This window comes from Ranitomeya imitator, chromosome 3 (assembly GCF_032444005.1).
Source record: "Ranitomeya imitator isolate aRanImi1 chromosome 3, aRanImi1.pri, whole genome shotgun sequence".
Taxonomy (NCBI): domain Eukaryota; kingdom Metazoa; phylum Chordata; class Amphibia; order Anura; family Dendrobatidae; genus Ranitomeya; species Ranitomeya imitator.
The window spans coordinates 432,421,164-432,493,252 of NC_091284.1; the positions used below are offsets into that span (position 1 = coordinate 432,421,164).

The 72,089-nt window shown below is 44.0% G+C and overlaps 1 protein-coding gene across 1 annotated transcript; it reads left to right on the forward strand.

Moving 5' to 3' along the window:
- Positions 1 to 31,542: 31,542 nt before the first annotated feature.
- On the forward strand, positions 31,543 to 52,477 carry HSPB1 (heat shock protein family B (small) member 1). Its single transcript, XM_069757292.1, has 3 exons — positions 31,543 to 31,998; positions 49,419 to 49,482; positions 52,179 to 52,477. The coding sequence occupies exons 1-3, from the start codon at positions 31,599 to 31,601 to the stop codon at positions 52,366 to 52,368; spliced, it is 654 nt and encodes a 217-aa protein (XP_069613393.1). The 5' UTR covers positions 31,543 to 31,598; the 3' UTR covers positions 52,369 to 52,477.
- The last annotated feature ends 19,612 nt before the right edge of the window (positions 52,478 to 72,089 follow it).

Genomic DNA, 72,089 nt, shown 5'->3' on the forward strand with positions numbered 1-72,089 from the left:
CTAGATGATGGGACTATACTGTCCCATCATTGGCTAATGAATCAATCAATGTCATTGCAGCAGGCATAGCCGGATGGGACTTGTAGTCTCATCGGACAATGCCTGCACACACACACTGACACAGCCCCGGCAAACCCACGGACAGCCTGCAGACCCCCAAACAGCCCTGCAGACCCCCCGCACAGCCCCGCAGACCCCCACACAGCTCTGCAGACCCCGGACAGTCCCGCAGACCCACTGCACAGCCCCGGCAGACACCCAGACAGCCCCGCAGACCCTCAGACAGCCCCGGCAGACCCCCAGACAGTCCCGCAGACCCCCAGACAGCCCACAGCCCTGTCGACCCTGCACACAGCCCCCCCGACTCCGCACATAGCCCTGCAGACCCACACACACACACACGCAGACCCCGCCCACACACACAGACACGCACACAGTCACCACCAACACTCCGCCCCACACACTTCCCTCCTCCCTGGCTGCAGCATTTCTCGTAGGGTGCTCTGTAGGTGGAGCCGGGACACGGTGCCGAAGATCGCGGTATGCATCAGTGCATTCGTATACCACGATCCACTGGGCCACAATCCTCATCCCCGGATGAGTAATTCTGTGGGGTCCAGACTGCATCGCGCTTACGCAGTCTATAAAGGCTTCGGACAGAGTGACGCTTCTAGCATTATATTATCGATACAGGAGAACCTACGCTGGATTTTTTATTTATTTATTTATTGCGCAGCCGGCGGGTGATGAATACTCTCATCAGCTGTCACCTGCTCTCAATGGTATGAATGGCAACAGGTGTACGCTGATGGGAGTAATAGTCCCATCAGCCACCGCCTGCTGTCGCTGTTATCAGTTGAATACAACTCTCGTCATTCTCCTCTGCACACACTGATCACCGGCAGAGCAGGGGAGAATGATGAGAGCCATATTCAACACCCGGCACCTGGGAACAGCACTAACTGTACCGCTGCTTCTCAGGCGCTGGCGCGGGTGACATCTGTGTGTCATCCATGTGCACGTGTGTGGTAAAAAAATGGACATGCCAGCGTGTTTTGCCCACGGACCCACAGTCCGTTGAAACACACTGACATGTGCACAGACCCATTCACTTGAATGGGTCTACGTGTGTAAGTGTCTTCGGTACGTATGAAAACTATCATCACACGTACTGGACACACTGACATCTGAAAGAGGCCTTAGCTCGCTGTAATGCAGAATAATTCCATACCTTTTTTTATTTCAATCCTAAAAGGGGATATTCAAAACTTTGTAAAAAAGTGATTAAGCATTAATGGGCAATAAGTTGCTACCTACTTGCCTGTTATGCCCAATACCGTTTTTCGCCAGCACAGAGCAGTCACAGATCGCTCGTGCCAGGGATTCAGCTGCTTCTGCTGACATTATGTCAACAGAGCCATGGCTTCTTTTTCACTCTGTTCTTTTGACAGGTTGGAACTGACTATATCATTTTCCAGGCTGCTTATCTGTGGGAGCCGGCAGTCAATCAGAATGACATCGAAGTCATGCCCAATCAACAGAGCAGAGTGGAAAAGAAGCGACCACTCTGTCCACATGACATCAGCAGACGCAGCTAAATAGCTGGCAGGAGTGGTCTGTGACCGCTCTGCGTTGGCGTGGAACGACACCAAGCACAACAGGCAGGTAGATAGCAACTACCTGCCTGTTAGTGCTTAGGCCCATTTTTTTTACACAAAGTGCCGAGGGCACCATTAAACCTCAGGCTAGCCCTGAACATAACCTTACACAGACAAATCAGTATAGTAGATGCAGATGCGGGGCCAGATTTCAGGTGCTACAGGAAGCCTTTTGATACACTGCTTTTGTTGATAAAAACGTACTACTTATAAAGTATTTGCTACTTAATGTGAATGAACACTAAATAAAATCTACAGATTACATCACAAAAGCTAGCACATACCGTAAGTTGAACCAGTGACATGAACAGGCAGACAGACATTCAAGTAGGGAAAAGCATTGTGGCATGAGTCATTTGATAATTTTACATTTATGAGACTTGAAACAGTGGAATAGTAATGTGCATACTCTTTATTTTTAGGTCTCATGATGCAGCATTTTGAGCTGTCAATGTTTTTATCTTTCCTCCACCTATGTTATTTGCCAAATTAGGATTGAGAAAGATGATTATCACATATTTGACATTTTTATTGAATTAGCAGAAAATGTTGCAATGTTCAATAACAAAAATAGCCAAAGAAAAAGATTTACCAAAGGCAAAATAATCAACAATATAAATTTATTACAAATCCAAATGTTATTTAACCCCTTTCTGACATATGACGTACTATCCCGTCGAGGTGGTATGGGCCCGTATGACCACCGATGGGATAGTACGTCATCACCGATCAGCCATGCGGCCGATCGGGGCCGGGTGTCCGCTGACTATCGCAGCTGACATCCAGCTCTATGTGCCAGGAGCAGTAACGGACTGCTCCTGGCACATTAACCCCCGGAACACTGCGATCAAACATGATCGCAGTGTTCCGGCAGCATAGAGCAGCATTGCACAGAGAGGGGGCTCCCTGCGTGCTTCCCAGAGACCCTCGGAGCAACGCGATGTGATTGCGTTGCTCCAAGAGTCTCCTACCTCTTTCTCTCTGCAGGCCCCGAATCCAAAATGGCCGCACGGGGCCTTCCGGGCCCTGCAGGGAGGTGGCTTGCAGGTGCCTGCACCGGCAAGCCTCCCTGCAGTGCCTGTCAGATCGCTGTTCTGACACAGTGCACTGGAAATTGTCAGATCAGCGATCTGACACTATAGTGTGATGTCCCACCCTGGGGAAATGTAAACAATTAAAGAAAAATATTTACATGTGTAAAAAAAAAAAAAAATCCTAAATAAAGAAAAAAAAATATTGTTCCAATAAATAAATTTCTTTATCTAAATAAAAAAAAACAATAAAAGTATTTAGTATCACTGCGTCCGTAACGACCCGACCTATAAAACTGTCCCACTATTAACCCCTTCTGTGAACTCATTAAAAAAAAATGAGGCAAAAAAACAACGCTTTATTATCATACTGCCAAACAAAATGTGGAATAACACGCGATCAAAAAGAGGTATATAAAAAACTTGGTACTGCTGAAAACGTAATCTTGTCCTGCAAAAAAAGAGCCTCCAGACAGCATCATCAGCGGAAAAATAAAAAAGTTATAGTCCTCAGAATAAAGCGATGCAAAAATAATTATTTTTTATATAAAATAAATTTTATCGTATAAAAAAGCCAAACATAAAAAAATTATATACATGAGGTATCGCTGTAATCGTACTGACCGAAAAAACAAAACTGCTTCATCAATTTTACCAAGCGTGGAACGGTATAAACGCCCCCCAAAAGAAATTCATGAATTGCTGGTTTTTGGTCATTCTGCCTCCCAAAAATCGGAATAAATAGCGATCAAAAAATGTCACGCGCCCGAAAATGGTACCAATAAAAACATTAACTCGTCCCGCAAAACACAAGACCTCACATGACTCTGTGGACCAAAATATGGAAAATTATAGCTCTCAAAATGTGGTGACGCAAAAACTATTTTTTGCAATAAAAAGCATTTTTTAGTGTTTGACAGCTGCCAATCATAAAAATCCGCTAAAAAACCCGCTATAAATAGTAAATCAAACCCACCTTCATCACCCCCTTAGTTATGGAAAAATAATAAAATAGAAAAATGTATTTCCATTTTCCCATCAGGGTTAGGGTTAGGGTTGGGGCTAAAGTTAGGGTTAGGGTTGGGGCTAAAGTTAGGGTTAGGGTTGGGGCTAAAGTTAGGGATGGGGCTAAAGTTAGGGATAGGGTTTGGATTACATTTACGGTTGGGATTAGGGTTAAGGGTGTGTCAGGGTTAGGGGTGTGGTTAGGGTTATGGTTAGGATTAGGGTTAGGGGTGTGTTGGAGTTAGGGGTGTGGTAAGGGTGGGATTAGGGTTAAGGGTGTGTTGGGGTTACTGGTATGGTTGGGATTAGGGTTAGGGCGTGTTCAGGTTAGGGGTGTGGTTAGGGTTAGGGTTGGGATTAGGGGTACGGGTGTGTTTGGGTTAGGGCTTCAGTTAGAATTGCAGGGTTTTCACTGTTTAGTCACATCAGGGGCTCTCCAAATGTGACATGGCGTCCGATCTCAATTCCAGCCAATTTTGCATTGAAAAGTCAAACGGCGCTCCCTCCCTTCCAAGCTCTGCCAAGTGCCAAAACAGTGGTTTACCCCCACATATGGGGTATCAGCGTACTCAGAACAAATTGGACAACAACTTTTGCAGTCCAATTTCTTCTGTTACTCTTGGGAAAATAAAAAATTGGGGGCGAAAAGATCATTTTTGTGAAAAAACCTTTTTTTTATTTTTACGGTTCTACATTATAATTTTTTGTGAAGCACTTGGTGGGTCAAAGTGCTCACCACACATCTAGATAAGTTCCTTAGGGGGTCTACTTTCCAAAATGGTGTCAATTGTGGGGAGTTTCAATGTTTAGGCACATCAGGGGCTCTCCAAACGCGACATGGCGTCCGATCTCAATTCCAGTCAATTTTGAATTGAAAAGTCAAATGGCGCTCCTTCCCTTCCATGCTCTGTCATGCGCCCAAACAGTGGTTTACCTCCACATATGGGGTATCAGAAAACTCAGGACAAATTGCACAACAACTTTTGGGGTCCAATTTCTCCTGTTACCCTTGGTAAAATAAAACAAATTGGATCTGAAGTTTTGCTTTTGATGTTTTGTGAAGAAAAGTTAAATGTTTATTTTTTGTTAAACATTCCAAAAATTCCTGTGAAACACCTGAAGGTTTAATAAACTTCTTGAATGTGGTTTTGAGCACCTTGAGGGGTGCAGTTTTTAGAATTGGTGTCACACTTGGGTATTTTCTATCATATAGACCCCTCATAGTGACTTCAAATGTGATGTGGTCTCTAAAAAAAATGGTGTTGTAAACATGAGAAATTGCTGGTCAAATTTAACCCTTATAACTCCCCACCAAAAAAAATTTTGGTTCCAAAATGCTGATGTAAAGTAGACATGTGGGAAATGTTACTTATTACGTATTTTGTGTGACATATCTCTGTGATTTAAAAGCATAAAAATTCAAATTTGGAATATTGCAAAATTTTCAACATTTTCACCAAATTTCCGTTTTTTTCACAAATAAACGCAGGTAATATCAAAGAAATTTTACCACTATCATGAAGTACAATATGTCACAAGACATCAATGCCAGAATCATCAGGATCCGTTGAAGCGTTCCAGAGTTATAATTGGCCCGGTCATTAACATGCACCCACCCTTGGGGGTAAAGGGGTTAAACATTTTTAAAAAGCAATGTGCCATAGAAATAATAACATAGGGCACTTAGTAAACACAGTTTTTGTAAAAGCCATCCCACCAGAACGATATGTATCATAGGTTAAGTACCGGCATTATATAATAAGCTGACCCACCAAACACCAGAAGTGCGTTTCACCAATGCTTCGTCATTTACCCTAGGTCATGTTGAAATACTTGTTAAAGGAAATCTGTCAGTGGAATCAACCCTCCTAAGCCATCTATATGGACATGTAGGTCTATGGGCCAGACACAAAGCTCCCTGAGAATCTGCCTTATTTTAAATGAAAGGTGGCATTACCAGTGTGATACATGCATTTTCAGGGAGATCTGTGTTTGGCCCATAGATCTTAACAGCTCATTTACATAAAAATCAAAAGAAATTAACTATAGTATAAGTTGGTATGCATGTAACATGTAGGAGCATGTTCACACTGGCCATTAAACAGACAAAACCAACATAGAAACAGAATTAACTTATACCCTGCTGTAAGTAAGTAAAAAGCAATAGTCCATATAAATAATAACATAGGGCATTTAGTAAACACAGTTTTTGTAAAAGCCATCCCACCAGTGAAAAAAAGAGTTCTTTGTTCCAGCTCCTTGGGTAAAAATCTTCAAAATTTTATTCCAATGACTAAAACATGACAATAGACATGCTCCAAGACCACACCATGTGTGCACACACGGACAGCAATCGACGCGTTTCGATCGCAAGAACGATGTTTATCAAAGCACCAGGGTGTACCCAAGTGGGACGGTCCCAACCTCCAAAGCTTATTTTAAATAAAAGGGGGCATTACTAGTGTGATACATATATTTTCAGGGAGATCTGTGTCCAGACCATATATTTTAACACTTCATTTACATAGTATAAAAAATGTGGATTTCTCGGGAAAAAAAACATACGATACGATACGATACGATACAATACACTTTATTGATCCCGTGGGAAATTATGGTATCACAGCAGCACGACTTAAATCATAAAAATCATAAAGGAATTACATAGTTGACATGACAGTGGAGTTGACAGAAGAACATTATACATTATACATTAGAATAGGACATACACAACGAGTGAACTGAAATGTAGAGAAATAGGAAGACATTCACCTTGGTGGTTTAACCCTAGTGTTATTGTTGTACATTCCCATGGCAGTTGGCACAAACGATTTCCTATATTTTTCCTTCTTACACCTCAGAAGTATAAGCCGGTTACTGAAGGTGCTCTTCTGTCTCATGAATAGCTCATATAGTGGATGTGCATTATTGTTCATAATTGCCACACACTTTTTCAGAGTTCTTTTCTCCACTACCTCCCCAAAAGAGTCCAGATTACAGCCGACAGCAGAACTTGCCTTCTTAACCCTTATCCGGCTGAATAGGTACAATTGTAACTATTCCGTTTTAAAATTGCAATAACTTTTTTTTGAAAAGACGTAGAGGGCTGAAATTTCGTGACATCTCTACATTTTTGGTCCAGAATATATTGGCCAAATTTCAATAAAATATCTCCACCCGCTTCCGAGATAAGGGGTCGAGATCTTTTTGCATCCATAACAAGCTGCATAGGTACAAATGTACCTCATATATTTTGAATGAAGATAATGCAAGGGAAAAAGCATAAATTTTTTTTTAATGATAATGCTATTTAACTATTATAAACAAGTAAAAAACTGTTCATTTACATTATAAAAGAAAATGTAAGAAACTTTTTTTTATTGATTTTCTTTGCAAGCAATGCATGTTGGCTTTGCTACAGAGTGTTCATCGCAAATGGGTTTCACACAAACCACACAAGACTTTCTAGTCTTGTGTTGTTTTCGCCTCAGGTCTCTGCAGACATAGCAACTACCAACAACAGGGGAGGGTCCACGACTACCATGAGGTATTTTGGGGCCAGCTGCTGGCTGCGATGCTACCACAATGCATCGTCCAAGCACCATTTCTACTGCACCTCGAAGAAAATGGTTTCTCATTATCATTTTGTTTGTACTACGATCTTCAATTGCAATCATACACAGCTGATTTGCGAGATCTTTCAGGAACTTTCTTCGTTGATCCTTTGCCCTGAAGCTTGGATTGTGTTCTCTGTAGATGATGTAGGATGCTAACCCACTGACATCAATCATATTGTAGAAAAATGCCAAAGTCCAACGTGATGTTCGTCGTTTCACAGTGTACTCTCCCAACATTTTATCCATAACATCAACGCCACCTTTTGTTATGTTGTAGTATTTTATTATCTCTGGCTTGGCTGCTAGTGTCTCTTCAACTTCTCCCGTCATGTGCATAGATGATAGAAGCACGACTGATTTGTTCTTCTTTGGTACATATGAACAGACTGTTGCATCATGATTGTAGGCAAAATTTGTCGAGTATACAGGCCTTTCTTTGGCAGGCTGCATGTTGTTAGGTAGGAACCTTTTGTTTTTTCTCACTGTACCAACTAGTGTCATGTTCCAGGAGTTCAATACCTTAGCTAGTTCCATGGTTGTAAAGAAGTTATCGGTGGTGACATTTCTTCCAGAGCCTTTATACGAGCTCACTAGGTCCAATACTGTTCGTTCTCCAATGTTTACTTGTCGAGGACCATCAGTTGGTTTCCCAGTGTAGAGCTGACCTTGTAAAGGGTAGGCATTTGATGAGTCACAAGCCCAGAAAATCTTTATGCCATATTTAGCTGGTTTTGAAGGTATATACTGGGTAAATTTAGTATGACCTCTAAATGGAAATAATTGCTCGTCGACGGTGATACAATGATATGGCTTGTAGGCTCTCTCCAGATTACTGTTCAGCATTGTCCAGATGTCCCGTATTGGTGCAGCTTTATCTGTTTGCACACGTTCTGCACGTGTATTTTCGTTGTCAAACCTGATAAATCTGAGTATCATCTTGAAGCGGTCACGAGACATGGCTGCACATATAAGAGGCAGAGCAGCAACATTCCACATTTCCTCCAGATTCTCTTTGTTGGCTCTGTGCACACCAGCAGCAATCAGTATGCCCAAAAATGCATGAAGTTCAGTTTCAGTAAATTGCTTGAATGTTTTTTGTGGTGGCCGTTTGGAAGAATCAGGAAAACGTTGTACCAGTTTGTTGTTGTAAGCATCACAAACTCTCTTGGCCTTTCGATTCGTTTCCCGTAATATGATGTCACACATCTCGGGAGTCATGATGGACTTGAATAGCTCTTTTGCTGTATATAGGTTGCTGATTGCTGCAGGGCCACCTCTTTGTCGTAGGACATTACGAGATTTTGTTTGTGCATTTGGCAGTGGATTACTGCACCATTGAGTTTCATCCTTAGCAGTCCAAATGTCGCCTGCACTTTGAGGCACAGAATCATCCTCATCACTTTCGTCTGATTCGTATTCATTTTCATGCTCTATGACCATTTCTTGTTCAATGTCTGAATCTTCTTCAGTAACATCCACTTGTGGTACATAGTTTTCATCATCAGATGGAACATATGGTTCATCCTCATGCTCAGAATCAGATTCTTCTAGCATTCGCATTATTTCGTCAGACGTAAATCTGTAAATATGAAAAAATGTAAAATAAATAATTTTCCGAAATACTACATTATTGGCTTTTCACAAAATTATACTAACCTGCAAACACGTTTTCTTGGATTATGGCGGAAACTAGATCCAGCATTACTATCACTCATGATGACTTGCTAGATGAATTTTGGCTTCGTATTTTGTGCTGAATATAAATAAAACATCGTAAAACAATATGTAGATACTAATTATTATCCATTTTTCGTATAAAAATTATACCTATAGTGATAAGTTTCATACAAAATATATGTAAGCCAAGTCCAGGCTGAAAGACAATTTGACTGTTCTGTCCCCACATAATGAGAATAAAGGTATAACTGGCTGTTAGATGCTGTGAGACTTTCCTACCTTCGTTTCCAAGAAATTGAAGACTTCACAAGCCTAGAAATGTGTGCTCACAGCAATGAGATGAACAGCAAAATGGCTAATGAGAGGAGGGAGGCAGGAAGACAAGTAGAAGCCACTCCCAGTTTGAATTAACTTAATTGACAGCAACATAAGTGACCAGTAACAACACTGAACAATAGATATCAGCATAACATTTGTAGCTGAATGAACTTTAGTTTCTGAAACCAAGTAAAGTCTTCCCACAGTGGAGGTATATGTGAAGGTACAATTGTACCTATGCAGCCTGTTAAGGTTGTAAAATTATGCAGCCTGACAAGGGTTAATAATCTTATTCAGCTTATTAGCATCAGAGGCCCGCACACTACTACCCCAGCACGTGATTGCAAAAAAGATGGCACTTGCCACCACAGATTGGTAGAACATTTCTAACATTTTGCTACACACATTAAAAGACCTCAGTTTCCTTAGGAAATACAATCTGCTCATCCCCTTCTTGTAGACAAACTCTGAGTGGCATCTCCAGTCCAGTTTGCTATCCAAATGGACCCCCAAATATTTGTAACTCTCCACCTGCTCTACCTCCTGACCAGCAATAGTGATCGGTAAGCATTCCAACTTAATCCTGCTATAGTTGGCCACCAACTCCTTGGTTTTCTTAACATTTAGTTGTAGATAGTTACCATTGCACCAATCCACGAAATTCGACACCACCCTTCTATATTCTTCATCCCCCTGATCTCCCCTAATGCATCCCACAACCACAGAGTCATCCGAAAATTTTTGAAGGTGGCAAAGTTCAGATTTATACTGAAAGTCTGAAGTATACAGTGTGAATAGAAAGGGCGCAAGCACCGTTCCCTGGGGGGCACCTACACTGCTCAATAATCTGCTTGACACCACTGCTCCCATTTGTACAAACTGTGGCCGATCTGATAGGTAGTCAGTTATCCAATTTCTCATCCCCTCCTCAACCTTCATATCAGTCATCTTTTTGTGTAGTAAAAGTGGCTGCAGGGAGTTAAATGCACTCGAGAAATCGAAGAACATCGCTCGCACCGTGGTTCCGTCAATCTCCAGAAATGAATGTACCCTATGTAACAGAGAAAGGATAGCATCATCCACCCCCAATCTATGTCGGTAGGCAAACTGAAGGGGATCGATAAAAGCGTTAACCCTCGGTCTTAAGTGAGCAAGCACTAATCTTTCCAAGGCCTTCATAGCATGAGATGTTAAGGCTACAGGACGATAGTCATTTAGGGTTGCAGGAGAAGTCGTCTTGGGTACCGGCACCAGACAGGAAGTTTTCCATAACACTGGTACCCTCTGTGTTTGTAGACTTCCATTAAATAGGCGTGTAAAGACAGTACACAGCTGGTCTGCACAAACTTTAAGGACACGTGAGCTGAGTCCATCAGGTCCTGCAGCTTTACCAATGTTAAGTGACTTAAACTGCCTCCTCACATCATTTTCGGATACTCTAAAATTAGTCTGCTCATCCTTCAATATCGATGTTGCAGAATTTGCACCCAGTTCCCATCCACTATCAGTTGGTATTACACATGTACTGCTAAATCTGTTGAAATACTGATTCATCTCATTAGCCTTGTCCATTGTTCCTCAATCATTTTCAGGCCTCAGCTTAAGCCCAGTCAGTAATTTCATTCCTGACCAAACTTCTCTGGTATTATTGTGGGACAGTTTCTTTTCAAGTTTAATTCTGAAGGCTTCCTGGGCCTCCTTTATTTTATGCTTCAATTCATGCTGTATCATTTTAATTTCCTCTTTGTCACCCAGTTTAAATGCCTTTTTTTTCCTGTTGAGCAAATGCTTCAATTCCTTTGTTATCCATGGCTTGTTGTATGCAAAACACCTAATCTTTTTAGTTGGCACCAACATATCAGTGCAGAAGTTAATGTAGTCAGTCACTCTACCAACCACTTCATTAACATTTGTATACTCGTCCATTGTCCCAAGCAGCACATCCCAGTCTGTAAGATGAAAGCAATCCTGTAAAGCCTGTTCATTTGTTGGATTCCACATTCTAAAGGCCCCTTCACATTTAGCGACGCTGCAGCGATACCGACAACGATCCGGATCGCTGCAGCGTCGCTGTTTGGTCGCTGGAGAGCTGTCACACAGACCGCTCTCCAGCGACCAACGATGCCGGTAACCAGGGTAAACATCGGGTAACTAAGCGCAGGGCCGCGCTTAGTAACCCGATGTTTACCCTGGTTACCATGCTAAAAGTAAAAAAAAACAAACACTAGATACTTACCTACAGCGGTCTGTCCTCCAGTGCTGCGCTCTGCTTCTCTGCTCTCCTCCTGTACTGTCTGTGAGCCGGAAAGCAGAGCGGTGACGTCACCGCTCTGCTTTCCGGCTCACAGCCAGTACAGGAGGAGAGCAGAGCGCAGCGCTGGAGGACAGACAGCGGTAGGTAAGTATGTACTGTTTGTTTTTTTTTACTTTTAGGATGGTAACCAGGGTAAACATCGGGTTACTAAGCACGGCCCTGCGCTTAGTTACCCGATGTTTACCCTGGTTACCAGTGAAGACATCGCTGGATCGGTGTCACACACGCCGATCCAGCGATGTCTCCAGGGAGTCCAGCGACGAAATAAAGTTCTGGACTTTATTCAGCGACCAACGATCTCCCAGCAGGGGCCTGATCATTGGTCGCTGTCACACATAACGATTTCATTAACGATATCTTTGCTACGTCACAAATAGCAACGATATCGTTAACAATATCGTTATGTGTGAAGGTACCTTTACTGATTTAATCTTAGGAGGCTGTGTACTAACAACAGGTTGGTAGACTGGTGACAATAGTACAAGATTGTGATCAGACTTCCCCAAGGGCGGCAGGGTAGAGGATGAATAAGCATTCTTGACATTCGCATAGAGTAAAGGTACTGTCACACTAGACGATATCGCTAGCGATCCGTGACGTTGCAGCGTCCTCGCTAGCGATATCGTCCAGTGTGACAGGCAGCAGCGATCAGGCCCCTGCTGGGAGATCGCTGGTCGGGGAAGAAAGTCCAGAACTTTATTTCGTCGCTGGACTCCCCGTAGACATCGCTGAATCGGCGTGTGTGACACCGATTCAGCGATGTCTTTGCTGGTAACCAGGGTAAACATCGAGTAACTAAGCGCAGGGCCGCGCTTAGTAACCCGATGTTTACCCTGGTTACCATCCTAAAAGTAAAAAAACAAACACTACATACTTACCTACCGCTCTCTGTCCTCCAGCGCTGTGCTCTGCACTCCTCCTGCTCTGGCTGTGAGCGTCGGTCAGCCGGAAAGCAGAGCGGTGACGTCACCGCTCTGCTTTCTGGCTGCCCGGCGCTCAGAGCCAGACCAGAGAAGCAGAGCGCCGAGGACAGACAGCGGAAGGTAAGTATGTAGCGTTTGTTTTTTTACTTTTTAGGATGGTAACCAGGGTAAACATCGGGTTACTAAGCGCGGCCCTGCGCTTAGTTACCCGATGTTTACCCTGGTTACCGGGGACCTTGGGATCGTTGGTCGCTGGAGAGCTGTCTGTGTGACAGCTCTCCAGCGACCAAACAGCGACGCTGCAGCGATCCAGATCGTTGTCGGTATTGCTGCAGCGTCGCTATGTGTGACGGTACCTTAAGTCTAAAGTAATATTGTCACGTGTTGTACATTTCACAAATTGATAAAATTTAGGTAAGGCAGTAGAAATTTTAGCTCGGTTAAAATCCCCAGAGATTACAGTAAGCGAGTTGGGGTGTTTCAGCTGGAGCCGAGCAGTGACTGCTGACAGCACTTCACCTGCAGCCTCATGGTTTGCAGTTGGTGGTATGTACAACACTAGCGAGAATTCTCTAGGAATATAGTAAGGTCTGAGGCCAACAGCTAGCAATTCAATGTTCGAACAACAATGGCGCTCCCTTACAGTCACATGCCCCTGATTGCACCAACCATTGTTTATGTAGAGTATAACTCCACCACCCTTTTTTTTGCCGCTCTTCATAGTGTCTCTATCCGCCCGAAAAAAAACATCAGATCGTAGATATAATAAGTCAGACATTGACTTATAGGGTAGTTACCTCTCCTAGGTGTTACTTGTGAGATAATTTGCATACTTTTCTCAGATATAGCATTGCCTACAAGACTCTATATTCTGCTGTATTCTCACACAATAAAGATTATAAAATGGTGGAATCTGCAAAAAATAGTAAGATCAACAATTAAAAAGTAACTGGAAACGAGCCATATGGATGCTGTGATGCAGCACTATAATTCTTAGCATGAATGATAGTTGAGATAGTTGAGATACATTTACACAGGAAAAATATATATCGACAACCACCAGGAACAAAATGCCTAGCAAGTTACGTAATGTGAACATAAGTATATAACAGATTGGTGAGCATTACGTCTGCTCCATAGAGATGGAACATATGTTCATTAAATCGATATCCAGGGATGAAAAAATATGTCTGCTTTCTTTCAAAAACAGCAATGCACCTGTTCATTGTCTGTCTAAGGTAATGTAGACCAACATCATACAGATGAACAAGGCTAAGCTGAAATGCCACACACAACATGAGGACAGATGTATGCTGTTTATGGACACAGACAGCTATGTTTTCCTAATCTTGTACATGCCCTTTCACAACTATTCCTCCCAGCCTAGGCTAAACTTAAAGTCATCTTTTTAAAGAGTAACTAAAAGTTTGCAAAAATGTTTACATCTTTTTGTCCTTTTAATATCCAACACGCTCAAAAAGACCATAAGAAAGGCACAGTTCAGAAAATAGACGCTCTCAGCTCCTGCCTGAGCGCGCGCACAAATGATAGTTTAGACTTTCTATAGGATGCTTTTTATTGAATCCATACTTCACTGTGTGAGCACATTCAGACAGTAACTGTGTGCTCCTGTCTCTTTTTTGAGAGATCGGTGGGGGGTTGCTACTGATCGGCATGATATTTTGAACCTTACATGATGCCCACAAATAGAAATGAATGGATGAATTCGCAAAGGATCAAGTTTCAGACAAATTTCTTGAAATTCGTGGTTTACGTGAATATTAACACTTTGAGATTTGATTTGCAGTTCGCAAAAGAGAAACTTTGCCTGGCACCATTTCCCAAACTGCTGAAGCATCAGAAAGCGGGCTAATCCTTTTTTTGCATGGCTTTCTCATAATGCTCTACAACTATGACATCTTACAGATTTTCATACCTTGTATGGTAGTGGTCAGTACCTGGAACATCACAAATTGGAGGTTCCCAGTGGACCACAGTATGTATGGCAGAGTTGTTTTTCATCTCTATAGTCACTGTGTAAGTCTCTCTTTTCTGTAGTGTGTAAGTTATTATGGTCGTCAGGATACACTCTCTATTTCCTATACAGCACAATCTCTTATGATGAATGAGGCCTCTCTGCTGCCCCTTGAGAAAGGTGAGGTCCGAAACGCACGTCGGGGCGGACGCACTCGCTTGGATTCCCGTTTAGTCCCCATATCTCCGGTGACCATTAAAAGGTAAAGACATGCGAGCTATTGATACAGTCCCTGTTGGGCATGGTTCCCTTTCTCTTACGGGGGTTATTGTAGTGTTTACATCTAGCTGGTGAGATATATATACATATAGGGGGATGTGATACCTGTCAATGCTGTGATTTCTGGTGATAGTATATCACGTGGCAAATGATTAAGGCTATGCAATTGTGAGTATTACACTGATAGGTTGCACTTTGGTTTAAAAAAAAAAAAAATCGATAATTGTGTCTATGAGCAGTATATATATATTTTTTCAGCATTACCCGATTGTTATATCACCTAAGTAAACCGTGGGTCCAGACGATGGCTTCGCTTACTATGTACTACACAATGTGAACAGGCTGTTCTATTTCACCTTCTTCCCTAATTGGTGATATGTGTTTTAAACTTTGTGATTTAATAAAATTTATATAGATTTTTTTTTAATGAAAACTGACCTTTTGATCATCGTTTCTTTTTCTGTGGTCTTGTTGATATTTGATAGTAGGTCTGGTAATCCGGTGGACGCATGAAATGGGTTAACGATAGTAATAATAGGTACCATGCGTCTTATTCATACCTGTTACATTTAAAAGAAAAACCTTGCCTGGCACCATTTCCCACACGGCTGAAGCATCAGAAAGCGGGCTAATCCTTTTTTTGCATGGCTTTCTCATAATGCTCTACAGCTATGACTAGAGTTGAGCGACCTTGACCTTTTTAGAGTCGAGCCGGGTTTTGCGAAACCCGACTATGTCCAAAGTCGGGTCGAGTGAAATCGGCCGATTATGACGTAAAGTCGGGATCGACCGAAACACGAAACCCAATGCAAGTCAATGGGGCAGCATAGTCGGCAGTGAGTGGGGGCCAGGAAAACACCTAGAGTGGCCATTTTAATGTCAAAACCATCCATTCTTCTTAATGAAGCTTGTCAAGCGTAATTTACCTTATAATAATTGGAAGGCATTTGAAATTGGGGGTCATTTGGCTAAAGTTGTGGGGGGTAGGGCTGGTTCAAGTAATTAGTGGGCCCAGGAAATCTGGACCACGTCACGGCAGTGGAGCAGGGAGAGGTAAGTATTTCAACTTTGCAAGTGCTGTGAACCTGAGCAAGCAGGGGGGGCCCACTCGTTGGCATTGGCACTGGCACAGGGCCCCTCAAAGTACAGCGGTGTGTTTGCACGGCGGGGGCGCCTCCCACCGGCAGCAACACTTTTGCGTACTATGAGAGGCCCTGTGCCAGTGACGTCGCCAACTAGTATTCCTCCCCCCACCTGATGAAGGAACCTGCACTTTCATCTGCACCTTCCTCTTTGTCCCCGTGTAAGGTGGTATGGTATGCGGGAAGAGCAACCTGACTTTCAGCAGGGTCACAATGTTGTTGTGTAGCGTGCACGGGGAATGTTGCGTTATGGGTCAATGTACCAGCAGACTCATCTATCACTGGCTGGGCAATGGGCACGATGAAGTGGAAACACAGATATAGGCCCAAAGAAGAAAGTGGGCTAAATGCAGTTCAAAATTGGTAACACAGGAATAACCAGGGGGCATTGCAGTGGAGGACAACTGGAATGAGAGGCTGACACAGAGAGTAGGGCCAAATCAGTAAGTAGTCGAAATGCAGTTCAAAATTGGCAACCGTAGTAAACAGGCGGCACAGCTTTGTTCAGTGGAGGAGAACAGCAAGGAGTGGCAGACACCGATAGTAGGCCCCAAACCAACTAGTACGCCAAATGCAGTTGTTCCATTTAACCACAATTTAATGAGAGCCTGAAGATAGAAGCTCAGGAAAGGCAACCTGGGGAACACCTTGGAGTGTAACACACCATCTCTCTCCACCCCATACCCATTTTGTATGGCCTAATGCAGTGTACTTTTCTACAACTACTAAACGAGAGTCGGAAGACCGAAGCAATGGCAAGGAAACCTGGGGAACACCTTAGAGTGTAACACACCCTCTCTCTACACCCCATACCCAATTTGAAGGCCTAATGCAGTGTAGTTTCCAAGAACTACTAAACGAGAGCCGGAAGATCGAAGCTCAGGAAAGGCAACCTGGGGAACACCTTGGAGTGTAACACACCCTCTCGCTACACCCCATACCCAATTTGAAGGCCTAATGCAGCGTAGTTTCCAACAACTACTAAACGAGAGCCGGAAGATCGAAGCTCAGGAAAGGCAACCTGGGGAACACCTTGGAGTGTAACAAACCCTCTCTCTACACCCCATACCCAATTTGTAGGCCTAATGCAGCGTAGTTTCCGACAACTACTAAACGAGAGCATGAAGATCGAAGCTCAGGAAAGGCAACCTGGGGAACACCTTGGAGTGTAACACACCCTCTCTCTACACCCCATACCCAATTTGTAGGCCTAATGCAGCGTAGTTTCCGACAACTACTAAACGAGAGCCGGAATATCGAAGCTCAGGAAAGGCAACCTGGGGAACACCTTGGAGTGTAACACACCCTCTCTCTACGCCCCATACCCAATTTGTAGGCCTAATGCAGCGTAGTTTCCGACAACTACTAAACGAGAGCCGGAATATCGAAGCTCAGGAAAGGCAACCTGGGGAACACCTTGGAGTGTAACACACCCTCTCTCTACACCCCATACCCAATTTGAAGGCCTAATGCAGTGTAGTTTCCAAGAACTACTAAACGAGAGCCGGAAGATCGAAGCTCAGGAAAGGCAACCTGGGGAACACCTTGGAGTGTAACACACCCTCTCGCTACACCCCATACCCAATTTGAAGGCCTAATGCAGCGTAGTTTCCAACAACTACTAAACGAGAGCCGGAAGATCGAAGCTCAGGAAAGGCAACCTGGGGAACACCTTGGAGTGGAACACACCATCTCTCTACACCCCATACCCAATTTGAAGGCCTAATGCAGAGTAGTTTCCAAGAACTACTAAACGAGAGCCGGAAGATCGAAGCTCAGGAAAGGCAACCTGGGGAACACCTTGGAGTGTAACACAACGTCTCTCTACACGACGGAAGGGCTGATTCTTAGGAAGGAAGGCTGTTGGAAATAAGCATTGCGCGTCCGAGGGTGATTATATTCTTATTAGGTATATACTCACCCTCGGACGCGCCCTGCTTCTTTATTTGGAATGAATGTTTATTTGCAATGTGGTGTTGACTTTCTCTATTATTTTGGTAATTAATGATTTTATTATTTTCATTATTTTGCATCTTCTCGGCAATAATATAAAGAAGACGCGACAGGACAACACTCGGTGGATGCCATATGTGTGTTTTCAATTTAAAAAAACTTTCAGTTAACTACTTGCAGGAGAAAGTAATTGTAGCTGGTGGCCATTTTTAGTACTGTACCAGATTAGAGTTGTGTGTTTGTTTTTAATGTTAAAATGTCTGCATTTGATATCTCACCAGTATTTTCTTTTTTATAAGCAAAATACTTATTTTTATATTTTCTGATGTTGGTTCCAGGGGTACACGGCCAGCAGTGCCCTGGTCAGTGTAGTAGTAGTTGAAAGAATGGACCGCAGACAGGCATCGAAGGCCTAAAATAATAACACATGGCTGTAGGCAATTTTAAATTGGTTCCAGGGGTACACGGACAGCAGTGGTGTGGTCAGTGGAGGCCTAGTGGAAGGAGTGACCGCAGACAGGCATCGAAGGCCTAAAATAATAACACATGGCTGTAGGCAATTTTAAATTGGTTCCAGGGGTACACGGGCAGCAGTGACCTGGTCAGTGTAGTAGTAGTTGAAAGAATGGACCGCAGACAGGCATCGAAGGCCTAAAATAAAAAAATTGGGCTGGCTGTAGGCAATTTTAAATTGGTTCCAGGGGTACACGGGCAGCAGTGGTGTGGTCAGTGGAGGCCTAGTGGAAGGAGTGACCGCAGACAGGCATCGAAGGCCTAAAATAATAACACATGGCTGTAGGCAATTTTAAATTGGTTCCAGGGGTACACGGGCAGCAGTGACCTGGTCAGTGTAGTAGTAGTTGAAAAAATGGACCGCAGACAGGCATCGAATGCCTAAAATAATAACACATGGCTGTAGGCAATTTTAAATTGGTTACAGGGGTACACGGACAGCAGTGACCTGGTCAGTGTAGTAGTAGTTGAAAGAATGGACCGCAGACAGGCATCGAAGGCCTAAAATAAAAAAATTGGGCTGGCTGTAGGCAATTTTAAATTGGTTCCAGGGGTACACGGACAGCAGTGGTGTGGTCAGTGGAGGCCTAGTGGAAGGAGTGACCGCAGACAGGCATCGAAGGCCTAAAATAATAACACATGGCTGTAGGCAATTTTAAATTGGTTCCAGGGGTACACGGACAGCAGTGGTCTGGTCAGTGGAAGTCTAGTGGAAGGAGTGACCGCAGACAGGCTTCCAAGGCCTAACATAACAAACTTGGGCTGGCTGTAGGCACTTTTAAATTGGTTCCAGGGGTACACGGGCAGCAGTGGTCTGGTCAGTGGAAGTCTAGTGGAAGGAGTGACCGCAGACAGGCTTCCAAGGCCTAACATAACAAACTTGGGCTGGCTGTAGGCACTTTTAAATTGGTTCCAGGGGTACACGGGCAGCAGTGGTCTGGTCAGTGGAGGCCTAGTGGAAGGAGTGACCGCAGACAGGCATCGAAGGCCTAAAATAATAACACATGGCTGTAGGCAATTTTAAATTGGTTCCAGGGGTACACGGACAGCAGTGGTGTGGTCAGTGGAGGCCTAGTGGAAGGAGTGACCGCAGACAGGCATCGAAGGCCTAAAATAATAACACATGGCTGTAGGCAATTTTAAATTGGTTCCAGGGGTACACGGACAGCAGTGACCTGGTCAGTGTAGTAGTAGTTGAAAGAATGGACCGCAGACAGGCATCGAAGGCCTAAAATAAAAAAATTGGGCTGGCTGTAGGCAATTTTAAATTTGTTCCAGGGGTACACGGACAGCAGTGGTGTGGTCAGTGGAGGCCTAGTGGAAGGAGTGACCGCAGACAGGCATCGAAGGCCTAAAATAATAACACATGGCTGTAGGCAATTTTAAATTGGTTCCAGGGGTACACGGACAGCAGTGGTGTGGTCAGTGGAGGCCTAGTGGAAGGAGTGACCGCAGACAGGCATCGAAGGCCTAAAATAATAACACATGGCTGTAGGCAATTTTAAATTGGTTCCAGGGGTACACGGACAGCAGTGACCTGGTCAGTGTAGTAGTAGTTGAAAGAATGGACCGCAGACAGGCATCGAAGGCCTAAAATAAAAAAATTGGGCTGGCTGTAGGCAATTTTAAATTGGTTCCAGGGGTACACGGGCAGCAGTGACCTGGTCAGTGTAGTAGTAGTTGAAAGAATGGACCGCAGACAGGCTTAGAAGGCCTAACATAACAAACTTGGGCTGGCTGTAGGCACTTTTAAATTGGTTCCAGGGGTACACGGGCAGCAGTGGTCTGGTCAGTGGAAGTCTAGTGGAAGGAGTGACCGCAGACAGGCTTCCAAGGCCTAACATAACAAACTTGGGCTGGCTGTAGGCACTTTTAAATTGGTTCCAGGGGTACACGGGCAGCAGTGGTCTGGTCAGTGGAAGTCTAGTGGAAGGAGTGACCGCAGACAGGCTTCCAAGGCCTAACATAACAAACTTGGGCTGGCTGTAGGCACTTTTAAATTGGTTCCAGGGGTACACGGGCAGCAGTGGTCTGGTCAGTGGAAGTCTAGTGGAAGGAGTGACCGCAGACAGGCTTCCAAGGCCTAACATAACAAACTTGGGCTGGCTGTAGGCACTTTTAAATTGGTTCCAGGGGTACACGGGCAGCAGTGGTCTGGTCAGTGGAAGTCTAGTGGAAGGAGTGACCGCAGACAGGCTTCCAAGGCCTAACATAACAAACTTGGGCTGGCTGTAGGCACTTTTAAATTGGTTCCAGGGGTACACGGGCAGCAGTGGTCTGGTCAGTGGAAGTCTAGTGGAAGGAGTGACCGCAGACAGGCTTCGAAGGCCTAACATAACAAAATTGGGCTGGCTGTAGGCACTTTAAATTGGTTCCAGGGGTACATGGGCAGCAGTGTATGGTCAGTGGAAGTCTAGTGGAAGGAGTGACGGCAGACAGTCTTCGAAGGCCTAACATAACAAAATTGGGCTGACTGTAGGCACTTTTAAATTGGTTCCAGGGTAACACGGCCAGCAGTGGCCTGGTCAGTGTAGTAGTTGTAGAAAGAAGGGACCGCAGACAGGCTTCGAAGGCCTAACATAACAAAAATGTCAAAACAATGGTATTGTCAGTGCCAGGCATTGAAGGATGTCAGCGGCTAGACTACACATTGGTGAAGCTGTGAGAGATAATTTTGCTAGTGGTAGAGCACTGTTTGAGCTGGGGGGGGGAACTGTCTTGTGGCCGGCGGTACAGGCACAGGGCCCCTCATATTACAACGGTGTGTCTGACGTTGGGTGCGCACCACCACCGCCAGAGACACTTTATTGTACTATGAGGGACCCAGTGGCAGTGCCGTCGACCAAAAGCGGCCACACCCACCTCTTCAGACAAACAGCACTCTCAAGGGTCCAAGCGCAAAGTGGCGATAGCACGGCCCCGTGTGGGGAGTTTGGCCATTTCGTGAGGTGGAAACATGTCGTATGCTGGACAATCAGGTGAAGAAAATTACGAGATTGGAAAAGTCATTCAGAATAGTCCACAGGCAAGACCTTTTCATAGGAAAGCTAGGTGTCAGCCGGGCAGGGTGGGGCAAAAGATTTTGAAATCCAGTTGTGGTTCATTTTAATGAAGGTTAGATCATCTACATTTTGGGTAGCCAGACGAGTCCTTTTTTCTGTTAGTATTGAACCTGCAGCACTGAATACTCTTTCTGATAGGACACTAGCTGCCGGGCAAGCAAGCTCCTGCAATGCATATTCTGCCAATTCTGGCCAGGTGTCTAATTTGGATGCCCAGTAATCAAATGGGAATGACGGTTGAGGGAGAACGTCGATAAGGGATGAAAAATAGTTTGTAACCATACTGGACAAATGTTGTCTCCTGTCACTTTGAATTGATGCTGCAGTACCTGTCCTGTCTGCGGTCATAGAAAAATCACTCCACAACCTGGTCAGAAAACCCCTCTGTCCAACGCCACTTCTGATTTCTGCCCCTCTAACACCTCTGGTCTGCTGGCCCCTGGAGCTCGTGTGAGAACGATCACGGGCGCTGTGTGCAGGGAATGCCAGAAGCAAACGGTCAATAAGAGTTGATTGTTTTGTTGCTAATATTAGTTCCAAGTTCTCATGTGGCATAATATTTTGCAATTTGCCTTTATAGCGAGGATCAAGGAGGCAGGCCAACCAGTAATCGTCATCGTTCATCATTTTTGTAATGCGTGTGTCCCTTTTGAGGATACGCAAGGCATAATCCGCCATGTGGGCCAAAGTTCCCGTTGTCAAATCTGCGGTTGTGCTTGGTTGAGGGGCAGTTGCAGGCAAATCTACGTCACTTGTGTCCCTCAAAAAACCAGAACCCGGCCTTGCCACGCCACCAATTTCCCGTGCCCCCGGGAAAGCTTCCTCATTAAAAATATACTCATCCCCATCATCCTCCTCATCCTCCACCTCCTCTTCGCCCGGTACCTCGTCATGTACACTGCCCTGACCAGACAATCGCTGACTGTCATCAAGGCTTTCCTCTTCCTCTGGTGCAGACGCCTGATCCTTTATGTGCGTCAAACTTTGCATCAGCAGACGCATTAGGGGGATGCTCATGCTTATTATGGCGTTGTCTGCACTAACCAGCCGTGTGCATTCCTCAAAACACTGAAGGACTTGACACATGTCTTGAATCTTCGACCACTGCACACCTGACAACTCCATGTCTGCCATCCTACTGCCTGCCCGTGTATGTGTATCCTCCCACAAAAACATAACAGCCCGCCTCTGTTCGCACAGTCTCTGAAGCATGTGCAGTGTTGAGTTCCACCTTGTTGCAACGTCTATGATTAGGCGATGCTGGGGAAGGTTCAAAGAACGCTGATAGGTCTGCATACGGCTGGAGTGTACAGGCGAACGGCGGATATGTGCGCAAAGTCCACGCACTTTGAGGAGCAGGTCGGATAACCCCGGATAACTTTTCAGGAAGCACTGCACCACCAGGTTTAAGGTGTGAGCCAGGCAAGGAATGTGTTTCAGTTGGGAAAGGGAGATGGCAGCCATGAAATTCCTTCCGTTATCACTCACTACCTTGCCTGCCTCAAGATCTACAGTGCCCAGCCACGACTGCGTTTCTTGCTGCAAGAACTCGGACAGAACTTCCGCGGTGTGTCTATTGTCGCCCAAACACTTCATAGCCAATACAGCCTGCTGACGTATGCCAGTAGCTGCCCCATAATGGGAGACCTGGTGTGCAACAGTGGCAGGTGCGGATGGAGTGTTTGTGCGACTGCGGTCTGTGGACGAGCTCTTGCTTCTGCAGGAGGACGAGGAGGAGGAGGAGGAGGGGGTGCGAACGGCTACAGACAACTGTTTACTAGACCGTGGGCTAGGCAGAACTGTCCCAAACTTGCTGTCCCCTGTGGACCCTGAATCCACCACATTTACCCAGTGTGCCGTGATGGACACGTAACGTCCCTGGCCATGCCTACTGGTCCATGCATCTGTTGTCAGGTGCACCTTTGTGCTCACAGATTGCCTGAGTGCATGGACGATGCGCTCTTTAACATGCTGGTGGAGGGCTGGGATGGCTTTTCTGGAAAAAAAGTGTCGACTGGGTAGCTCGTAGCGTGGTACAGCGTAGTCCATCAGGTCTTTGAAAGCTTCGCTTTCAACTAACCGGTAGGGCATCATCTCTAACGAGATTAGTCTAGCTATGTGGGCGTTCAAACCCTGTGTACGCGGATGCGAGGCTAAGTATTTCCTTTTTCTAACCATAGTCTCATGTAGGGTGAGCTGGACTGGAGAGCTGGAGATCGTGGAACTAGCGGGGGTGCCGGTGGACATGGCAGACTGAGAGACGGTGGGAGATGGTATTGTTGCCGCCGGTGCCCTAGATGCAGTGTTTCCTACTACGAAACTGGTGATTCCCTGACCCTGACTGCTTTGGCCTGGCAAAGATACCTGCACAGATACAGCAGGTGGTGCGCTAAATGGTGGTCCTACACTGCCGGAAGGGATGTTGCGTTGATGACTAGCTTCATTGGCCGAGGGTGCAACAACCTTAAGGGACGTTTGGTAGTTAGTCCAAGCTTTCAAATGCATGGTGGTTAAATGTCTATGCATGCAACTAGTATTGAGACTTTTCAGATTCTGACCTCTGCTTAAGGAAGTAGAACATTTTTGACAGATGACTTTGCGCTGATCAATTGGATGTTGTTTAAAAAAATGCCAGACTGCACTCTTTCTAGCATCGGATACCTTTTCAGGCATTGCAGACTGAGCTTTAACCGGATGGCCACGCTGTCCTCCACCAGGTTTTGGCTTTGCCACGCGTTTTGGGCAAGATACGGGCCCGGCAGATGGAACCTGTGGCGATGTTGATGCCTGCTGCGGCCCCTCCTCCTCCTCTGCTTCAGAACTGCTGCCGCCTGCACCCTGTTCCCCCAATGGCTGCCAATCGGGGTCAAGAACTGGGTCATCTAATAACTCTTCTTGTACCTCCTGCGCAACTTCGTCTGTGTCACCGTGTCGTTCGGTGGTATAGCGTTCGTGATGGGGCAACATAGTCTCATCAGGGTCTGATTCTTGATCAGCACCCTGCGAGGGCAATGTTGTGGTCTGAGTCAAAGGACCAGCATAGTAGTCTGGCTGTGGCTGTGCGTCAGTGCACTCCATGTCAGATTCAATTTGTAATGGGCATGGACTGTTAACTGCTTCACTTTCTAAGCCAGGGACGGTATGTGTAAAGAGCTCCATGGAGTAACCCGTTGTGTCGCCTGCTGCATTCTTCTCTGTTGTTGTTTTTGCTGAAGAGGACAAGGAAGTGACTTGTCCCTGACCGTGAACATCCACTAACGACGCGCTGCTTTTACTTTTACCAGTTTCACGAGATGAGGCAAAAGAGCTAGAGGCTGAGTCAGCAAGATAAGCCAAAACTTGCTCTTGCTGCTCCGGCTTTAAAAGCGGTTTTCCTAATCCCAGAAAAGGGAGCGTTCGAGGCCTTGTGTAGCCGGACGACGAACCTGGCTCCACAGCTCCAGACTTAGGTGCAATATTTTTTCCCCCACGACCACCTGATGCTCCACCACTACCACTACCCTCATTACCAGCTGACAATGAACGCCCCCGGCCACGACCTCTTCCACTAGACTTCCTCATTGTTTTAAAAACGTAACCAAACTAACGTTATTTGTTGCAGTCACACAACTTACACGGTGAGCTATAACTTCAGTATGATTTAGCTACCCCTTTACAGGTTGGTGAGACCACAGCGAAAATCAGGCCCAATGTTACACACTCTTTTTTTGGTGGCTGCAAATTAGAGAGATGCCCCACACGCAGGACTGTCACTGAAGCACAAATGTTAATATTAATGTCACACTATTATTTTTTTTTTATTTTTATTTTTTTCAGGAACACTTTAGAAACCCCCCAAAAAAAAAAAAATAGATTTTTGCAGGGAGAATTTAGAAAACAAATGTAACAAACTATATGCTTTCTATGGGCCACTGAGTGAGAGATGACGCACACAGGAATCAGGAGTGGCACACAAGCCCAGAGGCCAATATTTTTCTACCAATGATTGATGGAGTTATTTTCTCTGGTAGATTTTGGAACCCAAATCAAGGAAAAAAAATGTAGGCTTTCTATGGACCACAATTGGAGAGAGAGAGAGAGAGAGAGATGGCACACCCAGGAGTCAAGACTGGCACACAAGCAGAAAGGCCAATATTAATCTCCCACTGTTTTTTTTTTTTTTTTTTTTTTTTTTTTTTTTCAGGGAGACTTTAGAAAAAAAAATAATAAAAAAAATATGATTTTATCAGGAAGAATTTAGAAACCAAATAAAATAAAATGATTTTTTCAGGGAGAATTTATAAAACAAATAAAAACAAAAATAGGCGTTCTATGGCCCACTGACTGAGAGATGACGCACACAGGAGTCAGGAGTGGCACACAAACCCAGAGGCCAATATTTTTCTACCAATGATTGATGTAGTTATTTTCTCTGGTAGATTTTAGAACCCAAATCAAGGAAAAAAAATATAGGCTTTCTATGGACCACAATTGGAGAGAGAGAGAGAGAGAGAGAGAGAGAGAGAGAGAGAGAGAGATGGCACACCCAGGAGTCAAGACTGGCACACAAGCAGAAAGGCCAATATTAATCTCCCACTGTTTTTTTTGGTTGTTTTTTTTTTTTTTTTTTTCAGGGAGACTTTAGAAAAAAAAATAATAAAAAAAATATGATTTTATCAGGAAGAATTTAGAAACCAAATAAAATAAAATGATTTTTTCAGGGAGAATTTATAAAACAAATAAAACCAAAAATAGGCGTTCTATGGCCCACTGACTGAGAGATGACGCACCCAGGAGTCAAGACTGGCACACAAGCAGAAAGGCCAATATTAATCTCCCACTGTTTTTTTTGGTTGTTTTTTTTTTTTTTTTTTCAGGGAGACTTTAGAAAAAAAAATAATAAAAAAAATATGATTTTATCAGGAAGAATTTAGAAACCAAATAAAATAAAATGATTTTTTCAGGGAGAATTTATAAAACAAATAAAACCAAAAATAGGCGTTCTATGGCCCACTGACTGAGAGATGACGCACCCAGGAGTCAAGACTGGCACACAAGCAGAAAGGCCAATATTAATCTCCCACTGTTTTTTTTTTTTTTTTTCAGGGAGACTTTAGAAAAAAAAATAATAAAAAAAATATGATTTTATCAGGAAGAATTTAGAAACCAAATAAAATAAAATGATTTTTTCAGGGAGAATTTAGAAAACAAATAAAACCAAAAATAGGCGTTCTATGGCCCACTGACTGAGAGATGACGCACACAGGAGTCAGGAGTGGCACACAAACCCAGAGGCCAATATTTTTCTACCAATGATTGATGTAGTTATTTTCTCTGGTAGATTTTAGAACCCAAATCAAGGAAAAAAAATATAGGCTTTCTATGGACCACAATTGGAGAGAGAGAGAGAGAGAGAGATGGCACACCCAGGAGTCAAGACTGGCACACAAGCAGAAAGGCCAATATTAATCTCCCACTGTTTTTTTGGTTGTTTTTTTTTTTTTTTTTTCAGGGAGACTTTAGAAATAAAAATAATAAAAAAAATATGATTTTATCAGGAAGAATTTAGAAACCAAATAAAATAAAATGATTTTTTCAGGGAGAATTTAGAAAACAAATAAAACCAAAAATATGCGTTCTATGGCCCACTGACTGAGAGAGAGAGAGAGATGGAACGCTTAGTACTGGCACACAAGCCCAAAGGGCAATATTAATCTCCCTTTTTTTTTCCAGGGAGAATTTCTGAAACCCAAAAAAAAAATAAAATAGGCTTTCTATGGCCCACTATTTGTGAGAGAGATGGGACGCTCAGGACTGGCACAGATGGCACGCTCAGGACTGGCACAGAAGCCCAGAGGCCAATATTAATCTCCCTTTTTTTCTGGGAGAATTTATAAAACCAAAAAAATATTTAAATAGGCTTTCTATGGCCCACTATTTGTGAGAGAGATGGCACGCTCAGGACTGGCACAGATGGCACGCTCACAACTGGCACACAAGCCCAGAGGCCAATATTAATCTCCCTTTTTTCAGGGAGAATTTCTAAAACCCAAAAAAAAAATAAAATAGGCTTTCTATGGCCCACTATTTGTGAGAGAGATGGGACGCTCAGGACTGGCACAGATGGCACGCTCAGGACTGGCACAGAAGCCCAGAGGCCAATATTAATCTCCCTTTTTTTCTGGGAGAATTTATAAAACCAAAAAAATATTTAAATAGGCTTTCTATGGCCCACTATTTGTGAGAGAGATGGCACGCTCAGGACTGGCACAGATGGCACGCTCAGGACTGGCACACAAGCCCAGAGGCCAATATTAATCTCCCTTTTTTTCAGGGAGAATTTATAAAACCAAAAAAAAAAAATAAATAGGCTTTCTATGGCCCACTATTTGTGAGAGAGATGGCACACTCAGGACTGGCACACAAGCCCAAAGGCCAATATTAATCTCCCACTGTATTTTTATCAGGGAGAATTTATACACCCCACAAAAAAAAATACAGAAAAATGAAAAGGCTTTCTATGGCCCACTATGTGAGAGAGATGGCACACACAGGGATGGCACTCTAGCAGAAATGCCAAATTGCCAATCTTAATCTCCCACCAAAAAAAAAAAAAAAAAAAAAACAGGGAATGTCCTACAATTACTATCTCCCTGCCTGCAGTAATCTCAGCCAGGTATGGCAGGCAGCTACTATCTCCCTGCCTGCAGTAATCTCAGCCAGGTATGGCAGGCAGCAATAAGGAGTGGACTGATGCACAAATGAAATAAAAAGTGTGGACAAACAAAAAAGATAGCTGTGCAGAAAGGAAGGAACAAGAGGATTTGTGCTTTGAAAAAAGCAGTTGGTTTGCACAGCGGCGTACACACAGCAATGCAGCTATCAGGGAGCCTTCTAGGGCAGCCCAATGAGCTACAGCGCTGAGGGGAAAAAAAAAAAAAAAAAAACTTCCACTGTCCCTGCACACCGAGGGTGGTGTTGGACAGTGCAAATCGCTGCAGCACAAGCGGTTTTGTGGTTAATGGACCCTGCCTAACGCTATCCCTGCTTCTGACAAAGCGGCAGCAACCTCTCCCTAAGCTCAGATCAGCAGCAGTAAGATGGCGGTCGGCGGGAACGCCTCTTTATAGCCCCTGTGACGTCGCAGACAGCAAGCCAATCACTGCAATGCCCTTCTCTAAGATGGTGGGGACCAGGACCTATGTCATCACGCTGCCCACACTCTGCGTTTACCTTCATTGGCTGAGAAATGGCGCTTTTCGCGTCATTGAAACGCGACTTTGGCGCGAAAGTCGCGTACCGCATGGCCGACCCCGCACAGGGGTCGGATCGGGTTTCATGAAACCCCGACTTAGCCAAAAGTCGGCGACTTTTGAAAATGTTCGACCCGTTTCGCTCAACCCTAGCTATGACATCTTACAGATTTTCATACCTTGTACGGTGGGGATCAGTACCTGGAACATCACAAATCAGGGGTTCCCAGTCAACCACAGTATGTAAGGCAGATGTCACGATCAGCTGCAGCCGCTGGTGCGGCCCAACCCATAGATGCCCCCATGCTGACCGACCACGAGGGCGTGGGGCGCGCGTCCCCCGGAAACACAATACGGACCCTTTAAACTGCAGAGGGGGACCCGGGCCTACCCGAACTAGGGGAGGGCAGAGACCAGGGTTCTGTGGCAGCTGAGCATGTGGACAAGGAAAGAGACACGTAGGACTTGATTAACCGCACAACTTCAGGTATAGAGAAAGTAAAGTTTACTAAATTAGGCTACGTTCACATTAGCGTCGCGTCGCCGTTGCGTCGGCGACGCAGCGGCGACGCACGGAAAAACGCGCGCAAACGCGCGCAAAAACGCGCGCGTTTTGCGACACGTGCGTCGTTTTTGACGAAAATCGGACGCACAGAAAATGCTACATGTAGCGTTTTCTTGCGTCCGACGCTAGCGTCGGAAACGACGCACGTGGCGAAAAACGCCACCAAAACAACGCACGCGTCCCCTATGTTAAACATAGGGGCGCGTCGCCGCTGCGTCGCCGACGCAACAGCGATTCACATTAGCGTAACGCTAATGTGAACGTAGCCTTAAAGTCACACAGTACATAAACAAAACATGATGATGTCAGGCTACCAATTCCACACCTCCAGAAGGGTACCACCCAATGGACCCCAAGGTACCAACGAATCACCAAGGCACACATAGGCGGGACATCAGGACCCAGGCAGGACATCAGGGTACACGAGGACATCCAGGCACAGGCCAGACATCAGGATACAGACAGGACATCGGGACATCTGGACTCAGGAAGGACATCAGGGAACACGAGGTCATCAGGATACAGGTAAGACATCAGGGTTTCTGTACACAGGAAGGACCTCAGGACATTGGGACACAGGCAGAGCATCAGGATATATGGGTCCATGAGGTCATCAGGACACAGGCAGGACATCAGGGTACAGACAGGACATCAGGACATCTGGACCCAGGGTCACCGGCAGACATCAGACAGGAGTCATTCGGTTCCGGACATCCGAAGCGACCCACAGGCACCACCATAGTCATCAGGCTCCAAGCTCCAGACAGCAGTCATCAGGTTCCAGACTACGGTCATCAAGCTCCGGGCATCGGACCTAGGAAGGAACTCAAGCGTGATGGTGCAAGAGGCTTCTCTCTGCTGTAGAGTGTAAATTCTCATGATTAACGAGGTCTCCTCTCTCTGTCCTGTTGAGCATAAGCTCTTATGATCAGTGCGGTCATCTCTCTTTTTTATGTAGTGTGTAAACTCTTATGATCAGTGCGGTCCTCTCTCTTATGTAGATTATAAGTTCTTATGACCAGTGAGATCCTCTCTCCTATAAAGTGTAACATGTTATGATTGGCGGGGTCTTCTCTCTCTCTTTTTTCTATAGAGTGTAAGCTCTTATGGTCAGCGGGGTTCTCTCTGTCTCTCCTGTAGAGTGTAAGCTCTTAAGATCAGTGTGGTCCTTTCTTTCTCTATCCTCTAGAGCGTAAGCTCTTATAATCAGCAGGGGCTTCTGTCTCTTTTCTGTAGTATATAGGCATCTATGATGAGCGATTTCTCCTCTCTCTTCTGTAGAGTGTAAGTTCTTATGTTCATTAGGATCCTCTCTCTATCCTGTAGAGTACAAGCTCATTTTGTTAGCGGAGTCCTCTCTTTCTTTTCTGTAGTGTAAAAGCTCTTAGGCTGGGTTCACATTGCGTTGGGCACATCCGTTGGATGGACTTTGTTACACCGCGGCATTAACGCGTGTAACGTAGTCTGTTAACACCGCCATTGATTCCAATGTCGGACGCATCGCTAGCGCACGCCCACAATGGGCGTGCGCTAGTGATGTGCCGTCATTGAGTGACGGACCCCGAGACGCGGGCTGCAGCGTTTCCGGGTCCGTCACTGCTAGCGCAGATAGCGCTAGTAGATGCTCTATCTGCGCTAGTTTGCTGCCATAACGGCACTTGCGTTAACAGCAGCCCGTTAACGTATGTGTTGAACGGGCTGCTATTAACGCAATGTGAACCCAGCCTTATAGTCGGAGGGGTCATCTCTTTCTCCTATTGAGTGCAAGCTCTTATCATCAGTGGGGTTCTCTCTTTCTCTTGACCCCCACATTTATTTTCTCAGCAATTAAAAGCTTTCCAGTATTGAGATTCATGAGAATTTATTTGCTCCAAATCAAACTTTTCAAGAAAATTTTTAAAGCTGTCGAATTTGAATTTCAAAGGATCTGGTTATCTTTACTTGCAAATGATTGAGAGACTATGTTATATCAATAGACGACATCACTTGTTTAGTGTCAGAGGTGTTGTACAAATACATTCTCAAAAAAGCTTTAATGTGTTCTACATCTACTACTTCTCAGTGCATTTTATGTCAGTATTCATTAGACATTAAATGTTATTAGCAATTATCCCATCTAAAGTTGTTACCAATAGCCTGTAGCTGCATTGTTAGACTGAGATACTAGAACTTTCCAGTACAACTACTTGAGTAATTTCCAATTATAGCTCACTCATTCCAAGTTCTAAAAATAATCACAGGGCTCTCCATAAAGCAGCTGCACCTTCCCAATGCCAACAGCATACTCAGCCCAGACAGAGACCAGATAACTTGTCTAACTGATCTACAGCAAGGATGTCTGAACGTAGAGTACCCTTCACTTTTCTCCGTACCCCCAGCTGGGAGCCATTCAGGGACTGGTACCAAGGAACCAACCGATTGTTTGACCAGTCATTTGGTATGCCAAGATTAGCTGAAGACTTGTACCAATGGCCTAGCACTAGCTGGCCGGGCTATGTCCGTCTTTTTCCAAGTCAGTCAGTAGATCTTATGCCACCCAGTACCATACCAGCAGTAGTTCCACCTGTTGGTGCGACTGTGCCTGATTTCCAACGGGTTCTAAGTCGGCAACTCAGCAGTGGAATCTCTGAAATCCGTCAAACATCAGACCAATGGAAGATCAGTTTGGATGTCAATCACTTTGCTCCAGAAGAACTGGTTGTGAAAACAAAGGATGGCATTGTGGAAATCACAGGTAAATATTGTGCTTTAAATACCATATATTAATACAGTAGCTTACCTAATAAATAATGAGCATTAAATAGTTAGAATTTAGGATATTATTATATATATTTTTTATTTTGATGTTGATAATGAGGTACAGTACACGGACACTAAATTGATGGATCTGAAATATCATATATGTTTCTACTCAAATAGATTAAGTAGCATACACTACCTATTATTTTAGAGATATGAAGAAATTGGCCAAGTCAAGATAAAAGATGAACTATGCAAAGTAAGGAACAGAAATTGTTTAAAAAATTGATTGGATGCAATCCGGGTAACTTTTATTAAAAATCCCACATCTAACATTTTAGAACTGACAGTTCTTTTGTTATAAATAACAACTGGAACAGATGGTAGTTCCATCACTCACAGGTCACCAGTGGTGATGACACTTTACTGTCATCATAGTGTCTTTCTAATCTAACTTTTTCTATAAAAAGAAAGCTAAAAATGGCTTCTGATAGGGAAGCTCAGTGACCACTGCTCTGCATTTTGTTTATGAACATACCCTATGTATATTTTTTTAGTGTTTGGCGCTTGTTAATGCTGTTTTTGTGCTTCTATCTCTTTATTAGTCAAATGTTGAGCTTTTTTCAGATAGAAATTGAAATGTTACTGTTTGTGAACAGTGAAAAAAAACATGTGCACCATAGGCTAATTTTCACAAACTGTTCTAAATTTTATTTTTCTGGATTTTGAAGAAGAATTTGTTATAAAATCCTTGTAAAAACAATGTATAAACATACTCAGTAGTCATTTATTGTGCTTACAAAATATCAGTAAAATCACACATTTACCATAAAATCAAACGTCAATACTTCTAGAGCCCAACTCCAGTTTTACCTGGTTGGCTTCTACTGACAAAATATAAAGTCCGCAGAGGCAATATAGACACTAAATCGTTCAGATTTTGCCGTGGTTTTTGATGCAAAAAGATTTAAAAAGCTGCATTTCAAAGGCTGAAATTTGCTTCAAAAAACAAAACATAAATTGTTATAATTCCAATTCACCAGTTCCAGGAATTTTATGCTTTGTAAATTCTCCATAGCATGTGGATCAGAATTTGTGACTGCTATTATTAGTGCAACTGTAATTTGGATGGAAAATCAAGGGCATATATGATCTGTGTACAAATACCCAAAATGTTTCTATGTTTCTTCACAACACAAACTCGTAAAGTTTTATAATGATGCCTCAGAGGGGTTAGGACAACCAAGGACACATATTATTAGACATAATTTTCTGATTTTGAATGTTCATTTTTCCTTGTTTCCGAATTACTGGAAACCAGTATAAGTGAACTCCTTCCCGCCGCGGCCCTTTTTTGTTTTTGTGTTTTTGTTTTTCACTCCCCTCCTTCCCAGAGCCATAACTTTTTTATTTTTCCGTCAATATGGTCATGTGAGGGCTTATTTTTTGCGGGACGGCGACCCAAAAAATGTAATTCTGGCGTTTCAATTTTTTTTCTCACTACGCTGTTTAGCGATCAGGTTAATGTTTTTTTATTGATAGATCGGGCGATTCTGAACCCGGCGATACCAAATATGTGTAGGTTTGATTTTTTTTATTGTTTTATTTTGGATGGGGCGAGAGGTGGATGATTTAAACTTTTTTTTTTTAAATTTTCAGATTTTTAAAAACGTTTTTTTTTTGCTTTTGCCATGCTTCAATAGCCTTCATGGGAGGCTAGAAGCTGGCACCACTCGATCGGTTCAGCTACATAGAAGCGATCATCAGATCGCTGCTATGTAGCTGAATTGCAGGTTTGCTATGAGCGCCGACCTCAACGACCTCTATGGTTACCATCCTGATGAATCGCCGACCCCCGATCATGTGACGGGTCGGCGATGCGCTCATTTCCAGCCGAGCAGCCGGAAGCGGTAGTTAAATGCCATTGTCAGCGTTTGACAGCGGCATTTAACAGGTTAGTAGTGGTGGTTGAATCGCGATTTCACCCTCCTCTATTGCGCACACATGTCAGCTGTACAAAACAGCTGACATGTTGCGACTTTGATGTGGGCTCACCGCCGGAGCCCACATCAAAGGGGGACACATGACATGCGCTGTACTAGTACAGCGCATGTCGTGAAGGGGTTAAACCTTTGAGAAATAATCCACTTTGTTTTTGAATGTTTCCATATGATATTACGAACATACTGAGGTTTTATTGTGCGCTTCATAACCAGATGCTGAAAACTTCACTATTGCTAAAACAACCTAAAGGGACCCTATCAAGTGAAAAAAAAACCACTATAAACGCTATTAGCTTACAGATATGGTGTTAATCTGCCGGGTAATAGTGTTCTGAAGCCGTGCAGCTGCCATATTGAAAGCCCAGCTACCAGGAGGAAATCAACTTCAATACTCCCCACATCCTCGGGCTTCCAGTCATAGAGATGTGGCCGGAGAAGCTTCAGTCACTGCTAGTGTTGAGCATTCCGATACCGCAAGTATCGGGTATCGGCCGATACTTGCGGTATCGGAATTCCGATACCGAGATCCGATACTTTTGTGATATCGGGTATCGGTATCGGATCAATAGGGATGTGTAAAATAAAGAATTAAAATAAAAAATATTGATATGCTCACCTCTCCGGCGGCCCCTGGACATCACGCTGCTAACCGGGAGGCTTCTTTGTTTAAAATGCGCGCCTTTAGGACCTGCGAATGACGTCCCGGCTTCTGATTGGTCACGTGCCGCCCATGTGACCGGCACGCGACCAATCAGAAGCCGTGACGTCATTCGCAGGTCCTCAATTCCTAGAATTAGGAGTTTATTGAATGAGAATGACGTCGCGGCTTCTGATTGGTCGCGTGCCGGTCACATGGGCGGCACGCGACCAATCAGAACCCGGGACGTCATTCGCAGGTCCTAAAGGCGCGCATTTTAAACAAAGAAGCCTCCCGGTTAGCAGCGTGATGTCCAGGGGCCGCCGGAGAGGTGAGCATATCAATATTTTTTATTTTAATTCTTTATTTTACACATCCCTATGGATCCCAGGGCCTGAAGGAGAGTTTCCTCTCCTTCAGACCCTGGGAACCATGAGAATACCTTCCGATACTTGATGTCCCATTGACTTGTATTGGTATCGGATATCGGTATCGGCTATCGGTATCGGCGATATCCGATATTTTTCGGGTATCGGCCGATACTATCCGATACCGATACTTTCAAGTATCGGACGGTATCGCTCAACACTAGTCACTGCTCAGTGCATAGTGACCAGGAGCTGTAACCGCGCCCCCAACACTGACTGACAACCGACTCTACAGTGCATCAGTGCTAAACCAACTGTCAATCAGTGACGGGGCGTGGTTATAGCCACCTCTCACTATGACTGAAGCAGCGTCAGCCGTGCCTCTAAGGCTGGGGTCACACTAGCAAGTTTTACAGATGTATGAGAGGCGCAAAAACTACGCATTGCATACGGACCAATGATTCTCTATGGGGCAGCTCCTATCTGCCGTATATTTCTCTGCCGTATTTCATGGGCATAGAAAATCACAGCATGCTGCATTTGTCAGCGTATTGTGCAAAAAAATCAGCCAATGAAAGTCAATGGGGGCGAGAAAAATACGGATTACACACGGACCAACAGTGTGACTTGCGAGAAATACGCAGCGGTGTTCTATAGAAAAGCCGGCAATTCAGCGCGGTGTACAGTAAAATCACACTGATAGGTTAGAATAGAATAGCTAAAATAAATGTCTACGCATAGTATAGGGGTATATATATATATATATATATATATATATATATATTGTGAGATTACGCTACCTGAGTGTGTTGGGGAACACTCGCTTGGCAGCAGGATAAACACTTCAGGCACGATATCTCACATAAATCTGGTTTATTAAACTTCATAAACCACATGACGTACAGTCCATTGCAATACATTCCATGATACAACAAGCACCTACAGTTTATGAAGGTACCTGACGGGAGCTCCTGCTCCACCTGCTGACTCCTTTTCAGTCCTCCGGGTAAGCTGCCTTACGGGGTTCACCAACTTACCTGGCCGGCACACATCAGTCAGTCCAGAGCCACCGAAGGACTGTAGCTTCCCCACACAGTAGCTGTCACTGCTCTGCAGATCCCGGTCCTCACCTCGTGCTATTCAGGGATCCGGTCCTACTCCCAGGACCTCCCAACACCCAGGTTACACAGGATCACACAGGTGGCCAGTCCGGGTACTATTCAGGACGTCCATCCCCAGCTGGGACCGTCCAATACCCAGGCCACCAGTAGCAAAGTCCCACCATGTGCTATTCAGGAAATCCCAGGATTATCCAACACAGGCTTCCAGGGCCTTGCACTTGCACCATTCAGATCCAAACACAGGAACCATGTGACCCACACCCTGGTCACATTACATACCTGTAACCACTCCCCTGGGTGGGAGTGTGGGTGTATGTGGCTAGTCTGACCTTCCCATCTCTCATGACTAGCCGTGCCAATCTCCCATTAGAACTTACACATTTACATGTGGGACTACAGGTCCCAGACCATAACATAACTTTAGACTGACAGCGCAGTGTCCTCCTCTGCGACACACATACCGGCCATCTACAATTGTGCCGGACTTTGTCTCATCACAACTATGCCTCCAAGTGCATCTTGAAGGGCACACGCAGCGCCCCCTGGCTGTAACATTGGTCACTGCACCACATAATATATATATATATATATATATATATATATATATATATATATATATATATGTCAGTGAGACATATATATATATATATATATATATATGTATTTATATTTCATACAGCGCTAGATAGCAGAAAAGCCGGTAATTCAATTGCCGGCTTTTGCTATCTCCTTCCCAAACCCGACATGATATGAGATATGGTTTACATACAGTAAACCATTTCATATCCCTTATTTTTTAACATATTCCTCACTAATAATGTTCCAAGTGTCTGTGTGCAAAATTTGAGGGCTCTAGCTGTTAAAATAAAGGGTTAAATCAGGGAAAAATTTGGCATAGGCTCACGTGCAATTTTCTCCGCCAGAGTGGGAAAGCCAGTGACTGAGGGCAGATATTAATAGCCTAGAGATGGACCATGGATATTGGCCCCCCTGGCTAAAAACATCTTCCCCCAACCACCCCAGACAAGGCACATCTGTAAGATGCACCTATTCTGGCACTTAGCCTCTCTCTTCCCACTCCCGTGCAGCGGTGGGATATGGGGTAATAAAGGGTTAATGTCACCTTGCTATCGTCAATAAGACACCTATCCATTATTAATCCAATAGTAGTACATGGTTAATAAACCACACACACATTAGGAAAAAAGTATTTTATTGAAATAAAGACCCAGGGTGTTTTAATAGTTTATTATACTCTCAATCCAATTGAAGACCCTTGTCACCTGAAACAAAGTTAATATAAAAAAACAACAATATCACATACCTTCCGTCGTTCAGTCTTGTCCCACTTTTTTCTATCTTTTTGTGCTGCTTTTTCTTATTTTGACTATATATATATATATATATATATATATATATATATATATATATATATATATATATATATATACACTAGATGGTGGCCCGATTCTAACGCATCGGGTATTCTAGAATATGCATGTCCACGTAGTATATTGCACAGCCCACGTAGTATATTGCCCAGCCACGTAGTATATTGCCCGGTGACGTAATATATTGCCCAGCCACGTAGTATATTGCCCAGCCACGTAGTACATTGCCCAGCCACATAGTATATTGTCCAGCCACGTAGTATATTGCACAGCGAAGTAGTATACAGCACAGAGCCACGTAGTATATTGGCCAGTCACGTAGTACAGGTCCTTCTCAAAAAATTAGCATATAGTGTTAAATTTCATTATTTACCATAATGTAATGATTACAATTAAACTTTCATATATTATAGATTCATTATCCACCAACTGAAATTTGTCAGGTCTTTTACTGTTTTAATACTGATGATTTTGGCATACAACTCCTGATAACCCAAAAAACCTGTCTCAATAAATTAGCATATCAAGAAAAGGTACTCTAAACGACCTATTACCCTAATCTTCTGAATCAACTAATTAACTCTAAACACATGCAAAAGATACCTGAGGCTTTTATAAACTCCCTGCCTGGTTCATTACTCAAAACCCCCATCATGGGTAAGACTAGCGACCTGACAGATGTCAAGAAGGCCATCATTGACACCCTCAAGCAAGAGGGTAAGACCCAGAAAGAAATTTCTCAACAAATAGGCTGTTCCCAGAGTGCTGTATCAAGGCACCTCAATGGTAAGTCTGTTGGAAGGAAGCAATGTGGCAGAAAACGCTGTACAACGAGAAGAGGAGACCGGACCCTGAGGAAGATTGTGGAGAAGGACCGATTCCAGACCTTGGGGAACCTGAGGAAGCAGTGGACTGAGTCTGGTGTGGAAACATCCAGAGCCACCGTGCACAGGCGTGTGCAGGAAATGGGCTACAGGTGCCGCATTCCCCAGGTAAAGCCACTTTTGAACCATAAACAGCGGCAGAGGCGCCTGACCTGGGCTACAGAGAAGCAGCACTGGACTGTTGCTAAGTGGTCCCAAGTACTTTTTTCTGATGAAAGCAAATTTTGCATGTCATTCGGAAATCAAGGTGCCAGAGTCTGGAGGAAGACTGGGGAGAAGGAAATGCCAAAATGCCTGAAGTCCAGTGTCAAGTACCCACAGTCAGTGATGGTGTGGGGTGCCATGTCAGCTGCTGGTGTTGGTCCACTGTGTTTCATCAAGGGCAGGGTCAATGCAGCTAGCTATCAGGAGATTTTGGAGCACTTCATGCTTCCATCGGCTGAAATGCTTTATGGAGATGAAGATTTCATTTTTCAGCACGACCTGGCACCTGCTCACAGTGCCAAAACCACTGGTAAATGGTTTACTGACCATGGTATTACTGTGCTCAATTGGCCTGCCAACTCTCCTGACCTGAACCCCATAGAGAATCTGTGGGATATTGTGAAGAGAAAGTTGAGAGACGCAAGACCCAACACTCTGGATGAGCTTAAGGCCGCTATTGAAGCATCCTGGGCCTCCATAACATCTCAGCAGTGTCACAGGCTGATTGCCTCCATGCCACGCCGCATTGAAGCAGTCATTTCTGCCAAAGGATTCCCGACCAAGTATTGAGTGCATAACTGAACATTATTATTTGATGGTTTTTTTGTTTGTTATTAAAAAACACTTTTATTTGATTGGATGGGTGAAATATGCTAATTTATTGAGACAGGTTTTTGGGGTTATCAGGAGTTGTATGCCAAAATCATCAGTATTAAAACAATAAAAGACCTGACAAATTTCAGTTGGTGGATAATGAATCTATAATATATGAAAGTTTAATTGTAATCATTACATTATGGTAAATAATGAAATTTAACACTATATGCTAATTTTTTGAGAAGGACCTGTATATTGCCCAGCTACGTAGTATATTGCCCAGCCAGGTTTGTCACAGGTGAAAAAGTAAAAAATAAACATATACTCACCTTTTTGACGTGGGAGCCCTTGTAGTCCACAGCAGGTCCCTGTCCCAGGGTTGGTATTAGCGCAGGACCTGTGATGACGTCGCGGTCACATGACCGTGATGTCATGGCAGGTCTTTGTAGCGCAGGCGCGCAGGGCCTGTGATGACATCCCAGTCACATGACCGTGACATCATGGCAGGTCGTTCTGCCACCGGAACCTGCAACGGAAGATGGCGGCTGGCGCGAGCTGCAACGGGGGGTGAGTATAAGCAGGTTTTTTTTTTTAAATTATTTTTAACATTACATTTTTTACTATTGATGCCGCATAGGCAGCGTCAATAGTAAAAAGTTGGGGACACACAGGGTTAATAGCGGCGGTAACGGAGTGCGTTACCCGCGGCATAACGCGGTCCGTTACTGCCGACATTAACCCTGTGTTAGCGGTGACCGGAGGGGAGTATGCGGGCGACAGGCACTGACTGCGGGGAGTAAGGAGCAGCCATTTTCTTCCGGACTGTGACAGTCGCTGATTGGTCGCGGCAGCCATGACAGGCAGCTGGCGAGACCAATCAGCGAATGAATAACCGTGACAGAAGGACAGACAGACAGAAGTGACCCTTAGACAATTATTATATATAGATATATATATAGACTGGATACGGTATATGTTTTCATGAATATTTGAGCCCATGGATCCATTCTATGTCCATTTTGCAAGCCAGTGAGAAAATCTCGCTGTACGGATGCCATACGGATTACATACAGAGGTTTACATGCGCAAAATACGCTGCCACACCCTGCCTACAGATGACATATGGATCACTATTTTCATATGTAAAATATGGACCTATTTCCCTACGCTGAGTGTGACTCTGGCCTAAGACTGAAAGTGCGAGGTTGTAAAAAGGAATGAAGTTAATTTCATCCCGTTCAGAACACTATTGGCCTGCAGATTAACTCCATATCTGCAGGTAAATAGCGTTTTTTCCCATGACAAGTTCCCTTTAAAGTTTCACCCACTAATATTTCTAAGGCCTGGGTCACACTTGCGTGTGTAATGCGAGATTACTCTCTCACGTGAGTCTCTCGCATCAATACCTGGCACTGCCACCGGCACTCGGGTCCGGAGCGTGCGGCTGCATAGAAATACATGCAGCCGCACTCTCCGGTCCCGAATGCCAGCGGCAGTGCCGGGTAGTGATGTGCGAGAGACTTGTGCGAGTTTCTCGCATTACATACGCAAGTGTGACCCCGGCCTAAAAGTGTGGATCTTGGCTTAGCATTATGCCGGGTATCATACGTAATGCACAGACAGTCCGGTAACCCTTTTGACAGTATATTGAATAATGTGCAGGAAGCTTGGCCAATGCATTTGCTCCATGAGAGATATAAAATAAGCATTTTGAAACGACATATATAACCACCATATCCTGTAATGAGTATCACAAAATACAAAAAAGTAATGAAACAAAAAATAATAATAATACACCACGGACTGCTCAGTGTGTCTGATCTGTTGCCTTGTGTCATGATTTTGCGATGTCATTTTTTTTCCATATTCCTGACCCCGCTTTTAGCGCTGTCATTGCAGCCCCATCATCTTATTTTACTGCTGTCAATATCACTAAGTGTGCCTCAGGTGGCCATCCTACGTGTGGTTTTAGCTTGGTATAAAAGCTGCAATTCAATGGTACTTGTATTGATGAAGCAATAAATATATTTATTAGATTTCCACTGCAAATGCAGAGAGCTTTCTAAAACAAGAGATCCACCACTGTTTGGGAATTAAATGGAGGTGATCTAGAGACAGTACTCTCACTGCAGATGGCAGACTCACCTCTTGCTTCTTGATCTATATAATTCTAATGTCACCTACCAGAAAAGTAAGTGACTCAATGCTTACGCAAATCTTGGCTTTTCTTTCTAGAAGAAAAGAAGGATATAAACTGCAAGCAGCATAGTGATTTTGTAATGGATAGCACTGGCTCAGCACATGAAATATTCATGACTCTTAGTTGGCTTTTAGTGTATAATGCAGGAAGATGATATTTATTGTGGAGCTCTGTGTCTAATGGTGTAAAGACAACATGCCTAAATAGCAGCGCTGCCAGTCCGCGCAATGCATAAAATATTTGACCCTGACTTATTAGTGGCTAATCTGTACCCTGAGACATGTCATTTCCTCTCACATGGATCACAGCAAAGAGTTGAGCTCCAACACCGGTCAATGTATAATCAATCACTTTTTTTCACATTAAAGATTAATTTACCACGAGAAAGGCTGATAAAACAGATGGCGGTATATACAGCCCCAGCTCTATCAGTTATACTGCAGCTATGTATGTCATCACAAGAGCTAACATGAAGATTAACCTATTTCCTTCATAATATCATAGATAAATGTATTTCACTTCTGGCTGATTGACTGGCAAATGACATGAGTCACTGTGACACAGTTTACAGTCATCGGGCACCACGTCAACGTCATCTTGGTTACCATATACATATTGCAATTGGATTATTTTAACCCCTTCGGGTCCAAGACTATTTTGATGACTGCAGATTTTCTTTTGAGCTGCAAGATTCCAAGAACTATATATACAGTATATGCAATCCAATGTTTCACACACACCCATAGACCTCATAGATCTATGTTATACGGCAGTATGAGTGAGCCCGTACCGCCGTGGCAGGGCCGGACTGGCCATTTGGCAATTCTGGCAAATGTCAGAAGGGCCGGCCTGGATGTGGGCTGCCTTGTGTGCTATGTTGTTAACAGAATCAATGTTCTCAAGACACCCATACTATTAACAGTTGTGACGGAGCACAAAGCTGGTCACTCCATCACGTACCTCGGCATGCCATGGGTATAATTAGAAATAATGGTCTTGTAGTAAATCTTCCTTTCCTCCATCCAGGGTAATATTAGTAATATATCCCATCTGGTTATTGGGGACAGGGACACCACGGGCCTGTGTGATTTAAAATGCCAGGGCTGAATTTCATCCCCAGTCCGTACCTGCGCCGTGGGCTGTAAAATCACACTGTCAGAGTGTCAATCCATGCTCCTATCAGCGAACCAATGACGAGGGTCTTCTGATAACCACCGTGCCTTTTATTGTAATCATACTATGATTTCCTGTGCGATCTTCCTGTGAGATCGTGATTTCTGCTACGAATACTGTAGCAGTGCAGATGCCCTGCTATGTATAGCACAAACGATCAGATAATCACAACTTCAAGTTCCCTAAAGGGCCATACAAGTACAGTAAAAAGTAAAAAAAAAAGTTTTTAAAAATATGAAACAAATTAAAAAAACATGAAAGTTCAAATAGCCCCCATTTTTTCCCACTGAAAATAAAACAATTAAAAGATAAATAAAAAATACACATATTTGGTATCGCTGTGTTCAGAAATGGCTGATATTTCAAAATGCACAAAAAATAATCCGATCAGTAGAGTTGTGCGACTTTTACTTTTTTCAGATCGAGTCGGGTTTCGGGAAACCCGACTTTGTCAAAAGTCGGGTCGGGTGAAATCGGCCGATTATTGCAAAAAGTCGGGGGCCGACTGAAACATGAAACCCAATGCAAGTCAATGGGGAATCAAAGTCGACAGTGAGTGGAGGACAGGAAAACAACTACAGTGTCCATTTTAATGCCAAAAACATCAATTCTTATTACTTAAGCTTGTCAATCTTAATTTACTTTATAATAATAGTTAGGCATTGAAAACTGGGGGTCATTTGGCTAAAGTTGTGGGGTGGTAGGGCTGGCTGGATTTTCGTGGGCCCAGGAAACGCGGAATACGTCACGGCAGTGGAGCAGGGAGAGGTAAATATTTAAACTTTGCAAGTGCTGTGATCCTGAGGAAGCAGGGGGGGGCCCACTCGTTGGCACTGGCACAGGGCCCCTCATAGTACGGCGGTGTGTTTGACAGCGGGTCGCGCCTACCACTGGCAGAGACACTTATGGGGGGCCCTGTGCCAGTGACGTCGCCAATGAGTATGCCCCACACCTGATGAAGGAACCTGCACTTTCATCTGCACCTTCCTCTTTGTCCCCATGTAAGGTGGTATAGTATGCGGGAAGGGGAACCTGACTTTCAGCAGGGTCAGATTCTGGCTGTGTAGAATGCAAGGGGAATGTAGTGGTCTGGGTCAATGTACCAGCAGACTCATCTAGCAGTGGCTGGGCAATGGGCAAGATGAAGAGGAAACACAGATGTAGGCCCAAATAATAAAGTAGGCTAAATGCAGTTCAAAATTAGTAACAGGACTAATCAGGCGGCATTGCTTTGTTCAGTGGAGGAAAACTGTAATGAGTGGCAGACACAGTTAGTAGGCCCAAATAATAAAGTAGGCTAAATGCAGTTCAAAATTGGTAACAGGACTAAACAGGCGGCATTGCTTTGTTCAGTGGAGGAAAACTGTAATGAGTGGCAGACACAGTTAGTAGGCCCAAATAATAAAGTGAGCTAAATGTCTGCCAAAAAATTGTTTATAAATAAACAGGCAACATTGCTTTGCTCAGTGTCGGAAAATTGTAATGAGTAGCAGACTAAGTTAGCGGGCCCAAATAATAAAGTGGGCTAAATGTCTGCCAAAAAATTGTTCATAAATAAACAGGTGGCATAGCTAGGTACAGGGGTGGGCTCCTCTGCTGAGTACCAGACAGTGGTAGTAGGCGCAAAGTATTAACTGGTCTAAATGGAGGCCAGGGCCCCTGTATATTTTAAATATCATCTATCATTTCAACAAATTTGTATTGGCAGTGCCATTGAAGGATTTAACAGCACAGACTACACAGTGGTGGAGCAGGGAGAGGTAAGTATTGCAAGAAGTAGAGCACTGTTTGAGCTGGAGGGGACACTCTCTCATGGGCAGCGGTACTGGCACAGGGCCCCTCATATTACGACGGTGTGTCTGACTTTGGTTGTGCACCACCACCGTCAGAGACACTTCATTGTACTATGAGGGACCCTGTGCCAGTGCCGTCGCCCAAGAGTGGGCCCACCCACCAGTCCAGGCAAATGGCACTCGCACGGATGTGCTTTGTACAAAAAAAAAAAAAAAAAAAAGAGAAAAACGGATGCTTGCGCCAGGTGGTGACCACGGCCCTGTGGGGGGAGTCAGCCCATTTAGGGAGGTATAAAAATGGCCTATGGTGGACATTCAGCAGCTGCAAATGGAGGAATTGGAGAAGTCAGTAAGAGGAGGCCAAAAGCAAGACATTTTTCAGGCAAGCTACGTGTCAGCAGGGGAAGGTGGGGCAAAATAATTTGAAATCCATGACTGGTTCATTTTAATGAAGGTTAGATCATCAACATTCTGGGTAGCCAGATGAGTCCTTTTTTCGGTCAGTATTGAACTAGCAGCACTGAAGACTCTTTTGGATAGCACACTAGCAGCAGGGCAAGCGAGCTTCTGAAATGCATATTCTGCCAATTCAGGCCAGGTGTCTATTTTAGATGCCCAGTAATCAAAGGGAAATGACCTGTGAGGGACAACATCGATAAGGGAGGAAAAGTAGTTCGTAACCATACTGGACAAATGCTGTCTCCTGTCGCTTTGAATTGATGCAGCAGTACCTGTTGTGTCAGCGGTCATTGCGAAATCTTTCCACAACCTGGTCATAAAACCCCTCTGTCCAACGCCACTTCGGATTTGTGCACCTCTAACACCTCTGCCATGTTTCCCCCTACGGCTCATGTGAGAACCATCACTGCCGCTGTGTGCTGGGAATGCCTGAACCAAACGGTCTACAAGAGTTGCTTGTTTGGTAGCCAATATTTGCTCAAGGTTCTCATGTGGCATGATATTTTGTAATTTTCCTTTATATCGTGGATCCAGGAGGCTGGCCAACCAGTAATCATCTTTGGTCATCATTTTGATAATGAGGGGTTTCCTTTTTAGGATACGCAAGGCATACTCAGCCATGTGGGACAATGTTCCAGGTGTCAATTCACTGCTCGTACTGGGTTGAGGAGCACTTTCTTGCAAATCAGTATCACTTGTGTCCCGCAAAAACCCTGTACCTGACATTGCAACGCCACCAGTTTCTATTGCCCTCTGAGAAGCATCCTCCTCCCATAAACATTCATCCCCATCATCCTCCTCCTCCTCTTCGTCCGCCACCTCGTCCAGGAGAGTTCCCTGACCAGACAATGGCTGACTGTCATCAAGGCTTCCCTCCTCCTCGGCTGCAGACGCCAGCTCCTTAATGTGCGTCAAACTTTGTATCAGCAGACGCATTAGTGGGATGCTCATGCTTATGATGGCGTCGTCTGCACTTACCAGCCATGTGCAAACCTCACTGAAGGACTTGACAGAGGTGTTGTAGCTTCGACCACTGCACACCAGACAACTCCATGTCTGCCATCCAAGTGCCTGCCCGTGTATGTGTATCCTCCCACAAATTAATTACAGCACGCCTCTGTTCGCACAGCCTCTGAACCATGTCCAGTGTGGAGTTCCACCTTGTTGCAACGTCGATTATTAGGCGGTGCTGGGGAAGATTCAGCGATCGCTGATGGTTCAGCATACAGATGGAGTGTACGGGCGACCGGCGGAACTGCGTGCAAAGTCTTCGCACCTTCAGGAGCAGGGCTGATAACTCCAGATAATTTTTGAAGAAGCACTGCACCACCAGGTTCAAGGTGTGAGCCAGGAAAGGTATGTGTTTAAGATCTGAAAGGGCTATGGCAGCCATAAAATTCCTTCCGTTATCACTGACTAACTTGCCTGCCTCAAGATGTACACTGCCCAGCCATGACTGAGTTTGTTGCTGCAAGTACTTGGCCAGTACTTCCGCGGTGGGTCTGTTGTCGCCCAAACACTTCATTTGTAACACAGCCTGCTGACACTTACCACTAGCTGTTCAATAATGGGACACCTCGTGTGCAACACTGGCAGCTGCGGATGGAGTGGTCGTGCGACTGCGCTCTGTGGATGAGCTTTCGCTTCTGGAGGAGGAGGTGGAGGAGGAGGAGGAGGGGTGGCGAATGCCTACAGCCAACTGTTTCCTAGACCGTGGGCTAGGCAGAACTGTCCCACTATGGCTGTCCCCTGTGGACCCTGCATCCACCACATTAACCCAGTGCGCCATGTTGGACATGTAATGTCCCTGGACATGCCTACTGGTCCATGCATCTGTTGTGAGGTGCACCTTTCCACTGACTGATTCCCTCAGTGCATGGACAATGCGGTCTTTGACATGCTGGTGGAGGGCTGGGATGGCTTTTCTCACAAAGAAGTGACGACTGGGTAGGTCATAGCGTGGTATTACATAGGCCATCAGGTCTTTGAAAGCTTCGCTTTCATCCAACCGGTAGGGCATCATCTCTAACGAGATTAGTATAGCAATATGGGCGTTCAAACCCTGTGTGCGCGGATGAGAGGATGAGTACTTTCTTTTCCTAACGAGAGCCTCTTGTAGGGTGAGCTGGACTGGAGAGCTGCATATGGTGGAACTAGCGGTGGTGGTGGTGGTGGACATGGCGGATTGGGAGAGGGTTGGTGATGGAATTCTTGATGTTGGCCTACATACAGTGTTTCCTACCATATAACCTTGTGATTCCCTGACTGCTTTGGCCTTGCGAGGATACCTCCACATTTGCTGCTGGTGGTGTCCTAACAGGTGGGCTTACAGTGAGGGAAGCAATGTAGCGTTGCTGACTACCTTAATTCTGAGCAGGTGCACCAACGGTACGGGACGTTTGGTAGTTAGCCCAGGCTTGAAAGTGCATGGTGGTTAAATGTCTAAGCATGCACGTTGTATTTAAATTTTGAAGATTCTTCCCTCTGCTAAAGGTCTTTGAGCATTTCTTACAGATAACTTTTGACTGATCATTCGGATCTTGGTTAAAAAATTGCCACACTACACTCTTCCTACTATGGAATACCTTTTCAGGTATTGTACGCTGTGCTACTTTCACCGGATGGCCATGCTGTCCTAAAACTGTTTTTGTTTTTGACAAACATTTTTGGCCTGATACGCGCCTGCCAGATGACAGCTGTTGCGATGTAGATGGCTGCTGCGGATCATCCTCCTCCGCTTCTGAGCTACTGGCAGTGTCACCCTCTTCCCCCAATGGCTGGCAATCTGGGTCAACAACTGGGTCATCTATCACCTCCTCTTCAATATCATGTGCACCTTCCTCTGTGTCACCATGTAAGGTGCTATAGCATTCGGGACGGGGCACCATAGTCTCATCAGGGTCATATTCTGGCTCAGTACACTGCGAGGGCAATGTAGTGATCTGAGACAAATGGAAGAGCATAATAATCTAGCTGTGGCTGTGCATCTGTGCACTCCATGTCCGATTCATCTTGCAATGGCCAGTTAACAATTTCCCTTTCTAACCCAGGCATGGTATGTGTAAAGAGCTCCATAGAGTAACCTGTAGTGTCGCCTGACGCATCCTTCACTTCTGGTTTGGGTGAAGGACACAAGGAAACGTCTTGTTCCTGACCGGGAGCATCCACTGACGACTCATTGCTTTTATATTTAGAACTTTCTGAAGAGGAGGCGAAAGAGCTAGAGGCTGAGTCAGCAAGGAAAGCCAAAACTTTTTCCTGCTGCTCCAGCATTAAAAGCTGTTTTCCTACTCCCAGATAAAGGAGCCTTTGAGGCCTTGTGTAGCCAGACGATGACGCTGGCTCAACACCTCTAGCCTTAGGTGCTCTTGTGCTTTTGCCACTACCACCAGATGCACCACCACCACCACCATCATCAGTACCAGCTGGCAACCACCGCCCCGCCCACGTGCTCTTCCACCAGACTTCCTCATTTTTTGGAAAATCTAACCAAAATAACAACCGTTATATGGTACTGTAAAGCAAGGTAGAAAGTGTATATAAACTTGTTGAGAATTTAAATCTCCATTTTTTTGGGAGACTGAACCAAAACTCAGGCCCTGTGCATAAAACAACACAATGTAATTGGCAGAAAGTGGCTCGTTGATATACGACAAACTAACAGGACTGAAGTATATCCACTTTGTGAGAATTTGAATCTCACTTTTTTTGGGGGGAGACTGAACCAAAACTCAGGCCCAGTGTATATAACAACGTAATCTAAGTGGCAGAAAGTGGCTGGCTGACATACGACAAACTAACAGAACTGAAGTATATCCACTTTGTGAGAATATGAATCTCACTTTTTTGGGGGGAGACTGAACCAAAACTCAGGCCCAGTGTATAAAACAACACAATGTAAGTGGCAGAAAGTGGCTGGAAGATATATGAAAAAATACAAGGACTGTAGTACAATTTCAATCTCCCTACAATGATCTCAGGAAAAGTATGGCAGCAATAAAAAGGACTGCTGCACACAAAAGTGTGGACAAATAAACAAGATAACAGTGCAGAAAGGAGCAACAGGATTTTTGCTTTTACAAATTTCCCAATTTTTTTTCACCACTTACCGTAACTAAAAAAAAGCTATGCATATTTGGTATCAGCGTACTCGTACTGACCCGAGGGAACATATTGCCAGCTCACTTTTACCATATAATGAACATGGTAAATAAAAACACAAAAAACAATTGTGCAATTGCACTTTTTTTTGCAATTTCACTGCACTTGGAATTTTTTTTCCTGTTTTCCAGTGTACAATGTGGCAGAATCAATCATGTCATTCGAAAGTACAAGTCGTCCGGCAAAAAAAAAGCCCTCAGACGGCCATATTGATGGAAATATAAAAAACTTTGGATCTTGGAAGATGGAGAAAAAAAACTAGAGTGTAAAAATCATAAAACAGCACAGGGGTGAAGGAATTAAGCGGCAAGATTGAATAATTTCAAACAAATGTTTATGATCAAATCTGTGTGTCCCTAATAATATTATTTTCAGTTTTATGATTAAAAATAATGACACTGATTACATATTTGAAATCTTATAGGGAAGCACGAGGAGAAACAAGATGAGCATGGATTTATTTCCAGATGCTTTACCAGAAAATACACGTAAGTACATAAAATACATATAGAGAATATTTTTAATTTCTAGGATGACAATCATTTCATCAGAAAACTACATAATATACATAAGTTATATTCTATAATTGCTTAATAAAGGATCATTCTCTGTAAATCTTCACTATATAGGATGCTATCATTTTCAATTTCTAAACACATAAATATACAGTACATCGTTTTTAATCAATTTGGAATTCAATATATTGTTTTTTTAATTTACTTTTCATTATTTGCAGAAGTGGTACTAGCACTGAATTAAAAATGACTTAAAGAAGACTAGCCTTTGAGCTTGGTTTCAATTATGGGCAACTAAAATATAGATCTGACTAGCAATAGACTCTCTTCTGCTAGATAATGAAATGCCATTGTACCAAGGTGGAGATTACCAGTGGAGAAGTCTCAGATAAATTTGTCTAGCCTTGTCATATGGGAATCAATGTTAGGTGCCAGGCACAAAGAGTGATAACTGCTTTGCTAAAAGATTAAAGATAAAAAAACATGTGGGAAACCAGCCAAGAAACCCATTAAAGTTTTCTTTATGAATCTAGTTCACATGACTGGTGAACTTGCTTTCATCTTGAAATGTATGCCTGGAGCAATGATTTTTCCTGTTGTTTGCATGCTGCTTTCAATGTTATTGTATATACATCGATCAGACATAGCATTAAAACAAGGGGCTGGTAAAGTGAATAACATTGAATATCTTATTACAATGACATTTGTCAAGGGTTAGGATGTATATGGTGACAAATAAACAGTTCTTAAAGTTGATGTGTCTTAAGCAGGAAAAATGGACACGTATGAGAAGAAAGACTTTGAAAATTGTTAAATTGTGATGGCTAGCATCTCCAAAATGCCAGGTCTTGTGTGGGTGCTCCCCATAAGCAGTGGTTAGTACTCAACAAAATGGTTCAAGAATGGAAAACTAGTGGACCGGCGACAGTATCATGGGCCAAAAAGTCTACTTGTAGCATATTAGGAGCAAAGGCTAGCTGGTGTGGTCTAGTCTTATAGAAAAGCTGCTCTAACACAAATTGCTGATAAAGTTACTGTTGGCAACTTATAGAAAATTGTAGGAACATATGGCACCATGCAGATATCAGTATATGGGACTGTGTAGCTAAAGAGTGGTAATAGTCTAAATCAGATCCCTGTCCACCACCTTTTTACAATGGACACTTAAAGGGACACTGTCACCTGAATTTGGAGGGAACAATCTTCAGCCATGGAGGCGGGGTTTGGGGGTTTTTGATTCACCCTTTCCTTACCCGCTGGCTGCATGCTGGCTGCAATATTGGATTGAAGTTCATTCTCTGTCCTCCATAGTACACGCCTGCGCAAAACAATCTTGCCTTGTGCAGGCATGAACTACGGAGGACAGAGAATGAACTTCAATCCAATATTGCAGCCAGCATGGAGCCAGCGGGTAAGGAAAGGGTGAATCAAAAACCACAAAACCCCGCCTCCATGGCTGAAGATTGATCCCTCCAAATTCAGGTGACAGTGTCCCTTTAATTACTAGATCTGAACAAATGGAAGCAATGGAAAAAGATGGCCTGATCTGAAAAATCAAGTCTGGCCATGGGTGTGTGCTTCAATTCCTTGTAGAAGAAATTGCATTAGGATGTGCTTTTCGAAAAAAAGGAAATCTGGCACAGAGAATGTGATGCTGTATTCATGTGTGTTTTACTTTGATACTTATCTAAATGTTGTTGCAGACCAATGACACCCCTTCATGGCAACAGTATACCCTACTGGTAATGGCCTATAGAATGATAATATGAGCAGCCACACTCTAAAAATTGCTTAGGAATCTTTTGAGAAATATGACAAAAAGTTCAAGGTTTTGACTTGAACTCCAAATTCTTTAGATCTCAGTTCAATCTAGCATTTGTGGCATTTGTGGAAAAACATTTCCATTCCATGGTGGCTCCAGTTCCAGACAGCTCCACTTAATTTTTGAGAATTAACTGGAGTTTACCTGAAGGGAATGTGGTATTCAGAATTTGAGGTAAATTAGGACATGAATATACTCCAGAGACTGGGGTACACTTCTTGTGGTGGCACGAGAAAACTGAAAGTAGCATTAAAGTAGTTACTTCGCACAGTCTTCATCAAGATTGGCATAGAAAAGAGCAGTCTCAGGCTAGGGTTGCAAGACAGTATAAAAAAATGTCATCCAGAAAAGTGGAATGACTATTTCTTTCACTTGTCTTCCACATACAATCCGTTTTTTTTTTACAGCAGCAGTTATTAATTTTTTACAAAATCATTTACAGTTTCGTAAGTTACAGAATAGCAGCGTATCTACAAAAATCAGATGCTATCCTGTGGCTACGTATGGCGTTTGACTTTTTTTTCACATTCATTAGACTTGAATGGGTGAGTCTCATCCGTTTTTCAGAGCAAACTAGTGCATGATACAATTTTTTCACATACAGATTAAGTAAGTGAAAACAATTGCTTATCTGCACTGCCCTATCAAATAACATTGGTCTGAGTGCGATCCATTTTCTAACAGATAGCACTTGGACCGAAAATCCATTTTTTTCTGAATAATTTCTTGGCTGTGGCTATGTGATATTTATTAAAGTATTAATATTCCGTCTTTTTCACAGATGAACATTCACTTTGAGGCAATACAGTGTCTAATCATTAACATTAACTGTGATCTCTTTCTGTAGTCTTCCCTCAGGTGCAGACATTACTACTGTGAGCTCATCTCTTTCTCCTGACGGCATTCTGACAGTAGAAGCGCCACTCCCAAAGCCAGCGATCCAGTCTGCAGAGATCACTATTCCAGTAACGTTCCAGAGCCGAGCTGAGATTGGCACATCCGACGCCAAGAAAGCTGAAGAGGCTGGCAAAAAATGAGATGCTAACAGGGCAAATGACCAGATTTCTTTCACTGCTTTCTGTGTTATACCACATGCTTTTACATACATAATAGAGTTTTGAAAAATAAATTTTGAACAAAAAAGAATTGTATGGCTTTTTTTCTTTTCTTTTTTCATTGAAAAATTAGAAAAACATTCACATATCCTTATTTTTATATGTAGAAGAATATTTCAAACTTGGCATGAAAGTAGCCTTAAAGGAAACCTGTCTTGTCCAAAAATACTATTTACCTGCAGATATAGCATTCATCTGCAGGGAAAAAGCATTAACATTATCATGCCCGCCTGTCTTACAGGGAGCGGTTACAGTCAACCAGGTCCGTTTCTTCTGTCTGATGTGAAAATTTAAATGGCACCACCTCCCCATCTAAAAAGGCGTCCAGCGATGTACAAACCGAACACACAAATATATATCTTCATTGAAGACACTGTATGCACAAATATATACCAGTATCAGGCAATTAATAAACCATATACATAAATATACGGTATATCAGCAGCAAAGAATTCATAGACATAAGTACTGTATTTTTGCGGATTATAAGACGCACCGCAAATTTTGAGGAAAAAAAAATAGGAAAAAATTGTTTTTCTATTAAAATAATGATGCTTCTTATTATCCATGCATCTTATTGCTTACCAGGGCTGGTGGCTGCGGTGCAGCGGGGTCCCAGGGTTGGGGCTGGAGGAGGCAGGAGTGAAGTCCTGCTGCAGGCCGCAGGCTGGGATGAGGGGGTGTTCAAATGTGCGCTGCACCATTGAGAGGGCTCTGCTGACATTTTGCGAAAGCCCAGAGCACTTATATGGTTTACTAGGCTCTGGGAAAATGGCTGCCGGGGGCGGCACATGGAGATCTCAGCACCAAGATCTAGGGAGATGAGATCTTAGTGCCCCCACAGCATCGAACACCGACAGCGGCGTGACGCACATCCGAACACCCCCTCATCCCAGCCTGTGGCCTGCAGCAATGCTCCAATCTTACCTCCTCCAACAGCGACCCAAGGAACCTGCTCCACCATGGCCGGTAAGGTATATCTGCAGTATAAGATGCACCCCCATTTTCCCTCCAAATTTGTGGGGAAAAAAGTGCATCTGAAAAATACAGTATGTACCAAAATTAAGCAATGCATACATTGTACATGCAGCACCCCAGAGATCTGGTCATTGCAGTATGACACTCTGCCACTAAGGGGAGTGATGGTACGTCTGATGGCACTGAAGGAATTCTCCTGACCAGGTATCACCAGCACACATTACACTTCACACTCCGGCCACTAGGGGGAGCAAAAGGCTTTATTTATTGGGCCCCTCCTCACACTGGTAAAACTAGGGGTTGGATAGAAAGTTAGTCAGAAGCTGACTGGGTTGGATTCAGGCAACATCCCATGCAGGGGGTATTGCAGGGAGAATACACAGAGGGGTCCCTGTCAGGCGTGGGAACCTGACAGGTGCCTAGCGAACAGAACAGAACGTTACGGAACCGTGCCTGTGTGATAGAAATATTTATATCATGTAGATCTCACTTGCATGCATACTCCTCTATAATCATATATACTCATATAAACGCAAATATATCTATATACATTATAATGAATTGCTTAAAATGGCTGACATAAACTGATATAAACCAGACAGACTGTTCGGTGTTTTCCACCTGAAAAGCAGAAGAACTTTAGATGTATTAAGTGCTGATGATATGTCTCAACTTTGCCCAGATGCAGAGAACTTCATTTTAGTTGCTTAATCAGCAGTCATATGTGCATTAATCACAATATTCCATATATATTCAGATAACCAATAACAGAGGAGCTAGACAATATGTTAATTAACTAACCACCCCTAACCACTCCTTTCTATATGCAATTATAAAACTATGTATCAGGAAATAAAGGATCAGTATTAATGGAATGCTTTCCTGTCACAATCGTGTACAGACTCATTCTTGATGAGCGCTCAAAATACTCAGTCTTATTGGGAACGGCCACAGCACACATGGGATAGATTTATCCAACCCAAATTTCCATATCACCTGCACTACCTTGCGGCGGTATCCTAAGAAAGAGACAAGAAGCGAAGGATATTGTGGAACAGTGTAAACGAGATCAAGCAAAAAGCAGTACCAGTAGGAGTCGTGCTGTGAGACCGAGGCAACATCCTACTGAGGCGCGTAGCCGGTGGCCGGAACACCGCGGGAGTAACTGACTTTAGGCCTTACTTCAAACTCCGCAGGACAGTTAATTATAGGTTGGCTGTCTACCTTAAATTTCCTAAGAAGACATAGGGGGCAACAGTGGGAGAGGGGCGTCTCTAGGGTACTGGAAGACCTCCAGGCCTTCTCGTCATATGGGTGCGTCCTAGCCATAACATACTGGGGGACAAGAAACTAGCAACATCTGGAACTAAAGAGAGAGAGAGAGCTGTAGAGAACGAACGAACGAGAACAGCAGTTGTGAGGACTATTCCGAATGCTCAGCAGGGTAGGACTACAACACACAGGCGCTAGTGGTGGGCAACGATTTCCATCTGCGAGGGAAACTCTGGAAGTGCCCATCAGGCCGGCCTGTCTCTGATAGCCCTGTTAAACGTGCTCTCGATTGAGGATCCTGAAGTCTTCAGTAAAGAGGTAAAGAGACTGCAACCTTGTGTCCTCGTTATTGCCTGCACCTCACACCATCGCCATCCGTCTTACTGGGAAGCCCTGGGGACATACTTCACCTGTGGGAAGGTATACCATCCAGCTGCCATTCCATCACATCAGCGGACCCCACAGCAGCGTTGGTCACCCTGACCGAACACCACAGGTGGCGTCACGAATCCCTGACAGACATCACCACCTTTATTGGATGCCCCTTAGCAGGGTCGCGGACCGGGTCTAGCCACCGTGACAGCCTCAGAACCGAACCAGAGAGGCCCGGTACCGAGAACTCGTGGCCCTGTGTCTGGGGGCGCTCCACTAGCATCCGCTAGGTCAAATACCAGGGAATGTCTGTCGTTAATCTCAGTCGCGGCAGTAGGGGGGCCACAGTAGGCTCATATTGTTGGACATTCTTGGCATACCACCCCTGCTCACTCCGGTGGCGGGTGTAGGTCACATGGTCCCCCCTGCACAAGCTTCGACTAGGGGCCCCACCACGGGACTGAGTTTCCACATTATAGTTGGCCACAAAGATTTCGGTCAGCAGTCCCTGCTCCAGGATAAAGCCCCAACCCCTCTTCGGGTGAAAGGCTAACACTGTCCCTCGTCTCACCGGATCCCCTTTGCCACGTTTAGTCTTAGATTTCGGCACTCTTTGAGTAGTCTGTTTTGTTTGTTCTCGGTCTTCCCATTGTGCAACTAAGCATTGTCTGTACTGCTCCCAGGTGAGCCCAACTACGTAAGAGCCCTCCTGTCTGGACCCGTCTGGATGAATCCTGGGCGCATACCATTCAAAGATCACCCCCTCGGGACTCACGTCTAACGGTTCGCCCATAGATATCGGGAGCGGGGGCAGTATCCCCTTCATAGCGTACAGGGTTGTCCCCCCAATCTCAGTAACGGGAGGCTGGTCACAGCTGGGATGGGAAGCGGTCACCGGAGCTGGATCGGTCAGCGGGGCAGGGTCGCTTTTGGTACCTGCGTCTGATGTGGTTCCACCGATGTCGATCGGCTCTGCTGATGAGGATGCTGGAGCCTGTGGCAGCTCTGACCACGGCGCTCCCTGTGCGATCTTCTTGCACAGCTCCGACTTCCATTTCTTCGCCAACGCTGACCCCTCGCCTGGAGTCGGGTTGTTCGATGCCTCCTCTGGCAATTCCAGGGGATCCGGATCCCCCTGTGGCGGTAAGCCCTGGTCCGGCTCCGCTGGGTTGCAGTGATCCTGGGCCACTTCGTCGTAGTTCAGGCACTCACTGGCCGCCGTCTCCTCTCCTGGCCCTGCAGCAGCACACACACGAGGCTCCTCCATTTTCTGGGGTTTGAGCTCCTCCATTCCTGAGCTCGTCATCCTGCAGCCGTAGTCGGAGTGGGCGAATGTTGCTGTTCGCACCGTTTTCTTGATCTCCTCCCATGACACGCCCTCCTTCTTCTCCTGCGCTCCTCGTGGCGCGGCAATGGCGGCGGTTTTGGCGGGAATCATGCGTCAATAGTAGTACACAGTCTTTGCAATAAATCACAGTCCAAACACGTTTCAATCACAGTTCCAAGGCACACATGACCTGCTTCTCAGGCTTAAGTACGATCCTGTTCGTGACGCCAAGTTGGAGCGCCCCCAGACACAGGGCCACGCATTCTCGGTACCGGGCCTCTCTGGTTCGGTTCTGATGCTGTCACGGTGGCTAGACCTGGTCCGCGACCCTGCTAAGGGGCGTCCAATAAAGGTGGTACAGTCTGTCAGGGATTCGTGATGCCACCTGTGGTGTTTGGTCAGGGTGACCGACACTGCTGTGGGGTCCGCTGGGGTGATGGAATGGCAACTGGATGGTATACCTTCCCACAGGTGAAGTATGTCCCCAGGGCTTCCCAGTAAGGTGGATGGTGATGGTGTGAGGTGCAGTCAATAACAAGGACACAAGATTGCAGTCTTTTTACCTCTTTACTGAAGACTTTAGGATCCGCAATCCAGAGCACGCTAAACAGGGCTATCTGAGACCGGCCGGTCCGATGGGCACTTCCAGAATTCCCTTTGCAGGTGGAAATTGTTGCCTACCAATAGCGCCTGTGTGTTGTACTGCTACCCTGCTGAGCATTCGGAATAGTCCTCACAACTTCTGTTCTCGTTCGTTCATTCTTTCTAATATGTTCCAGATGTTCCAGATCTAGGGTCCCTCAGGTATGTTATGGCTAGGACATACCCGTATGACGGGAAGGCCTGGAGGTCTTCCGGGACCCTAGAGACGCCCCTCTCCACTGTTGCCCCCTGTCTTCGTAGGTGTTTAGGTGAGACAGCCAACCTATAATTAACTGTTCTGCGGAGTTTGAAGTAAGGCGTAGAGTCAGTTACTCCCTCGGTGTTCCGGCCACCGGCTACGCGCCTCAGTAGGATGTTGCCGCGGTCTCACGGCACGACTCCTACTGGTACTCCTTTGTGCTTGATCTCGTTTCTCACTGTCTCACAATATCCTTCGCTTCGTGTCTCTTTCTTAGGATACCGCCGCGGGGTGTGCAGGCGCAGTTCCGTAACGTTCTCTTCTGGTCGCTAGGTACCTGCCAGGTTCCCACACCTGACAGGGACCCCCCTGTGTCTTCTCCCTGCAACACCCCCTGCCACGGGATGTTGCCTGAATCCAACCCAGTCAGCTTCTGACTAACTTTCTATCCAACCCCTGGTTTTACCAGTGTGAGGAGGGGCCCAATAAATAAAGCCTTTTGCTCCCCCTAGTTGCCGGAGTGTGAAGTGTAATGTGTGCTGGTGATACCTGGTCAGTAGAATTCCTTCAGTGCCATCAGACGTACCATCACTCCCCTTAGAGGCAGAGTGTCATACTGCAACGACCAGATCTCTGGGGCGCTGCAGAACCACTCCTTTATTGAGTGTGTCTTGATAATTGCCAATCATTTCCATCTGTTGTCAATTCCATTTGCACAACAGCATGTGAAATTGATTGTCAAACAGTGTTGCTTCCTAAGTGGACAGCTTGAGTTCACAGATGTTTGATTTTCTTGGAGTTATATTCTGCTGTTTAAGTGTTCCCTTTATTTTTTTTGAGCAGTGTATATAACAGCAGTGAAGAAATCTTAAATCTAAGCATATGCTAAGCATCCAGCACTGAAAAAAGCACCAATACAAGTAGTGAACAACATACATAATCACAGTAACCACTGCAGTAACAAACATCATCTTCCCCAGACATTATAATCTCTAATTTTTACACAAATCATCCATACCCTCCACCATGATATATTAAAATAACAATGTAACAATAATTTGCAGCTAATAGCTCCCTGCTCAGCAATAGTTTTCAACTGGATGTGCATATGAAGAGGTTCATCCAGCTGGTAATAGACCTGACACCAGCCCAGCGGGCTCCCCTCTGCCCCGGGCATGCGTTCCTCATGCCTTTGTCTGAGATGTTGCGACTGGCAGCTTCCTACTGGCCAGTATACAGCGCCGCAATCTAAGATTACTTTCACACTATCAGTATTTGCTAAGCCAAAACCAGGAGTGGAACAATCAGAGGAAACATATAATAGAAACATGTCATCTCTTCTGCATTTATCACCCACTCCCATTTTTGTCTTAAAGATACTGATGTGAAATACTGAACTTGTGAACGTGGCCTTACAGAGAAGCAGCAGCATTTTTTCCTCTGTCAGACAGCTCAGACCAACGCCTGAAGCAATATGCTCGTCTCATGACAGAAGTAGTCTTCTGGTCACTGTAGTGGCATCTTTAATCAGTCCCTATCACTTTAAATGACAGCCTGCTCTACTCACTAACACTGCACACATGATGCAAACAGGCTGTCAATCAAAGTGCAGGGGAGTGACTACAGGCAAGGCTATTAATGTGACTGACATTCACAATATGGCCATTTATAACAATGTTAAAACCCCAATTAAAGTCACCTGAACTTATTGACTTCGGCAGAATAGCCTGACTAATATGTATGGGGACATATATTTGTGGGAAATCAGCTACAGGATACCCAGAATATGAGAACCTTTACTGTAGATGTTTGTACACTCTTTTAAATATATAAATCAAAAGTCCATATATAATTTTGGAGCAACCTCAAAAACATTGGAATAAACTAAATCCCAATTAAAGATGTCAAAAAAGATAAAGAGACATAAGCATAAAAGTCATAAAATACAATATTTTATTGAAAAAAGTTTAATAAAAAAAACCAAAAAACAAACAAAAGGATATTCTCTGAGATAGCAGGGGGTGGACTGTCAGTGGCAGAAAGACTTAGCGGCAACTAGATATATTGGGAATGACTGAATCATATTCACAAAAAGTGCATTTTAGGAGAAAATATTGCCTGTGTTAAATAAAGTGCAAAGTGCCTGAATATAAAGGAATACAATCACCTAAAGCGCAGTAGTTGCAATCCAATAAAGTATATTAATAGGTAACTCGATCTAATGAAGGTCAAGTGCCCATATGCATATTTTTTTAAGCTGTAAAGCAAGGAAAGGTCTCATATTGCTTACTTCAGTGTAAATCACAGCCACAGACACACCATAGCTACGACCCCGACAGCGCCATTTCGCCAATCTGGCTTCTTCCAATTGGGGCATGTGTGTTCTCAGTGTAATGTGCACGTTTAAATAATGAAAGTAGCAGTTGTTGCACACGTTGGTAGAATCAGAGGGTTATTCTTCATACGCAGTTCACCGTATCGCCTTGTAAAAAGTGACTCCCGGATCCCCACGCTTGGGTTGCAAGCGTGGAACGCTGACTGTTATGATCTGGTGGCCTTGGAGCAGCATGAGACGTACTCTGGAGAAGGTGGAACCTGTACTGACCGCAAACCCTGAACTTAACAGCGCAACTAGAAGTAGCCGTGGGGGGTACCTAACACTCCCTAGACCCCTCGACACAGCCTAAGAAATAACTGGGAACCTCTATCGGACACAATATTCTCTGGAATGCCATACAAACGAACCACATGCTGAAAAAACAACGGAACCAAATCAGAAGAGGAAGGCAATTTAGGCAAAGGTACCAAATGAACCATCTTATAAAAACCGGTCACAAACCACCCAGATAACCGACATCCTCTGGGAAACCGGAAGATCTGAAATAAAATCCATAGAAATATGCGTCCAAGGTCTCTCAGGGACCGGCAAAGGCAAAAGCAACCCACTAGCGCAGGAACAGCAAGGCTTAGCCCGCGCACAAATCCCACAGGACTGCACAAAAGAACGCACATCCCGCGACAAAGAAGGCCACCAAAAGGACCTACCAACCAAATCTCTGGTACCAAAAATCCCAGGATGGCCAGCCAACACAGAACAATGAACCTCAGAAATCACTTTACTAGTCCATCTATCAGGAACAAACAGTTTCCCCACTGGACAGCGGTCAGGTTATTCAGCCTGAAACTCCTGAAGAACCCATCGTAAATCAGGGGAGATGGCAGAAAGAATCACCCCTTCCTTCAGAATGCCGACCGGCTCAAGAACCCCAGGGGAATCAGGAAAAAAACTCCTAGAGAGGGCATCCGCCTTAACATTCTTAGTACCAGGAATGTACGAGACCACAAAATCAAAACGGGAGAAAAACAGGGACCATCGAGCCTGTCTAGGATTCAGCCATTTGGCAGACTCGAGTTAAATCAGATTCTTAGGATTGGTCAGGACCACAATACGGTGCTTGGCCCCCTCAAGCCAATGTCGCCACTCCTCAAATGCCAACTTCATAGCCAACAACTCCCGATTGCCGAGATCATAATTGCGTTCCGCAGGCGAAAACTTCTGAGAAAAGAAGGCACACGGTTTCATCAAGGAACCATCAGAATTCCTCTGAGACAAAACGGCCCCTGCCCCATTCTCAGACGCGTCAACCTCAACCTGAAATGGAAGAGAAACATCTGGATGACGCAACACAGGGGCAGAAGTAAATTGGCGTTTAAGCTCCTGAAAGGCAGAAACAGCCGCAGAGGACCAATTCGTCACATCAGCGCCTTTCTTCGTCAAATCGGTCAGAGGTTTAACCACACTGGAGAAGTTGGCAATGAAACAACGATAAAAATTAGCAAAGCCCAAGAATTTCTGAAGGCTCTTCACAGATGTGGGCTGAATCCAATCATGAATGGCCTGAACCTTAACCGGATCCATTTCTATAGATGCGGGAGAAAAAATGAAGCCCAAAAAAGAAACCTTCTGCACTCCAAAGAGGCACTTTGACCCCTTCACAAATAAAGCATTATTACGGAGGATCTGAAATACCATCCTGACCTGTTTCACATGAGACTCCCAATCATCGGAAAAAAAATCAAAATACCATCCAAATATACAACCATGAATTTATCAAGATAACTCCGAAAGATAAGCATGAAGGATTGGAACACAGATGGAGCATTAGAGAGTCCGAATGGCATCACAAGGTATTCAAAATGGCCTTCGGGCGTATTAAATGCAGTTTTCCATTCGTCACCCTGCTTAATACGAATAAGATTATATGCCCCTCAAAGGTCAATCTTAGTAAACCAGCTAGCCCCCTTAATCCTAGCAAACAAATCAGTAAGCAAAGGCAACGGGTAATGAAATTTGACCGTGATCTTATTCAAGAGGCGATAATCAATAGAGGGTCTCAAAGAGCCATCCTTCTTGGCAACAAAAAAAAAAAACCTGCTCCCAATGGTGAAGAAGATGGCCGAATATGCCCCTTCTCCAAAGACTCCTTAATATAGCTCCGCATGGCGGCATGTTCTGGCACAGACAGGTTGAAAAGTCGGCCCTTAGGGAACTTACAACCTGGAATCAAGTCAATAGCACAATCACAGTCCCTATGTGGTGGAAGGGAACTGGATTTGGGCTCATCAAATACATCCTGGAAATCTGACAAAAACTCAGGAATTTCAGAAGAGGGGGAAGAGGAAATTGACATCAAAGGAACGTGACCATGAACCCCCTGACAACCCCAACTAGTCACAGACATAGATTTCCAATCTAACACCGGATTATGTAGCTGTAACCATGGAAAACCCAGCACAATATCATCATGCAAATTATGCAACACCAGAAAACGACAATCTTCCTGATGGGCTGGCGCCATGCGCATGGTCAGCTGTGTCCAAAACTGAGGTTTATTTTTAGCCAACGGTGTAGCATTAATGCCCCTTAAAGGAATAGGGTTCTGCATAGGCTGCAAGGGGAAAGCACAACGTCTGGCAAATTCTAAGTCCATTAAGTTCAGAGCGGCGCCTGAATCCACAAATGCCATAACAGAAAATGATGATAATGAGCAGATCAAGGTCACAGATAACAGAAATTTAGGTTGTACAGTACTGATGGTAACAGAACTAGCGATTCTCTTTGTACGCTTAGGGCAATCAGAAATAATATGAGCAGAATTGCCGCAGTAAAAACACAACCTATTCTGACGCCTGAATCTTTGACGTTCAGCTTTAGACAGAATCCTATCACACTGCATAGGCTCAGGGCTCCGCTCAGAGGACAACGCCACAGTGTGCACAACTCTGCGCTCGCGCAAGCGCCGATCAATCTGAATGGCCAGAGACATAGAATCACTCAGACCAGCAGGCGTGGGGAACCCCACCATAACATCTTTAACGGATTCAGAAAGACCCTTTCTGAAAATTGCCGCCAAGGCATCCTCATTCCATTTAGTCAGTACAGACCATTTTCTAAATTTCTGGCAATACGATTCTGCCGCTTCTTGACCTTGACACAGGTCCAGCAAGATTTTCTCAGCTTGATCCACAGAATTAGGCTCATCATACAATAACCCCAATGCTTGAAAGAAAGAATCAACATTAAGCAAAGCAGGATTGCCAGTTTCCAGGGAAAATGCCCAATCCTGTGGGTCACCACGCAGCAGGGATATGATGATTTTAACCTGCTGAATGGGATCACCAGAAGACCGGGTCTCAATGCAAAAAACAGTTTACAGTTATTTTTGAAACTCAAAAATTTGGATCTGTCACCAAAGAATAAATCAGGAGTGGGAATCCTAGGTTCTAAGGCAGGAGTCTGAACAATATATTCTGAAATACCCTGTACCCTAGCAGCAAGCTGATCCACACGAGAAACTAACTCCTGAACACTCATGTTATTACTAGGTTCCGCAGCCACCCAGAGATTAAGAGGGAGGAACAGACCAAACAGGCTAAGGAAAAAAAATGGCTCAAAATATTTCCTTCCTTCTTCTGAGATGCAATTAACTCATTGTTGGCCAGTTGTACTGTTATGATCTGGTGGCCTTGGAGCAGCATGAGACGTACTCTGGAGAAGGTGGAACCTGTACTGACTGCAAACCCTGAACTTAACAGCGCAACTAGAAGTAGCCGTGGGGGGTACCTAACACTCCTTAGACCCCTCGACACAGCCTAAGAAATAACTACCCCTAAAGACAGAAACAGGAAACCTATCTTGCCTCAGAGAAAATCCCAAAGGAAATACAGCCCCCCACAAATATTGACTGTCAGAGGAGAGGGAAATAGCATACGCAGAAATGAAATCAGGATTTAGCATAGGAGGCCATACTAGCTAAAAAGAAAGAACATAACAGAGTACTATGCGGCCGGTCAGTATTAAAACACTAGAAAATATCCACCGCAGAAAATACAAAACACCACATCTGACTAAAGACATGGAGGGTATATCTGCATCTCCAGAGAAATAGCTAGGCTGCAAAAAATCCTTCACAGACTAAGCTGGACAAGACAAAAACATGAAAATGCACAGAACTATAAGGTCCACAGCAGGTGGACAGCAAAAACAAAGCCAGGACTTATCTTTGAAGAAAAGCACAGCAAACAGGAGAGACCAGAAGGAATGTGAATCCTCCAAAAACAATGGTGAACTGGCACTGACTAAAGAATCAAGCAAGGCTATATAGCCCAGCCCAAATTGCAAAAAATAGATACACCTGATAAATGCTGCGATCCAACTACCGCAGCACTACCACTCATAACCACCGGAGGGAGCCCAGGAGCAGAATTCACAACAGCTGACATCACCAGGCGAGCAGGGTCGGAAGTCAGGAAGCTGTCCCGAACGGAGCATGCGTGAACTGAGTACCGAGAGGGGACAGCTGCCTGTCATTACAAAAGGTATGAAGAAACGCAACAAGAGGTGAAAATGGGGGTTGGGGACGTGAAGAATAGGACTTAAAGGAATATCATTATTGGGATTACCGGAAACAGCAGGACCATCATGCAAAGGGTAAGGAAGGAAGAAGTTTATATCAGGACTATGACAAAGAACATTAGTGTAAAATAAATATATGCAAACAAGGAAATTTAAGGAAAAAAGGGACATATAAATTGAAGAGTAAATTAATAACAAAAGTATAATGTGATGGAGAGGGAAAATACATGAAATCAAACATACAGTGGGGAAAATAAGTATTTGCCTTGCTGATTGTGTAAGTTTGCCCAATGACAAAGACATGAACAGTCTATAATTTTAAGGGTAGGTTAATTTTAACACTGATAGAATATCAAAAATAAAGTCCAGAAAATCACATTGTATAAATTATATACATGTATTTGCATTTTTCAGTGAGAAATTGTTATGGAAATTTGGTTTGGATAAATCTATCCCTGTGTGTGCTGCGGCCGTCCCCAATAAGACTGAGTATTTTGAGCGCTCAAGAATGACACTGTGCACCATTGTAACAATAACATTCCACCAATACTGATGATTTATTGTACATACATGGTTTTATAATATACCTCCTGGAGGAACAGGACAACCCACATGCGGGTAGGTTTCCTCCCTCCATTCTGCCCAGGTCCGCTAGGTTCCCCTCCTTGTCACTGAGCCCCAACATTGAGATCTTCACTAGGTTGGTAAGTGATGATTTTAAAAAACTGTCATCCAGGCGCAGATTTCACAATCTAACATTTAAACAGCGTCAGGCTATATCTGAATTACAGTCCATTACGGATGTTGTTTACAAGCCAGCTGACAAGGGGGGAACATAGTGGTCTGGCCCAATGACAAATATGAGCGGGAGGTCTTCTGGCAGTTAAGGGATTCCAGGACATATAGTAAACTTTCATTTAACCCTATGGCCTCCTATGCCCGTGAACTCCAGTCAATTCTTATTAGGGCTTATGAAGAGAACACCATTACCAAGGGTGTCCTCGACGGCCTAACGATTAATAATAATAATAATGATAATAATAATCTTTATTTATATAGTGCCAACATATTCCGCAGCGCTTTACAGTTTAACTGTTTCAAACACAACAGTCATAAGTAACAACGTTAACAATACAATAATTAAAGCGAAATAAGATGACCCTGCTCGTGAGAGCTTACAATCTACAATGAGGTGGGAGAGATACAAAGCACAGGTGTGTATTTACAATGATGTATTTACCTCTTGCCTCTTCTGAGAAAAAGAGGACTTAAACTCTATAGTGCCACCTGTTGGAAGTAGCGATCCTACAAGTCACAATCAACCCTTTAACGAGTCATGCAATATGACTTAGGATAAAAGCCACATAAATATCTCAATTCAGAAGAGGCAATTTGCATATTATATTTCCCAGAGGAGCATTGCATGGCGAATAAGCCTCTTTACCTTGACAAGCCAGAGATGGTATGTCACTCTCCATAAGGAGAAACGATATTCCTTAGACCCCAGTCCAGAGCCTCTCACCTAGCCAAATCAGTTCTCATGCTTCGCACTGACGAGGGCCAACAGCCCGAAACAACGTGTCTGCGAATTGAGATATTGATTTGGCTTTTATCCTAAGTCATATTGCTCGACTCGTTAAAGGGTTGATTATGACTTGTAGGATCGCTACTTCCAACAGGTGGCACTATAGAGTTTAAGTCTTCTTTTTCTCAGAAGAGGCAATTTGCGTATCATATTTCCCAGAGGAGCATTGCACGGCAAATAATCCTCCTTACCTTGACAAGCCAGAGATGGTATGTCACTCTCCATAAGGAGAAACGATACCCCTTAAAAAAATTAACATTTAACTTTTTTTTCACAAAAAAATTACTTCAGCTCCAATTTGTTTTATTTTACCAAGGGTAACAGGAAAAATTGGACGCCAAAAGTTGTTGTGCAATTTGTACTGAGTACGCTGATTCCCCATATGTGGGGGTAAACCACTTTTTGGGCGCATGGCAGAGCTCGGAAGGGAAGGAGTGCCGTTTGACTTTTCAATGCAAAATTGACTGGAATTGAGATGGGACGCCACAATTGACTGGAATTGAGATGGGACACCACGTTGCATTTGGAGATCCCCTGATGTGCCTAAGCATTGAAACCTCCACAATTGATACCATTTTGAAAAGTAGACACCCTAATTAACTTATCTAGATGTGTGGTGAGCACTTTGACCCACCAAGTGCTTCACAGAAGTTTATAATGTAGAGCGGTAAAAATAAAAAATCATTTTTTTAACAAAAATGATCTTTTCACCCACAATTTTTTATTTTCCCTAGGGTAACAGAAGAAATTGGATGCCAAAAGTTGTTGTGCAATTTGTCCTGAGTACGCTAATACCCCATATGTGGGGGTAAACCACTGTTTGGGCGCATGGTAGAGCTCGGAAGGGAAGGAGCGCCGTTTGACTGTTCAATGCAAAATTCACTGGAATTGAGATGGGGCGCCATGTCGCGTTGGGAGAGCCCCTGATGTGCCTAAACATTGAAACCCCCACAAGTGACACCATTTTGGAAAGTAGACCCCCTAAGGAACTTTTCTAGATGTGTTGTGAAAACTTTGAACCCACAAGTTTTTCACTACAGTTTATAATGCAGAGCCGTGAAAATAAAAATTCTTTTCTTTCCCAAAAATAATTTTTAGCCCCCAGTTTTATATTTTCCCAAGGGTAACAGGAGAAATTGGACCCCAAAAGTTGTTGTGCAACTTGTTCTGAGTACGCTGATACCCCATATGTGGGGGGGGGACCACTGTTTGGGTGCATGGCAGAGCTCGGAAGGGAAGGAGCGCCATTTGGAATGCAGACTTAGATGGATCGGTCTGCAGGCGTCATGTTGCATTTGCAGAGCCCCTGATGTACCTAAACAGTAGAAACCCCCCACAAGTGACCCCATATTGGAAACTAGACCCCCCAAGGAACCTATCTAGATGTGTTGTGAGAACTTTGAACCCCCACGTGTTTCACTACAGTTTATAACGCAGAGCCGTTTAAATGAAAAATATTATTTTTTTCTACAAAAATGATTTTTAGCCCCCCAAATTTTTATTTTCCCAAGGTTAAAAAGAGAATTTGGACCCCAAAACTTGTTGTCCAATTTGTCCTGAGTACGATGATACCCCTTATGTTGAAGTAAGCCCCTGTTTAGATGCACGGGAGAGCTCAGAATGGAGGGAGCACTGTTTTACTTTTTCAATGCAAAATTGGCTGGAATTGAGATCGGACGCCATGCCACATTTGGAGAGCTCCTGATGTGCCCAAACAGTGGAAACCACTCAATTCTAACTGAAACCCTAGCCCAAACACACCCTTAACCCTTATCCCAACCCTAACCATAACCCTAATCACATCTTTAACCCAAATATGCCCCTAACCCTAATCCCAACCACACCCCTAACCCCAACACACCCCTAACCCTAATCCCAACCCTAACCACACCCCTAACTCCAACACAACCCTAATCCCAACGGTAACCCTAACCACACCCCTAACTCTGACACACCCCTAACCCCAATCCCAATCGTAAATGTAATCCAAACCCTAACCCTAAGGGTATGTGCACACAATGCAGATTTAGTGCAGAACTGCAGCAGATTTTTCTGCAGCAGAAACGCTGCAGAACTGCACTGTGATTTACAGTACAATGTAAATCAATGTGAAAAAAAAAAGCTGTGCACATGGTGCAGAAAAATCTGCGCAGAAACGCTGCAGATTTCAAAGAAGTGCATGTCACTTCTTTTGTGCAGTTCTGCAGCATTTCTGCACCCCTCCATAATAGAAATCCATTGGTAAAAAATGCATAAAAAACGTATAAAAAACGCATCAAAAACGCACAAAAAACGCATAAAAAACGCATAAAAAACCCACCTGCGGATTCTGCCAGGAGATGCAAATTTAGTGCAGATTTTATGCAGAAAATTCTGCACCAAATCTGCATCGTGTGCACACAGCCTAACTTTATCCCCAACCCTAACCCAAGCCCCAACCCTAACTGTAGCCCTAACCCTAACTTTAGCCCCAACCCTAACCCTAATGGGAAAATGGAAATAAATACATTTTTTTTAATTTTATTATTTTTCCCTAACTAAGGGGGTGATGAAGGGGGGGTTTGATTTACTATTTCTAGTGGGTATTTTAGCGGATTTTTATGATTGGCACATGTCGCACACTAAATGACACTTTTTATTGCAAAAAATAGTTTTTGCGTCTCCACATTTTGAGAGCTATAATTTTTCCATATTTTGGTCCACAGAGTCATGTGAGGTCTTGTCTTTGCAGGACGAGTTGACGTTTTTATTGGAACCATTTTCGGGCACGTGACATTTTTTATTGCTTTTTATTCCGATTTTTGTGAGGCAGAATGACCAAAAACCAGCTATTCATTAATTTTTTTTTTTGGGGGGGGCCTTTATACCGTTCTGCGTTTGGTAAAATTGATAAAGCAGTTTTATTCTTCGGGTTAGTACGATTACAGCGATACCTCATTTATATATTTTTTTAAGTTTTGGCGCTTTTATACAATACAAACTATTTTGTGTAAAAAATAATTGTTTTTGCATCGCTTTATTCTGAGGACTATAACTTTTTTAATTTTTCGCTGATGATGCTGTATGGCAGCTCGTTTTTTGTGGGACAAGATGACGTTTTCAGCGGTACCATGGATATTTATCCATCTTTTTGATTGCGTGTTATTCTACTTTTTGTTCGGTGGTATGATAATAAAGCGTTGTTTTTTGCCTCGTTTTTTTGTGACGGTGTTCACTGAAAGGGTTAACTGGTGGTACAGTTTTATAGGACGGGTCGTTACGGACGCGGCAATACTACATATGTGTACTTTTATTGTTTTGTTTTTTTATTTAGATAAAGAAATGTATTTATTGGAACAATATTTTTTTCTTTATTTAGGATTTTTTTTTTTTACACATGTAAATATTTTTTAAAACTTTTTTACTTTGTCCCAGTGATCGCTGATCGCTTTGCAGTGCACTGTGTCAGATCAGCGATCACACAGGCACTGCAGAAGGGTTGCAAGCACCTGCTCTGAGCAGGCGCTTGCAAGCCACCTCCCTGCAGGACCCGGAAGGCCCCCCGAGGCCATTGTGGATCCAGGGCTTGCAGGGAGGAGGAGGTAGGAAACCATCGGAGCAACACGATCACATCGCGTTGCTCCGAGGGTCTCAGGGAAGCACACACAGGGAGCCCCCTCCCTGCGCGATGCTTTCCTGTGCCGTGGGAACGCTGCGATCATGTTTGATCGCAGTGTTTCAGGGGTTAATGTGTCAGGAGCAGTCCGTGACCACTCCTGGCACATAGTGCCGGATGTCAGTTGCGATAGTCAGCTGACATCCGCCTGCGATCGGCCGCGCTTCCCCCGCTGAACGCCATATCCCATCACTGGGAATTAAGTCCCAGGTCACCTCAACGGGATAGTACGTCTAATGGGATTAAGGGGTTAATACTTGGAGGCAAAACCCTTGTTGGCAAGCACAGCAGTCAGACGTTTTTCTTAGTTGATGATGAGGTTTGTGTACATGTTAGGAGGAATGTTTGTCCACTCCTTTTTTAGATCATCTCTAAATCATTAAGATTTTGAGGCTATCAAAAAATAGAACAACAGCGCTCCATCCAGGTGTAGTAGTAGAAAAAACTTTACTCCGCCATGGTAAAATACAATGTTTTCGACCAGCAGTAGGTCTTTGTCAAGTAAGATTTTGAGGCAGTCGCTTGGTAACTCGGAGCTTCAACTCCCTCCATAAGTTTTCTATGGGATTAACGTCTGGAGACTTGCTTGGCCACTCTATGACCTTAATGTGCTTCTTTTTGAGCCACTCTGTTGCTTTGGCTGTATGTTTTGGGTCATTGTCTTGCAGGAAGACCCAGCCACGACCCATTCTTAATGTCCTGGCGGAGGGAAGGAGGTTGTCACTCAGGATATTAAGGTACATGGCTCCATCCATTCTCCCATTAATGCGGTGAAGTAGCCCTGTGACCTTAACAGAGAAACACCCCCAAAACATAATGTTTCCACTTCCATGCTTGACAGTGGAGACGGTGTTCTTTGGGTCATAGGCAGCATTTTTCTTCCTCCAAAACATTAAGTTAATGTCTCATCTGACCACAGCACCCTCTACCAATCACTCACAGAATAATCTAGGTGTTCATGGCAAAGTTCAGACAGGCCTGCATATGTGCCTTCTTGAGCAGGGGGACCTTGGGGGCACTGCAGTATTTTAAACCTTTATGTCGTAATGTGTTAGCAATGGTTTTCTTGGTGACTGTGGTCCCAGCTGCCTTTAGATCATTACCAAGTTCCTTCCATAAAGTTTTAGGCTGATCTCTCACCTTCCTTGTGATCAAGGATACCCCATGAGGTGAGATTTTGCATGGTGCCCCAGATCGATGTCTATTGACAGTCATTTTGTATTTCTTCCATTTTCTTACTATTGCACCAACAGTGGTCTCCTCCTCACCCAGCATATTACGTATGGTTTTGTAGCCAATTTCAGTTTTGTGCAGGTCTATGATCTTGTCCCTGACATCCTTATAAAGCTTTTGGTATTGCCCATGTTGTAGAAGGTTAGAGTCTGACTGATTGATTGAGTCTGTGGACAGAAGTCTTTTATAAAGGTGACTATGTAAGACAGCTGTCTTAATGCAGGTAATGAGTTGTTTGGGAGCGTCTAACTGGTCTGTAGGAGCCAGAACTCTTAATGGTTGGTAAGGGATCAAATACTTATTTCTCACTGCAAAATGCTAATAAATTTATATAATTTATACAACGTGATTTTCTGAATTGCATTTTTGATATTCTATCTCTCAGTGTTAAAATTAACCTACCATTAAAATTATAGACTGTTCAAGTCTTTGTCACTGGGCAAACTTACAAAAGCAATGGATCAAATACTTATTTCCCCCACTGTATATAAAGACCAAGTATTATTACAATGATATGGGGCTAGTTTGGGTAGAACTAATGTTGCAGTGTGCAAAGGTGATTGTTGATAGGTGAAGATAAAAGATTTGTTATGAAATGGTGTTGAATCCAAAATGGGTAGAGGCAAAAATTGACAATAAAAGTACAAATACATTGAAATCTATTAAAACTTAGGAACCCAGGTGACTAGAGGGGAAAATGAATGAATGCATAAGTGGAAAGTGAAACAAAATTAATCAGCAGGGTAAGCAGGGAAGTGAAATATAAAATAAAAATCAAAAAGGTTACATTAACCGAATTGTTCTTTACAGGTTGAAAATAAACCACGACCATGATTAATAGAAGATGACCATGAATTGACCAAATAATCTATCCACTCAGATTCGACAGTCACAACCAAATTGTCCAGAGAAAATAGACAGTTCGTAATACTCCCAGAGTATGCTATCTGAAGAAACTGTAAGGTGGACCTTGCGTTTTCTGTGATGGAGGAAATCATCTATCTTCAAGAGATCATCCATTTGATGGTCTGAAGTTGTTCTTTAAAACCAATAGAATCCAATATCCATTTCTTGCCGGTCCCAGATAAGGATGTGGTACAGAAGGAAAAGGTGAACATATGTGTCACAATATGGAGGAAAGAACTCTAAAGGAACAAAGTCAAAAATTGAAATCAATATAAAAAGAAAACAAACAGAACACACATATTAAAAACTTCAGCAGGATATGTGGAAAATAATTGTGCCACTTAAATTATAAAAACTAACTAAAACCCAGTGTCTCATTAAGACCTTGTGGTGCCATGGTTCCCAGTTGGTGTATCCACCTACTCTCTCTCTGTGCCAAAATCTTAAATAAGCTACCCCTAAATATTTAGAGTGAATCTGTCACCCCATTTTTTGCCTATAAGCTAAGGCCACCGCCATCAGGGGCTTATCTACAGCATTCTGGAATGCTGTAGATAA

Excerpts from the sequence above, each read along its gene's own strand:
- HSPB1 (XM_069757292.1), top strand. The coding sequence starts at position 31,599 with ATGTCTGAACGTAGAGTACCCTTCACTTTTCTCCGTACCCCCAGCTGG. Across the intron at positions 31,999-49,418 it reads TGGCATTGTGGAAATCACAG|GGAAGCACGAGGAGAAACAA; the intron begins GTAAATATTGTG and ends GAAATCTTATAG. Across the intron at positions 49,483-52,178 it reads TGCTTTACCAGAAAATACAC|TCTTCCCTCAGGTGCAGACA; the intron begins GTAAGTACATAA and ends CTCTTTCTGTAG.